The 72,089-nt window shown below is 42.1% G+C and overlaps 1 protein-coding gene across 2 annotated transcripts; it reads right to left on the bottom strand.

Annotated features, from left to right (window-relative positions):
• Window positions 1-1,027: 1,027 nt before the first annotated feature.
• Window positions 1,028-57,886, bottom strand: cemip (cell migration inducing hyaluronidase 1). Of its 2 annotated transcripts, none has more exons than XM_018763913.2 (29): window positions 57,747-57,886; window positions 30,319-30,417; window positions 27,970-28,107; window positions 27,562-27,700; window positions 27,227-27,463; window positions 26,692-26,871; window positions 25,067-25,137; window positions 24,828-24,923; window positions 24,113-24,234; window positions 23,522-23,669; window positions 22,415-22,606; window positions 14,607-14,776; window positions 13,283-13,492; window positions 12,441-12,646; window positions 10,204-10,273; window positions 9,816-9,944; window positions 9,350-9,435; window positions 9,080-9,211; window positions 8,808-8,843; window positions 8,454-8,609; window positions 7,959-8,139; window positions 7,413-7,628; window positions 6,515-6,726; window positions 5,436-5,621; window positions 4,978-5,182; window positions 3,877-3,963; window positions 3,102-3,259; window positions 2,849-2,949; window positions 1,028-2,116 (listed from the first exon to the last, which is right to left on the bottom strand). In XM_018763913.2, the coding sequence occupies exons 2-29, from the start codon at window positions 30,371-30,373 to the stop codon at window positions 1,989-1,991; spliced, it is 4,047 nt and encodes a 1,348-aa protein (XP_018619429.2). In that variant the 5' UTR covers window positions 30,374-30,417; window positions 57,747-57,886; the 3' UTR covers window positions 1,028-1,988. The 2 variants fall into 2 exon arrangements, with proteins under 2 accessions (XP_018619429.2, XP_018619428.2); XM_018763912.2 differs by having other exon boundaries at window positions 3,877-3,966.
• Between the last annotated feature and the right edge of the window lie 14,203 nt (window positions 57,887-72,089).

A 72,089-nucleotide genomic window follows, 5' to 3' on the forward strand; every position in this document is an offset into this window, starting at 1 on the left:
TGTAGAGCATTATTGCGGTGGTCCAAAGTCTACCTCTCAAGCAGAGGGTGTAAGACTGGGTGGAGGCTATCCAGGAAGCTCCATATCTCCGACAGGCTACGCTTTGGATGGACACATGATAATTTGTCTCATGGATGTTTGTATGAAGAAATACCCAGATCTCTGCCCTCATTCCTTTGCAAAGCATGTGGCCATTATGCTGTTAGAGGTGCAATGAAGTACTATTAACAGATGTTTGACACTAGATGATCTTTATTTGCAATGAAGGCTTTATTTATACAATTGTGAGCATGTTCATCTTATTGAAACTGTTTATATAATGTGGTTTGTGCACCCAGCACCACGGAGGGAGAAGGGAAGATGTCCCCATCACCCTTTATTTAAACCTTCCTGGGCAGCAGGAGGGCACACAACCCTGCCAGAGAGGATCCAGCCATTTGCTTATTGTTATCCTACACCAGTCGTTTCTATAAACATGACCAATTACAGTACTGGTATTACTTGTTATGGAAAAGCATACATTTTCACAGTGATTTAAATAACTGAGTTAATTGTTGCATTATATATTTTAATTGTATAAGGTCTCCAAGGACCCAGATTTGTATCTCATCCAACTCGAATACCATTGATCAAGGTACTTACCCTCAGCTGATGAGATAGCGAGTGATGAGAGTTGTGTTGTGGGGAGGCACCTATGAGGGATTTACTGCATACTTGTGTTGTTCACCTCTCTGTTACATGTTCCTCAGGGTCACGATTCCATGATGGATAAAAATGCTGTTGTACTGAATTATAAGCTTTTTGTAAAGAAAAAAGCATGCATTACAATAAGCGACTGTTGTGTGTTTTTGTTGTACGGGACCCTGTTATGGTGGGATGGGCATGTAATTTCTCTTGGTATCTTTTACTCAAATGGAGTTACAAGGTTAGAAAATGATACTTTTTCCTCTTTGCAGAAGCACTTTATTAAAGTCATTAAACTACATAGTATTACCAAAAAGAATGCAATAAGAATAAAAAATGCTGTTCAGTTTTTCTTTTATTTTTTTTACAAAGGTTCGTAATTTTTTCTTTAATCAAAAGTGAATGGAACTGAACATGTTTATGCCAAAGTCATAATTATTTCACATCCATTTCATTTGCTGCTTGAACAACTTTAGATTTTGTACACAGTGAACCATATACAAGTCTGTAGGTATCAATTTTTATATCCTTGTGGAATTTCTTTTTACAGTTAGGACAGAAATACAGTAAATACAACTCAAAAGGTGTCCCTTCTAAATTGTTCATTTGTGCCTGTACAATAAATAATTAGAAAATATATATCTATTATCAATCTGTTGTATTTTAGAAACACATTTAACGTACAAAACCCTAACAGCTACAGTTCCCGAAAAAAGACCAGCTATTTCGGCATAGGGGAACAAGATTTCTGCTTCTTACCAGTCTGAAACAAATTAGCTTATGCATCCTTTAGTTGACCCTCGAAATGAAGATAACTTGAGCGCTGGGTACTGTAAATAACTTTTGAGGGGAATCCATTTGTTTAACGTGACAATTTAGGTTAAAATGCTTTGGTGATTTTACAGCTTAAGTGTTTTGCTGGTACATACACATTTACAACATATACAAATGGTCCACAAATTCTGAAATGAAACGATTATGAAAAACACGTATTAACATCAGAAATCCTGCACAGTATGAGATTAATTTCCCTTGGAATGAGACGTAGGTTAACACCACTAAGGAGGACAAAGGAATGTTTTTTCTTTTTTCCGTTCAAGTACTGTAAATTCAACGAACAATACAATCGAATCACTCACGGCCACATTGTCACATACACCAAGACCAACCGGAAAGGTAGTTAGACAATACTAATGCATGCTGTTAGTTTTCTCAGTAGTCCTTTCTGTGCAGCGTACAAGCTTTCACACTTTGTGATCATCCTTGTCAAATCCCCAGCCCCTGCCTATGCCCCATCCCAGCTCTCATAGCTTCATCTTCTTCGTCATTGGGATGGGCAGCACTTGGTGAATTTTGGCCCCTTCCTCATCTGTCACAAGTTTGATCCAGTCAGGCTGGAAACTTCCTTTGAAGCCCACAAACGCCAGCTTTTCTGAAACACAGAAAAAAAAAAACAGACCTGGGTTCACTGGTCTATGCCAGAAGGAATTATAGTAAAAAAGGTGACAATGCTTTTCTAAAGAACCAACAAGGTACAAATATATCATTAATCACACGGTGATATAGATACAGATAGATAGATAGATAGATAGATAGATAGATAGATAGATAGATGTAAACAAGATGCAAATGTGATACTCCATTATTATTATTATTGGTGGGACACAGTGACAGTGTTTGCTCTGAGCTGGCCCTCTTCCAGCAGTGGGCAGTTTCCATTCCAAATGCCTATATACACAGTTATACTGGGGTATAAAATGCCCCCTTTCTTGGCTATCTTTCCATTTACTGGGCTTTAAAATGTGGATAGCATTAATACAAAAGATGCATTTTGTTGAACATCCTCTATGTAGTGGATTTCCAAAAATCCTGAACAGACAGCTTAGGATGTTGTGAATAATTATTATCCATTACTGTATTTCCTGACACTTTTGTCCTATGCAGTTTAGAATGTAAGGTTTGTACACTAAGCTGCTTACCATGCTTTAAACATTACTACAGCAATTCTGAGAACCAGGCTCGAGGATACTGCAGCAGAAGGAGGGATTCAAACCTAGGTCCTTCAAGTGGAAGGCAGCTCTTTCTACTACGCTACCATGCAAACAGTAACAAATGTTACACCGTATCTGCACCGTGAATTCTCAATATTGCATCCTAGACTCACCCTTTAATCTGATGTTCTTATCTGCTCCAAGTTGTTCTAGTACTTTGGTCCAAGGTCCTTTGGTCACAAGGCGTCCTTTGGAGGTGATCATCACAACAGATCTGCGTATACAAGGAGAGAACGGTCAAACGGGAAAAGACATCAGGCAAAAGTAGTTCGTCAATGTGCATGCCAAGAGAAGGGTACGACAGGCGTACAAAATTCCAGAGTTGGCAACAGTGTAGCCGTTACCAGCGCAGAGCATCAGTCTTACTCGTCTTTGAGGCTAGAGACGTAGCTCTCAATCTGAGCAGGAATGCCCAGCAGGAGAGAGTTCCTGAAGCCCTTGGTGTCCAGCACCTTGCCACTGTGAGCATCGATGACAGTCAGCTGCACCCCATCTTCACGCTGGTACATCTTCCTTCCATTGACCTGTTGATTGAAAATACCATTTCATGTATAAACCGCTATCACCTTTGTGCCAAATCCATAACACTCAACATAACCAAAGACGTGACAATGAGAAGTTCGGCTTAAATGCAAAGCCATGGAGGTGCCATCGGAAAATAAATTTAAAAAAAAATGAGCACAGAAAATATTAGCGCATGTGCACAAGAAAAACTAAAAAGTATGTGCAAGAAAAGAGTTGTGCTCACAAGATCATTAAAAAGTCATGCAGAGAAGCAGTTTCATTTTGAAGGGGTTCAGAGCGTAGAAAGTGCTCTCTTCCACTAACAGCTGTGCAGCAGATCAAGGAGGAAATGAGACATAACTAAGCAACATTATTTTTTCAGTTAAAAAGATTAATGTCACAGGGCAGCTATTTTGAGCTTTCTTGTAAGACTTAGCTTTTTTGTGCACGTTTTACCTTTCTCACATGTGTCATTTACCATGTCGTGACCACAGTACAATGGCATGTATTAGTTTTGCAGAAATAAATTTTTTGATATCTGTAACTGTGAATTCTGCTGTGTAAATTTTATTGACATATATTTGGAATGTCAGCAGAACAGTGTCTCATTGAGCTTAGAGCTTGGTGTGACACACACCTCTGCATAAGCAAAGTCCTTCTTGAAGTTGAAGAGGCGAGTGTTGTACGCCTCCAGCTTGACCTCCAGGAAGTGGTCTTTTGAGTCCTGCTGGAAGAATGGACACTGTCAGAGCTCAGCCATGAACACCATGCTAGTCAGCACCCAGCAACCCACACAGGCATGGGTAGAACATGCACACTCTACACAGGCTGAGCAGACATCAAACCTATGTTCTCTCACATCAGCTAGGATCTGTGAGGTGGCAGCGCTACTCACTGGTCCACCGTGCTGCCCCATCATAAATACCCGTGAGCCAAATCATCACAAGGTCTCTGTCCAGGGTGTATCCTGCTTGACACACTACATTTCCTGGATGGACTCCAGACCAGCGTTCCCTGAGATTTTTAAGAGGATGTGTGTGCAATAAACACTTTTGTGTAAGATAACCATAGGTGAAATATATGCAACATGACAACCATTTGACCAAAAATCATTTGACATAATTAGATTGTAAAAGCAAACATCATCCACGTTAACAGTAAGACAAAGGCAGTAAAGGTCTGCTACATAAGAGCAGGAAGTCAGTTTACACTGTCTGTTGTGTAAAAGTTTGAATGATTGCAGAATGGGTGCTTTATGTGCTTTTGATGTTTTGACATCTGCATGGGGTTAATAATTCAGGGGGGTGCGATGGCACAGTGGGTTAGACTGGGTCCTGCTCTCCGGTAGGTCAGGGGTTTGAGTCCCGCTTGGGGTGCCTTCCGACGGCCTGGCGTCCCATTCTGGGTGTGTCCCCTCCCCTCCAGCCTTGCGCCCTGTGTTGCCAGGTTAGGCTCTGGCTTCCCACAACTCCGTATGGGACAAGCAGTTTCAGCAGATGTGTGATGGTGTGTGTGTGTGTGTGTGTGATGTGGTTAGTACATTTTTCTTTCAGGACCCCAATATTTAAGAAATAACGGTAGTCTGACCCTCCTACGGGGTGAGAAATTTTCCAAAACAGTTCAAACTGCTTAAATATTTGTTTACATAAAATGCTGGAAACACTTTTCATTTACTTAAACTTGGACGATCAACAAGCTCCTTTATAAACCACCACATGCTTGAAAAAGCATTCCTTACCAGCTGGTTGGCTGGTCGCTTCTGGGGCATGGGAACGTCTACAATGGGCATCTGGGCATGTGCAGGGTAGGCCTCAGCCATACAGTCGCTGGGACCGCTGCCCTTGGGAATGAACGCATTGATCTTTATCCTTTCACAGCCCTTCACGGAGCAGAAGGCAAGGTCGGCCTTGTCATTGTGCGCTTTGACTTTCAGGAAGAGGAGACTGGAGGAGGTGGAAGAGCACATGGAACAGTTGGAGACAAGAAGCCCAACAAGCACAGAGGCAGAGTGTCATTCAAGTATTAACAAAAAATTGCACTTTACTGAAGAGTCTCGGCCCTACAATGCCATGCCCAAAGACACTGATGAGGCCAAGTATCAAGTTCCGTGCTGGAAATCTTGTCTCTTCTCTCACCGAGCTACTGTCACACATGCCAAAGAATACAAGTTCACCCACAAGGCCACAGAGTCCCTACCCAGTCTCCTCTTCCCAGTAGTAGTATCCCCAGCCTGGATGGCTGTGCTCCAGTTTTTCCCTCTGCTGCATCTTTTGGAAGACCCCCTGCTTCCTGGTCTGCTTGGTGAGCCGGTTGTGAATGTCTGAGATAATGGTGAAGTTTGTTCCTTTGGGATAGCAGAAGCCCACATTGATCCAATCATCCCTGATTGGAGAGACATACCTGTTACGATGCTTGAAAGGTCAAAAAACAGAGGTCTACTAATGACTTGTGTGGAGAGATGTGTGTGGCGATACCGTGCACACCCTAGATGTCAACATTGAAACTTCTGTTCTCTTATTGTGTTACTATGTTCTTGGCATTTGTGAAAGCTAAAATTCACTGTCTCTTATACTATTCAGAGACTGTGATCACACAGAGGGGGTTTGCTTTGGCTGTTTACTTAACACTATCATATTTAACTGCATGAGACAACTGCTCAACCCTACTGTCCCTAAAGTGGACAGCAGAGGGAGGCAGAGTACATGATGGAGAATGACAGAGGCCTCATGGAGGACTCCAGAAGGAGACGCTTCAGCCCCACTGTCACCCCAACTACATGCTCTGAATGGTTTGGTCCATGTTTATGAATGATCTGGTAAAAATTTTGTAAATAGCACTGCAAACTGTAGTGTGTGTTCTAGACATGGTGTACTCCCGCGTTTGTGCAAGCAGACATGTATGAGCTGTCTGCAGCATTTCCCAGGATCTTAATGGCTCCCGGGCATCTTACACATGTCAGGTCAGATTTGTACACATTGTGTTTTTGTCCTCTAAACACTTACAGGAGGAGACATCCTGAGTCGTCACCAGGACGACTAAACACAGCGACAGAGCCCATGTACCGTGAGGCCGTGTATCACTAGCAACATACACTGCTGCCGTAACATTTTTTCGGAGTGAAACAAGAAACATCCCATGAAAAATTCCTCTAATCCCTAATAGCTTGCACTAGTCTGGATGATGTGTACTGGGTGAACGGAATTTCAGCATAATAAATAAATCATTTAGGAAAGTTAGCATTCCGCCCATGGTTACTGGAGGCACTGCAGGCCGACCTGTTGAAGTTGATGAGCCACACTATGACCTCAGCAGGCGCAGCTCGGTCCCAGTGCACTGTGTAGCCCTTGGCCAGGGTCACTACGGGCTGGAACTGCTGGTAGTGTCTCTTCTTTCCCAAGGCCCCCTCCAGGATCAGGGGCCGATCCGGATACTCGTCCTTCACCATCTTCATGTTCAGGTTAGCTGGGTGCCGTATCTGAACGTAGATCTGTTGGCAACAGCGACAGGGTTAGCTTCACTGGACTTCACTGAAACAATGAGCGTGGAGAGTGAGTCCGACCGCATCGAATTAGGGCAGTGCCTCAGCTGTGTGCAGGAAGGTGCTGGACAGTTCAAGACACTTCTCATGAACTACACACACACACACATTTTCAGAACCGCTTGTCCCTTATGGGGTCACGGGGAACCGGAGCCTACCCGGCAACACAGGGCGCAAGGCCGGAGGGGGAAGGGGACACACCCAGGACGGGACGCCAGTCCGCCACAAGGCACCCCAAGCGGGACTTGAACCCCAGACCCACTGGAGAGCAGGACTGCGGTCCAACCCACTGCGCCACCGCACCCCCCTCTCATGAACTAATTACAACAAAACTACTACACACAACAAGAAATATGTTGACAGGATAGCCAGGCATCACCAAAGGTCCCTCATGCCCTGCCTCTTGACTTTGGTGTTTGGTACTCTGGTTGGTTTCTCTAAGTCCGGGACTAGTCACACACTTCCTATGATGGATTTCCATTCTCCAGGCACTCTACTAGCAATATGGGCTAATAATGGTGAGCCAGACATAACAAAATCCAGGGGCTGAGCACAATGCTGGGAAATAAACAGAGAAAGCCACGGACCTGTGGGATGGGTTCAGTCTGTAGTGAAGCAGTGGAGGCAATGCTAACCTGGGCATAGTGGCCGCTGCAGATGGCTGCCCGCCAGTCAGGCACGTCGATGCAATCTGGGTGGCGCAGTAGCCAGTTGTCCTCCTTAACCAGGAAAGCACCTGGGTATTCACTGACTGAGCCATCCACATCATGGAAGACTGTGGTCTTGTCCCCATCCATCTGCATCTTGTTGAACCAGGGGCCTGGCTCCCCAAAGAACACCCGGGATGTGATCTGATTGGACAGGACAGGGGAGGCAGAGGAGGAGGAGGATGAGGGCTGTAAGGGAACCTAGGCACTATGTGAGCTCCACTTCTTTCTGTCACCTCCTGCCCTGCACGTGGGCTGGTGACACATAGGCACCGTGATCTTTAGTGACAGCTGTGCTCTTGTCATCAGCATTGCATCCCTTTGCATGCTGTGAGTAAGAAGTTGTTGCATTCCAACTAGAAAAATTAAATCCCATTTGTTCTAGATTTAAGAGCATAGGAGAAGTATGAGCATAATTTGGATATTACCACTGAAGCAAAGTTTACTTGAGATCAAGTCCGTAGCTTCACTTACTGGGACGTCATCAAACATGATGTCAGAGACATTGTTGTTGGGGCAGCTTTGCCAGGAGTTGTTGAGCCGGAAGCCAATAGCACTAGTGTGACGGCCGTCGAGTGCCACATATTTGCGGAACGTGCAGTTCTGGACGTTAATGGGTCCGTCGTAGATCTGCATGCCACGGATGGGAAAGTTCCTACAGGAAGAAAATGGTTCAAGATCACTCTTGTGACACAGTTTCATCAGAGTCCCGGGAAGGGTTCTGAATGTGTAGCCCTGAATTAGACCAAAAACCTCAAATATCTAGTTGCAAAAATGTATTAAACTTTACGTTTTAGATAAAGGTATCCGGTTAATCATTTATTTAAACAATGACATATAAGTAAATGTAAATGAGTAATAGTGAGGATCAATGAGTAATAGTGAGAAAAGAACTGGTGTGGATAATATGAAAACTTGTCAGGTGTTTCCAGCAATGCTTAAGTGCACAAGGTGTGTCGGTTCACTCACACTCCTCTGGGAAGACTCCTCCCGTTCAGGTCCTGGCCGCCGGGCCCCCAGTTCTGATTGTCCGGGAAGGGTGTTCCCCGGTTCTCGCTCTCCCCCACAAACAAGGAGTTCTTCACCTCCTGCTTAGAGCCGTCATCGTCCGGGAACGTGCCCCCACTGCGCACACAAACAGTGCCCCCCCAGGGGCAACAGCTCTCACACAGATTTTCAGAGCTTCCATTTGGCACAGCACTTCAAACAGGCTCCGTATGAGGAGTTTTTCAGTTGTGGTCACAACATATGTATTTGATAATGTCTTTCCTAACTCGTGCCCTGTCAGCTTCTAAAAGTGCAAAAAGTGATTAATTCTCTTACCTGGCAAGTGTCAGTCCAATCCCGTTATCAGCAAATCTGGGGATGACAGAGATTGTTAACAGTGTACAGAGTTCAGTTAAAGACACCTCCGACAGAGTGTGCTGTTGGACATTAGGCGACAGTGGAATGTACTGGGACGGTGAGCAATATTGTATTGTGTCATCAACTTCAGCTGAAATTGAGAGTAAGTCTTCGGCAGTGTGGTTAGTGGTGCAAGATGGAGTTCAAGTGACCGCTGTCCCCCTTGACCCCTCCCTCAATGCCTCACTCACTGGCAGTCGTCCAGCCACACGTCTCCTCCCCGCAGCCAGGCACCATGGTCCTGGTTCTTATAAGCCACAAAGTGGTGGATCAACGCTGGCACCCTGGGCTTTAAGGGGTCCGAGTCCTGGTGCGGACCATACCTGACCATATCAGGGGAAAATGCCACATAGGCAGTGAAGATGTGTCCTATCCATACCTATACAGTGGATGACTTTCTCCAAGATGAACAACACAGTGACGCTGAAACAGACACTTTGTGGAAAAACGGGTGTTCTCACCTGGCACCTACTAGGGAGAGGAAAGGCCTCTTGTCCTTTTCATTGGCTTGTGTGGTTTTAACTCCATTGTCCAGAATCATCCCAGCCTGAAATGTCACAGCACGAAGGCTTCATACATTTCCTAATTAGAATTACATTGTTTAGGTAAGATAAGCTTGCCCAAGATGATGACATAATGCCCCATGAATAGACATTATGTATCTTGGGCTCTCAGTCGCCAGTTTCTCTGTCAAGCTTTTCTGCCCTCTTTTACACTATGCCTTGTGACTAATTAGGGAATCACAGGAGCAGTTTGAAATAGCAGTTTGAAATCAATTCAGATATGGTGATAACAGTAATTATTATTGGGGAGTGTGTGAGAGAGCGAGAGGGGGAGGAAGTGAAGTGGAGAGCTAGGACAGTCTTAGTATGTAATGAATTCCAAGCTGGGAAGAGACTGATTCATGGGCTCTTGCCCCACCCTCACCCTGTAATTGGAGTGGGCGCGGTTGTTGCGGAAGACTCCCATGGGGGTGTGCTCTGTGTAGCCGGGGGAGTACATGCCCTCCGAGGGCCCAGTGGGAACATGGTGAAAGATGAACCAGAAGCCCGTCTCCTGCGGACACAACAAGGCACAGTCGGCGGGGAAGAGAGCAGTACGTGTGCAGAAGGAAACCGCAGGAAAAACACTCGCGGTTCCCTGGGCCTAACCACTCATTTCCAGTCCACATTGGTGTACTGGGCCGGGTGTCTCACAGGCAAAGATGGCTCCAAGACTGGGCTGTCTGCCTTATTTATCCCAACAGAACAGAGCTGTAGCATTCTGCTCCCCCCACCTCCCGAGTGCCACGCAGATGGAAGACGGTGCTACTCACTTCGGAGCCCGCAGCTGCACAGTTGATGAGGTTGTTGTTGGGGTTGGCCATCCAGAACGTGGACGTGGCGCTGCAACAAGAAACAAAGTCAATGGGCTCATCCGCAAAAAAAAAAAAAAAAAGATTTTTTTGAGGATGAGCCCATTGACAGCAATGATTTACTTCTGCACCTGAGTGCAACAGCTCCCAGGACACCAGAACAAATGTTGCTTTTATGATTATATGTTTTAATCTCTAGCATATTATTTACCAGATATTTTTGTTCAGCTAATGAGTACAGCAGCATGGACCTGTCTGGTTGCCATTCCAGGGTCTGTACACCATCCTACCCTGCCTGAAGTGAACATCAAGGAGATACAGACGTGATCCCTATGGCAGCCTCTAAATTGACTTATTCGTATGTGTGTGTGTGTGTCAGCTGAGCTCCTCTTTGTATACTGTATTATTCCATCTGTCTTTGAGCCAGGTCACAGAGAAAGTGTGCCATGTCCAGAGTGACACAATGATAACACACCCAAAGTTATACAGTGCCATTCAGTGTTTTATGCACACACATTTTTAGTTTTACCTCCATATATACATCTTTGCTGAATGCACTCCAGACACATGTTGGTGTGTGTGTGTGTGTGTGTGTGTGTGTGTGTGTGAGACAGCTCAGGCCGTGTTTTCTAAAGCCCTACTAGCAGCCTTGGCACTCGGCGGTGAGAAACTCATTGCAGACCTGCCCCTGTGTGTCAGGATAAGCGGCTTTCTGGTAATGAATGAAGACTATCGGAGCACTGCCATAATTATTGGGGCAGGTTTATGACTTTTCAGCACGTTTTCTTCCAAGCCATTCCCGATTCCTTGGACTGTTGGAATGGGAAAGGTGCCGGCTACCGTGCACCTAGATATTACTGAGCTTTAAATCCGATTTTTGCAGAGCACGCTCTAGTCTGCAAAGCCATTTGATGCTCAGAGGGTTTGACTGCGTTGCCGCAAAAGTGTTCTGTGATGTGACCCCCAAATACGATTGCAAACAAATGTAAGCATCTGGCATGCCAAATGATTTCCGTCAGACTGAATGCTGGCTCCTCCTTTCTTCCAGTTGCAGGCTGCATTTCGTGGAGAGCACTATCAGTGAGGGAGGCAATTCCTTAGTTATCTGCTTCTCCTTAAAGAGGAGCCATTTGTCACCCTCCACAGCTGATCATCTGGGTTAAACTGATTTGTTGACAGCAGGGGGGATCCTGCCAAGCCAAAATAGGGTTAAATAGTAATCTGCTAACATTTTCACTGTGCACAGTAATAAAAAAATTAGATACTTTACATTTAAGTACTGCTGACTTTTAATAAATTGTTAAGGCAATTATGGCCATTTTGACAAAATGTCCTTAATAAGACAAAATACTGTGTGATACAAAAGTTGCCTAAACACAACTGCCATCAGATCCCAAGTCAGAGAGATCAATCCAAAAAAAGCAAGGAATTAAATCAGAATCCTCCTAGAACCCAATTGCTGGGGAGCTGTACTGTGACTTTGTGAATATTCCTGATGTCCACAAATGAAAAACAACAGAGTCATTTAGAAGTGTGCTCCAGGGGGATAATAAATGAGCTGAAGAAAGAAATATTCTTGTGGGCAACCTATATTTGTCAGGACAGAGAAATGATTGCTTGCTTTATCCAATAAATGATTTGTTTAGGCATCAACAGCAGAGAAAAATCTTTTACTGTCATTTTTGTAAGACCTTGAACTATCCAATTCACCTGCCATGGATGCTGTGAGAAGAACTTGCACAGACATTTTGAAGAGGCGTTTCACTGTGGAATTACCATGTTATTGTGAAATAACATACACCAATATCGTTATTAAAGATAAGAACACAATCCATAAAAGTATCTTTCTTTTACAGGAAGGCTCATTTAAAGGAATGCTACTTGTGAAAAGCAATTTTCTAGTTTATTACTTTCTCTGAAAGTTCAAAAAGGCTTAATAATTTCAGCAAAGAAATCAAATAGAAATTTGTAATATATACCCAAAACTGATTATATTTATACAAAATGCCTCAAAATGTGACCCAACAGAGGATAACTCGAGAAATTCTCAGTGCTATAATGTAATTGTGTCTTTACGGCATGTCTTTACCAGTTCGGACCAGCTGTGACTGAGCTTCTGTGACTAAATGGGGGTGTTACACACTATTTTTTGAGGTGAAATGAAGGGTCGCAGGTGAGAGCTGGAAAGCGGGTCCCACCTGCAGTCCTGCCGTGGGTTGGCCACATAGCCAGGGAAGGCACCGTCCGTAATGTGGCGACACATGCGGCTGTTCCGGTCGGAGGGAAGCAGGGTGCCTGCCCTCACCAGCAGGCCCAGGCAGTGTTCGAAGGTGTTGCGCTCCTCTGGGCCATCCTCCGTAAAGAAGCAGTGCCCCAGCGCATCGTAGCCCACCACATCCTTCACCTGCCATCACCACAAACACAGGCTAGTCATCAACACAGACCTAGCCACGCAAGCACCTTTGCCTCAATTAGCAGGAAGGGACTGTTTCTTATGAAGAAGTTGCTTTTAGATTCAGTAGGAGGGAAGATCTGTCTTGTAGAGACAAATCCAGAAAAGAGAAGGAGCTCAGTCACAAGCTGCTCCCTGCATCCCTGCATAGCCCAGGTCAGATAGCCAAGACGTTGTCCCTCATCAAGGAACTGTTGTCTATGTCCTCAGAGTTCCTTGCAGAGGTTACCTTCAGAGGTGTTTATACTAAACTAAACTCAGCTCTAACCAAAATGGAACGAGTGAATGTTCTGCACTGCTTACAGAGTTGTCCGTCTCGGAACTGCGCTCACGCAAAAGCTAATTACTGCAAGCTTCCTGCAACTCTGACTGTAGGTGGATGGTGTCAATAATGCCCTGGCCTTTGTCACACTGAGGTTGACAAGAGGGTGCCTCGAAGACTTTAACTGTCTGATGGAAGTTGGCGATAAAAGGTGCTTATTGATTATGGTGAAGAAAAAGGCCTTGTGCAACATGCTCTACTTGTCTTATGATGACCATAAAAATGAAAGACACACATCGACGATTCAAGCCCATTGGCCCACTCACCAGGAGACCGTTGGAGCCGTGCACTGTAACACAGCGGGAGAAGCTGTGGTGAATGGACAATCCCTGCACATAAGTGGGTGGGTTGTAGCCTCCTTGCTCATCTACATCACCGTTCATGTGGAAGTGCACGGGATAGTGGCCCATGGACTGCTGGCCCATGTGCATCAGCTCCACACCCTGGATGTGCACAGCCTTGAACCCATGCTCCACCTGCAGGGGGATGTCACAGTACACACTACAGTCTCTGAAGGTGTACGTAAGATACATGTGAGCATGCACGTGCATCCGTGTGTGAAGGCTGCATGCAGAAAAGCAAGGGACCACAAATAACACACAGAGCGCAATTAGCATCTAAATGTGTCTCTGTATCTGTTGCATCATGGCTAAAGTCAGGAATTCATAACTCACAGAGTTCACTGAAACACATAATTTGGTGTGACACGCCCAAGAAGAAACTAAAGACTGCTCTGTTATATGAACTTAGCTTCTGATGGATGTTGTTTTCTGCTTTGCCTGTCGGGTCTGCACAGCGATCCACATCTGATAAATCAGAAATTTATTTAACCCTGCTGATTGACTGAAGTTGACTGAATGTGATCATAAGAATCACGTTGTATTATCAGCATAGCTGCAACACCATTAAGTCTGTTCTGGAGGGCTTGTTTGTCATTCATTATCCATTAGGCTGGAAGCAGCCAGAAAATGCGAGTAGTTTTTTTTGTCTAGCTTTTTGCTGTGACATTTAGTTTCCTCTGAATTTAACAATAAGGCTTTGCAAAGTGATTTAATTTGTATATGATACAAAGTGCAATGTTATTTACAGTTCAGTTTTGCTTTGTATTAATGTTGTGTTTCTGCATATGGCATTCATTAAGTCACTGAATGAATATCAATAAAAATAAAGCTCATCCAAAAAAAAGATAAATTTGAAGGGAACTGCCAAAATATAACTGCTGAGTGATTTTTATGAGCTGAAGAAACTTACAAGTGAACATAGAAGCATGACACCCCCCACTACAAATCAACAGTGGTTTTCTGGCTCTTGCATTAACATTTCTTCATAAACTGTCATTACTGGAGTTATTCTTCATTGTCTGTGTGACACATTTTTACTGCTGAATGGCCTGCTGAACAGTTCAGCATAAGAGCTATTATCCATGACCTGTGACAAAACCCAGGCAAAGTTAAGATGCAGGCTTTTTCTGAGCTGGTTAACTGCTCCAGCAGGACCAATTTACACCAATAGGCCTGGTGAAGGCACAGGATGATGAATCATCCAAACTGCCTGCCCGCCCCACACCTCACCACTGTATGGCTACAGTACCTTCAAATGCCCGCCAAAGGTATCAAAGTTGAAGAACTTGCAGGCCTCGGTCCCATAGCACCTGGGCTCCATCTCTCCCCTGATGAGGATGTTCTGAGTGAGAAGGCCCACTTCCGCCCTCATGTCCACCCCGTCCACCTCTTCTCCCATGTGAAGGTAGGATGGCTTACCTGAAAGACAACACCAACATGCTCTTTGCATGTGCAACTGCAGCACTGGACTGGGATCAGCTCTGGTCTACAGCAGTAAGGAAAATGACGTTAATAAAGGCACATCCTTCTACCTTTTATTGTGTTCGAAGATTTGCCTGTCTGGGAATGAGGATGAGCATGAGCATGTGCAGGAGTTCTGTTGTGTCATGCTGGGTACTGGTGGACAAGGCCAGGGCTGTACATGTTTCTCACTGCATGCCATGTGAGTGCTCCTGGACAACTACCATGAAGTAAGTAAGTAAGTGTCCATCAGGCACTCCTTAATGGATGAGAAGTGTTCCTTTTAATCCCTCATTTCTTATTTATTTCAGCTTTCCGTCAAAGGACCTGAGCTTTCGCGGAGAAGGGGACTCTCGCCAGGAGACACAGCATGGCTCTGACAAGGGAAAGGCAGCGCAGAGCAGAGCAGGTCAGCAGTCCCAGCTTGATTCATATGCATTAATGCACATATGTGTTCAAAAGATGCTGTTTTTGGACTTTATGCGGAGCTACAGCATTAGAGCAAATGTGTCTCTCAGATATATACAGGATAGTTATGGTCTGTTGCGGGATATGGACAGTAAAAATGCAAGGTAAAATAGGACAGGATTACTGATGCTTACGGTCACAAAGTGAGCTCAAATATTAATAACTCTGTCTGTGCTAATCATGCTAAATATTACTCTCTTACTTCAGAAAGTAGAGAAGTAGCAATTGGAGGCCTAAGGCAGCGACTACTGCCAACGAGGACAGAGCTGCTGTCGAATGTGTGTGTGTCGCCTGCACTGAGCACCTGGCAGAAGGAACCTTTTGTGTTCCAGTAAGTGCGTTGATTGTGCTGCCAGGACTGAAGCAACCCACTGTTTCAAAGTGCCTGTGCTTTCAAGACCGCTGATTCAAGAATAATCCCACTCATTCCCATTTTGAGGGTATTTGTCACCAAGGGTCACCCTTTAGCCGCAATGGCAGCACATATGAATAACAGCAGAACAGAGTGCGTTCATGAATGTCTCAGATCTAATTAGTCTAACTTTCAGACACGGTGCCTTCAAGTAATTTCAGCACAAGATCCTACATGCAAATTCATTTCACATTAATTACAGAGAATTCAAGCACACCCAGACCAGGGATTATGATTAATCTACATAATTTCAATTATTCAGAGGTGGCAACATCCTTTGACTAATACATGGATCATTACATACAATAAAGACAAAAAGTGACGGGTGATTACCCTCAGTACCTGCTGCTTCGTAAGACATAAAAAAGCAGTCAGTGTGATTGGGAAACAAGGGCTTTAGCACTGCGTCTCCATGCTGACAGGAAGCCTGCCTTCAGAAAAATGCTATATTTAGAGGCTTCTCAGCGGAGACAACTGAAGGAGTATGAGGCAGAGGGTAGAAAAGTTTCTGTACACTGGCACAGGAGTTATCTCCGAGTGTAGCGGAAGTCCTAGTTGTGCTTCTGCAGTAAGAAAAGTCTCTATAGGTCCCACATGTTACCATACGTGTTACAGTAAGTACAACATTACCGTCATTTTGAGATGATCATGTATAAAAGAGGGGGAAAAGGGAGCTTTCAAGCCCATGAGAATTCATGAGAATTATTTGCTACACAGTACAAAATACTTGAGTAGGGGGCTTGGTTTCTCAGATCGGTTTTTGGAGGTCAGACGTGTCGACCAGCGTGTCTGCACATTCCTCAGAAGGTTAATTGCCACAGCAACACAGCACGATTATGTTTGATAAAGCTTCTTTAGGGTACGTTGGCAGATAATCCCTTATTTAAAGAGGAAAAAGGCTCCTGAAGGTAAAATTTTTTGAAGCCTATACACATTTCCATCCATCCATCCATCCACCCACCCATCCATTTTCAGTAACTACTTGTTCTGATCAGGGTTGTGGGATCAGGGTCTGAATCACTGGACACAAGGCTGAGCGGGGGTACACCCTGGATGGGAAACCAGTCCATTACAGCATACTTAAATGTCATCAAATAAAATCAATTTTGCAAAACTTCTTCTCACAAACATCTGTGAACTGAAGCCACCCCCAAGTCGAGGCACAGTGAACTTTGAGCATGTTTGTTCCTTCAGCACTAGAACTGAGCATAGCAAATGCCTCTCATTGCGAAACATAGATTTTGACTGGAAGCACCACATGATTCAGATCAAGAGAGTATTGAATTATCGATGGTTTAATCACATTAAACCAAATTACTGTCTGTTGAGGATAAATGTATCCAAACAGCAAAAATAAGAGTAAAGATGTATCTAAATGTTATTTTCAGCTCTAAAAATGAATATTGATGGCAATTTAAATTAACTATTACTTTAATAGACCAAAAAACAATATATGTTAAATGATTCATAATCCGTAGGGGTGCAGTGGCGCAGTGGGTTGGACCAGGTCCTGCTCTCTGGTGGGTTTGGGGTTCAAGTCCCGCTTGGGGTGCCTTGCGATGGACTGGCATCCCGTCCTGGGTGTGTCCCCTCCCCTTCCGGCCCTATGCCCTGTGTTGCCGGGTAGGCTCCGCGACCCCAAATGGGTCAAGTGGTTCAGAAAGTGTGTGTGATTCATAATCCTGAACTATATAAAATACAATTTTTTTCCTACCATTTAATATGATCATATAGAGGGATCATAGGTTATTTTGTTAACGCGAGTGCACATTTGTGTTTTCATTTATTCGTTTAGCTGGCGTTTTTCTGCAAAGCAATATACAACGTTAAACAAAAGTGCATTTCACTAACAGATGGAGAGATGGCGATGCAGAAACACAACTGTCAAAGTACAGGCAATTAGTCTCATACCATTGTTCTTGCAGGCACACATTACACGAGTAGTTGCATGTAGAACTGTTAGGGAGTGAAATTTTTCTGTTTTGTATTTAATTTTCTGTTTTTCATATTTTCCCTAAGATTTGTTTAACAAGACTAAAGAATGATAGCAAGTTCTCAACTTTGCATATTCAGTAGACATGATTTGAATTTTGCAATGCGATGAATTAAAGATCCCAGTCAAGGCTGACAGCCAGAATACACTATGGATTATGACGACCAGGACTCCTCATCCCTCAACGGAGACTGTCGCACTCATTAAGTAAAAATTTCGAGCCCAGGATACAACAATTTATTACTACCAATAAGAACACAGTGATGCGATGATATCGATTTGGAACAGGTAAATGATTATAAAATATAACTGGTTGTAAGGTATGAATATTTACATATTTATGTACGCATTTCTGTCAATCATTTGTACATTCAATCTGAATTTGCATACATGGGATATAAAATGATGCAGCACTTGGTTTGACAATTAAACTTCAAAATAAATCTTTGGTTGTGCCATGTACCTGCAGGTAAGGAATGAATGGCACACACACACTGTCTGAAACCGCTTGTCCTGTACGGGGTCGCGGGGAGCCGGATCCTAACCCGGCAATACAGGGCGTAAGGCTAGAGGGGGAGGGGACACACCCAGGACGGAACGCCAGGCCATTGCAAGACACCCCAAGCGGGACTAAAACCCCAGACTGGGGGGAGCAGGACCTGGTCAAACCCGCTGTGCCACCGCGCCCCCTGGAATGAACGGCAGCATGTGTCAATATCATATGACTTTTCAGTATGAACACTGCACTCATTTATACTGTGATACTGAGAGTTTTTCAATAGATAGTTCAGCTCTAATGTGAAGCAAACCAATTACAGTCTGCACAGGCAAGAGACCCCTAATGACACCCAGCATGCTACATTCGTTAAGAGAAAGACTTCCCAAGGGATAGGGGGCAACTCATATGAAAAGAAGAAAATTCTTTTCAAGGGTTGGAGGCATCTATTTCACAACCTCATAACACCCCACCCCACCTCCCCGTAAGACTCTTTTCAGCATCACCCTCTGGGTTTTTCCTCTTTAAGGTTCGTGTGGCAAAACTGAGCACGGAAATATGAGCTAGCACTGAGAGAGTGTTTGAGCTCACTTACGGCGTGCTGAGAAATGGAGAAACACTCCTGCTGATTCCCCTCAAAGTCAATTACTTGGCTGGTTTGAAGTGTGGCCTTGCCTCTAACACAAAGCCACCCTGAGAGAAAGACCTCACACCACACCTGTCATACCATGCCAATGGGCTTTCTCTTCATAGCACATTTATAAAACACAGTTTAGGTACAACCAGAATAAACATGAAACAAACACAAATAACCACTGGCAATGCCCGACTCCCACTGACTCACTCCCTGTAGTCAAGGCCAAGAGCTCTTAACTGTATCACTGCAAGCTTCCAAAAGACAGACATTGCTGCTACTTAGTGAATATGAGCCAAGGCAGGAGGCAGGGATTAATGTGATAAAATATGGTTTGGACAAATTAAAAGATGACAAAGCTGTCACCACCAAAACTAGAATAAGCCTGAAGTGGAGTGGAAAAATGTCGGACACATTTGACACACGTGACGTTGTCTTTATCACATATTATTGGCATCTTTATCAAACAAATGGCAATACACAGAAAAGGAAAGAACAGATTTTGAAGAAATGCAGACAAATAGCAACAAAAAGGTGTTTCAAACAAGGTCACAAGGCTTGGATTTAATACTTTTGAAAATGTTCTGAGCATGCTACTCGCCTCCAAAACGGGTAACCATAGCAATTCAAAGGCCTCATCTCTTTGCAAAAATCCTGGAAAAGGGCTTAATGGAGACTGAGCAGAGACCGAGGGATGAAGTGAGTTTCATTCTTCTTTTTTCACTGTAAACTGCCAGTCCCATTTCCTGTCCCTTGGGCTCCAATCTCTCACAGGCTCAGGAGGAGATTTTTTCATCCCCTCAAGCACTGACACACAGGTTTAAATTTCCTGTATTTCTGCCATTGTTCAATTATATTACTGAATTACAGACTCCCCTTGTTCGAGTATCTTAGAAGTAAAATGAACCCTTTCCATGCTATTGTCCAGCAGATCATTTTTTGCAGTTGTTTTCATGTTTTTTAAGCATTGAGAAATCTAACTTTTTAAATTAATATATATGGAAAACAACTTGATTTTTTATTTGCACTTGTTGATTAAAAACTTCAGAAATATTGGAGTTAGTGTGCAGGTGCTGGAAGGAACACGTCAGAACAATGTTGATTTATGTTCAAAACAAGAGGTAATTTCATTGTCTGTCAGTGAATAAAAAAATATGTAAAACATGTATTTCATAAAGAACCGTCAAGATGACTTGGCTACCAGCCATTATGATAAATTCTTCTTCTTATCCAGCCTCATTCCCTGAGTCCTCCAATTACTGCTCCCCCTCAGCAGGAAATGATTATATTGAATACCCCCTACCTGTAGCTGCCACTGGGAAGGTATGGAAGCAGCTGAGAACCTCTTTTCAACTGGAGCCCCTCAGTGGATCAAAGCTATGGAGTCTCACTCAACAAGAAGACAAAGACCTGGTCTAATTTAATTTAGGCTAATGCAACTGTGATGGCTTCATAATTAATTTGTTTTTTAGCTGACACTTCTATCCAAAGTGGCTTTTAGTGAATTTTATGCATTTATCCGAAATGTCTATTTAGCTCTCTTCAAGGGACTGCAGCTGAGCCTGTGCTACTAGTATGGGCAACTTTGGAGTTTCAGGTCTGTATCCTTGCCCACTGTAATACTGGCTGCTGTTGGATATTTAAACATACACGTTAGGGAGAAACAGAATTTCCTAGGCACAAAGCTACAGTAATAGCTGCATCCATAAAGGGTTTAAAAATGTTAGAGCCTGTGGCTGAATGGTGTGAATGGACAGGTGTGAACTAAATTCATTAAGTTGTATATTGAGAAGCATGAATAGGATCGTGTCCTCAGCTTTTGATCAGTGCCATTTTATTTTACAGGAAATTGGAAACTTTCACAAATATAAAAGTGCTGGCAAAATCAGAAGCACAGACTCTTGGAAAATAAGCAAAAAAAAAAAGATATTTAATACAAAGCAACCCTGTCAGACCCCATGCACTGATCCAGTAAAACATAGCATTCAGGAAGCTGGCAGTACTGAGCAAAAGGTTGTCTCTTATTGCCCCACTGAAATAAAACACAAGCCACAGCTGGTGAAAAGGACTGAAGTGTGGAATTTGGCAAATGTGTTAGTTCAATACAAAAATAATGGGCTTTGTCATCACGTTTTGGTGATGCATGGAAAAGGTGACAGAAAGAGTGACAGAAAAACAGCGCCCTGAGTCAGGCTTGGTTGGATTTGAAGAACGAGTGAGAAAGACACGCCCACAATCATCTACAGGTAAAATATGACCTATATCTACTGTCCAAATGCCTGTGGGAAGAGCAATTAGGTATCCTATTCAAGGTAGTACTGTCATAATGAAAAATGCTTTTTCAATGACAGCAGACACGTGCTTGCCTTTCAGGATTTCTCCACTTGTGTAAATCTGTGGAATTCTAATCCACTTTAATACCATTCTAGGAACTGCCCTGCTTTCCATGAAGCAGAGGCTTCAGTGGCAATATGGTTTATATGCAGACTAGGGGATTTTAAATGTTTTCAATTATTTAACAGCTAGTCAAAGAAATGAATTAATACTTTTCTTGTGTACATGCTCAGGGAGAATATATTACAAAAATCCAGGCCTCCGATGTTTGCAATGTGCCGTGTCTCAAAATTACAGTTACTGTCGTTTCTTCAGAAGTGCTCCATTCACTAAAACCAAAAATCAAACAAGATCCCGCAGAACTGCTGTGTTGGAATAACATTTGCAGAGTCTGAAGTACACGCTCAGCTCTGGATACAAACAGAAGTTCATTCGCATGCCTTGTGAAGGCTCTGGAGACGCAGCCCACCACAAGGTTGCTGTTTTCCAAAATCCCTTCCAAATGGGAGGAGTAAGTGTCAGTAAGACACATGTGACATGCTTGCAAAACGCAAAGACTCCTAACATAAAAGTAACAAAAAATACCCAGTTTATATAAGATACTCACGAAAAATCACCTCTTAGAGCACTGGCCAGACACATCAGCTTTGGCTCCATTCATAAAACAGATCACAGGCCCACTTGGAACGCTCTCTACCCATTAGCCCGACTATTCTGGGAGGGAGATGCAACACGAGGCCAAATGGAAACACAGGGTAACGGCCTTACAAAGTGTTTCAGTGCTTTCCCCTAAGTATTCAGAAACCTTCCTTCCCAGGTCAAGGCAGTTTTCTCAAATCATCAAATAAACAACCATTTTATTTATGCCACAAAACACTCTGAAGAGGAAGCTCCGTAAAAAACAAACACTGAGACACACTGACTGAAGCTGAGTGTGAGTGCCCCAGATTTCTGAGAGGAATGTAATTTTGTTCAGTCTCAAACAAAATGCTCATAAAGGTATAATGGCATGCACGCAACACGTCATTGACAGAATTTTAAAAAAGAAATCACCTGGTAAGTACTGAAAATCGAACAACTAAAAGATGAGGAACTATTTCCAATGAACATTCTCAGATCACAATGATCTGCCAAGATCACAGTCTTCTCTGCTAATCAGACCACGCCTCTTATACCATGGTTTGTCAAAAGAATCAGATGGTGTTTTCTGAGATCTTGCTGACACATGTGATTATTGCCCATTCGAAAGTGTCACTCACCTTGCACCTTCACCTGGAAGGGGGTGCAGGCTGGACAGGGGAGAATCTGGAACTCCTCGGCCTGGTGCATCGAGTAGTCAGTGCTGGCCACCACTAGTGTGTCCCCAGGCTTCCAGCTGCTGGTGTCATCAGCCAGCTCCAGAATGCTGGTGTTGGAATGTGTGTCAATGGTGATGGATGCATGGGGGCGAACTGTGGACAGACACTCCATGTCAAGGAGCCATAATTTATATAAACTACTGCCAGAAAAAAATCACATCAAAGCATGTTTGACTGAGAAAAGCAGGATAAAGTATAACACTGATAACTAAGAATAAAAATTATGCTTTAAGGGCTAATGCCCTAAAATACTCATGTTGATGAAAGAGCACACTGTTTCAGGTACAATGAACTATCCAATCTATCAAAGCAACCACAGGCCAAGTAGAGCACACTTCCTACATTGCAGCTATAATAAATGACCTATTTAAACAAGATTTGTAATGAGCAAGAACATTTTGTTCATGCATTCCCTTCCAGCCTTGGTTTGAAGGTTACAGAGAACACTACCATGAGTTCCTCCTGACACAAACAACAAAAACCTACACTTAAAAGATCTTATCATATGAAATAGTTCCAATGCATGTGCAGACTATCTAAACCTTTGTAAGGTTTGATTAATGGTAGCACCTAAATGTATGCAATCACTTTGTGCTGGAGAAAACAATCCTAGCTTGTCACTGAATTCCACAAAACTGTTGTACTTGATCTTATCACATCCCAAAAACCAAATAAAAGATATGTGGGGGGGGGGAACTACATTATATACCACATTATATATAAAACTTACAATGCATCCCAGATACAACTGTACAAATGTATAATTTCACCCAGATACACTCTATACATACATGCATGTGCATTTTTGTTAAGGGTGCATGACACCATAACACTGTTCCATCTCACATGCAAAGTGACAAGCACAGGCAGAGAAGTCTCCAGCCCTTATCCCATCCATCAGTGTGGACATACTGTTCCTCTGACTGCAGCTGAATGCATAAAATTACAATATTTTCCCTGCTCAGAGAAAAGAACTTACAGGTTTTAGGACTAACATCCCATACATACCAAGTTTTCCACAGAGAAAGCGCACTTTATAGTTGTGACAGATCCCATTGGGCTGGTCTTTATTAAGGCACACGAATCCATAATCCTTGTCATTCTTGTAGAAAACCTGCCCCGTCAGATTGGACGGGACTCCGTCATGCGTCTCTGCCTTAAGTGGAGAAAATGAAAGACTTACGTCAGCAACGTGAGTCAAGGTACCAGAAGCTGCAGTCCCTCCCACCCTACCTGCCACAGCCAATGGGCAGCGTTTGATCATCACAGTGGACACATGACATTTCCTGTATGTTTAATGAAGCGGGACAACAGAGCAATTGTACCTGTACAAGAATCATACAACCATTCAGACAAGCATTCATTTTTTTTTTTTTTTTTGTATTACTGCAGGCTGCTGTTTGTGGTAATAGTAACACTAAGAGAAGTGAAAAACAACTATAAACAAATAAAACTCAGACAACTCAATGGGCTTACAATGTTTTTTGAAGAGGTATCCATTATGGGCCTGCTTTTAACCTCCAGGAAATCACTTTTATTGTTAATGCAGAGTGAAACCTTATAATATATGGTGGCTTGTTCAAAACATTCAAAACATACTTGAATGTCCAGTGGGCTACTGCAGAGGCGCTCTGGAAAAGCACTGCGGATGTCAGCCAGTTTCTCCCAGTCTCCAGAACCCCTCTCATCATCACGGTCAAACCACTCAGTCCACTCAGCCTCTGGGATGCATAAAGAGTGGCAACATTAAGCATCATCAGCTACTCAGTCTGCTGACAAACACAGCCTGAGCAAACATTACTCTGATCTACACTCAAAGTGTTACTTCTTCTCTATTTGACCCCCTCTTATTGTAATTGCAAGTTATGATTGCAGGGCTTTTTCTTTGTATTACACTGGACATAGCAATCACAGAAAAAAAATGAATGAACAGCAGGCCCATCCAGCAGGAACATAACTGAACAGCACTTAAATAAGAGAGCACTGTCCCATTAAACATGCCCCCTAACATTGTGAATGACTCAAATAACCTTCAAAAAGGAAGTCAACACAAAATTTAGGATTATGCTTCAAAGTGAAAATGAAAGCACAAATGCGCCAGGAAAAACCTGATAATTCAGTGGAACACTATGCTTCTGGGTATCACTATATTACTTTTATGCCTACTGTCACCAGTAAATTATTTCCAAAGTTCTTCCATTAGTATTAAGAGAGACACATTTTCCCCAGGACTTTCACTGTAGGAATTTGTGATGTCACTGGTAGTCTGAGACCTTCAAACTGTGATGTTGCAGGTAAATGAGGTGAGCATTACCTTGCACCCACTGGCTGGTGGTGGTGATGGTGAAGTGATCGCCATAACCAGACTGAAAGACACGTGAACTCTGAGCCTGGGATGAAGCCTTGGTCCCTACGGGCGATGAAACATTGAACACTCAGGCTGAGAGGTAGACTGTGCAGACAGGTAGACCATTATAGGAGCCAGTTGGCAAGGAGAAAGACAAGTGTGCACAATACGAAATCACAGCTCACAAACTGTGTTTGGGTATTTACCTTGATAAACTGCATGATCTTCCACAGAGGAGGATGAATCCCCTTTAATAGTGATAAAGGTCCAGGGGTGGCTGTGGAAAAGAGGAGGGGTGCAGTGAGGGACAGGGGGAATATCTCCATTAGTCAAATAGCCTGACACCTAGCTGGCACAGTAATCAATGTTGACACAGTGAGTGATTGGCAGGAGGAATCTGAAGTATCCAATGAAGCTGGGCTATTACAGCTTAGCTTAACATCAACACCCTGTCTAGCAGGGGCCTCCTGTGAGGGCAAGCCTGACACCGACAACAGGGAGCCAACCTCCAGTTTTCACTCCTTTCTTGAAAAAGGGAATTCATGTCCAAGATCACTCTAGATAAAGATCTGGATGTAATGGAGGTTTTTTCAAATATTAAAACAACAGCATTTTTCCAAACATTAAAAAAACCCTGAAATCACACCTTTGTATCAGTATGTGAAACTTGGCTGAATTGAAGAAGCATGCAATTACGTTACACACTGGACCCACCTAGAGCTTGTGTGCTGTCTAGTTACACAAACAAATTATGTACACTGCTATGTGGATTTACAGTTAGAAATGCTGTCAAATGCAGCCAAGTTCTGTTATTACCACACATAAATTGGAATTCCGAACATGACTGCTGACTTTTGTGATTTCAGTATTCTTCCAAATTAAATAGTTTATGGTAGACCACAGATGAACCTCATCAACCTACGCCCCTACTCATTTGGTCATCTGTCTGAATTATACAGGCACATCAGGCGACATGGAGCATGAGGATCTCTTCCCCTTCCTTTTCAAGTGTACAGCACACATGTGGAAGTGTTTAAACGGGGATGTTTTAAACTCTTGCTCCAAGGAAGACACTGCTGTCTACCTCCTGCTCCAGTGTTGTGTTGAATGACTTGGGTTTCATTTAATAAGCGAACCGCGCTAGTAGTGTTGCCAAGCACCCCATGTTCAGAGCTCTCTTATTCATTTTCTACCACACTCGGGATTACGCTACACAAACAGCCTTGGCCGGTGGGTTCATTTAAAATTCTGGCAGCGCCTAAATTCTAAAGGTAATTACAGTGCATTCTGTTCCTCAAGCATAGCTAGCTGCACTCTGTTCAGAGACTACAATATATGTGAATATGTGTTAATGTACCCAAAATGCCTTTGAGAAATTTGCCTCCTTGAAGTACAAAAGGACTACAAACTATTCCATTTGTAGTTGTTGTTTTATTCTTCATTAGTATTTTCCACATCATTCCAGTGAAAATCGATGTGGAACTTTTCCACGCCTCTTATAATAGCTAGTCATTTTTGACTGAAGTAACAAATCCCGGCACTTCAGTAAACAGATATGTAAGAAATGAACCTGATACAGTGGTGCCTCACATAAATCAGTATACTGTGACTCTGGCACAAAAGCATGGAGCCACTCCTTCGGTGCAGAATAAATCATGCCTGAGGGCAATTCTACATCCAGCTCGAGCCAACTGTGGTGCTCAGGAGCAATCATCTGTCGCCCATGTGTAATTTCTGCTCTTGGCAGATCCCAAGACTCTGGGGGGAAAATGCACACACACACACACACACACACACACACACACACACAAAACACAGAGAGGTACCACACCGAAAGCCCAGCTGGTGGAACTGCTGGCTGCCCAATTTCATCAGGGCCTTCCTTGCCAAGTCCTCCAGATTATTGGAGCCCTCATCATTTACCACCATTGCCAGTATCATGCCATCCTCCACTGCCTCCACATACTGGGCCAGACGCCGACTCTCATCCTTGCTCCTGTATGTATCAAACCTGATTTTTCCAGAAGATAAACAGAGAGAACTTCACTCACAAAGCCTTGATACATTGGCAATATTTTCTGTTTCTAGCAACTCTCAAGCATCTTAAATTCAAACTTTTCAACCTGGACCCATTTATTATCATCCCAATTTTCGTATACAGTGCTATGCTCTGAATAATGATTGAATTTCTCTCATTAACTCAGGGAAGTTGTGCTGGTCTACTGGAATGAAAGAGTTTGGAGCACATGGACCCAGCTTCCCTTCTGTGAACATTGACAGATCAAACCACCATCAATCACCTGTGAAACTTGGGGAATGGCAAACAATAAGAGGAATTCATCCTCTCTCCTGCAGGAATCACTAACCTGTCAGAGTGCAGCACCTCACTAGTCTTGGGATCAACAACGTGGACGATGATACCACGGTTACCCCATCCTCTCTCAAAATGATAATTATTGTCATTATTCTCTCCTGGATGGAGGGTTCTGTTCAGAAAGGTCCATGCCAGCTTCTTCTCTCCATGGATTTCAAGTGTGCCCCCAGTTCCAACACCAATGTACTTTCTCCCAAAGTAGCTGTGGGGCACATCGCTGTCATCAGACCTGTCAAACCCAAAACAAAAAAGCGAATCATATAACATTAAGTAATGCAATTAAGCACAACTAAGGCATTCTTCCTTTATCCTTTGACCCCTACATACCTTCCATACAGGGAAATAGTTAGGTTGCCTTTATAGGGACAGTCAGGGCTTCCAATAAGGAGTGCCCCGTTGTTTCCGATAAGAATGTGCTTTGTTCGCAGAACTATCGGTCGACTGGTGTCAGCAATCACAAGCTTCCCTATAAAAAACCACATACATACAAAATAGTTTGGCAGTGGGGTACAAGAATCAGATCTTTACAGTATGTGGAAAGAAGTAATAAGAGAGCAGAATAAAACAAACATAATGGAGCTTATTTCTGTATGATCCAGTTCACCTGGACCTCAACTGAAAATAGGTACATCTAAAGTAAAACAGATGGCTATGCACAAAAACTGAAAATGTGAAATGCATGCCTCCAGTAAAGCAAAGGTTTAAATGAACTCAGCATTCTGCGGTGAATCATACCCCCATCAACAATCTCAATGGAGTGAACAGTGGCTGAGGAGGTGAGGACCACTTTTCTGCCATGACCAATGGTGACCCGATGGGTTTCCCTGTGACCGGGGTTCCATGGCTGCAGACCTGCTTCTTTATCTGGACAAGCTTCAATAACACACAAACAACAAGTTAATTTCATTAATTCTCCTACACCACACCGATACCTACAATTAAATTAGATCAAAACTGAGAATTTATGCAGGATGAGGAATAACAACTAAGTGTATGGGTTCATCTTCAGAAACGATGAGGTTAACAATTCAAAGCAAAGTTATTTCTGTGATCACGCACAGAACGTGCATGCACAAAATGAACAGTACATGCACACCCACACGCTCAGCACTCACACAGTCTGGTGAATTTAGAATTAGCTGTCAATACGCCCACAGCAACTAAGCCTAAACGTTGAACCGTTTGGCAGCTGAGGCATGGAGAAAGTTTAACTTGTTTCTTCACCTCTTAACAGACTGCAAAATCCTCCATAAACTATATGATAGGTAAGCCAAACGATGACAGATTTTATTAAATAATAAATAAATTATTAAATGATAACTTTCAGAGGAACCAGCCCAGTGTTACTTATTTAAAAAGAATATTCTTTTACTACAAATGGTACAGTGCCATATAGGGTAAACCTTACATGTTTTTATTAAATAATGTCTTGATACAGCTAATGTTTGCTATAGATGTTGGAAGTTTGATTTAAAACATAAACACAATACATTTAATAAAATAAAATGAGTGAAGGAAGCTGTCATATAATGGGTATTATACGGAAACTCTGTGGAGCTTCAAAAGAGACGTGTTATGACAATAATTGCTGCATCCTGTGAAAAGAATGAAATGCTTTACAACAGGCAGGCAAAACACTGTCTTAAGAGGAGGTGTTTTCTGCAATAAACTTTTGTTTATTATAAACGTTTTGATTATTATGAACATTTATCCCTTCTCCGTGACCTTCTAAAATGCACATTTATGAAATTTCTGCCTGGTGTTTTTCAGCAATTCCTTCTGAACCACAGGAGTCAAGCAAAATCCATGGAAAAACTTTGTACCATTTATATTACAGGTCCAGAGTTTGCAAATCCAGAGCCATGAATGAATGTAAGATATGTAATCCCATTAAATCACAGCTTTGACAGAAGACTACTAAACATTAATAAAAACAAAACTAGCACACTGTTTTTTTAGACTGTTACTTTTTCTTTGAATCATATCGTGTAACTCATCTTCAGCTGAAATTTTCATAGTCGCTGTGCTGCTCCCTAATGGCTTTGGAAGCAATTGTGTTCTTAATTATAAAGCCCAACTAAATGCTCCACCCAACCTCTGTTGATAGATGCTATAAAATGAAAATGAAACAATTTCTGGAATGAGTCTAGAATGATGCCAAAGAGAATATGAAATACTACAGATTATCACAAGTGTCTATAAATCATGGATAACACACTGAGCTCTGGTCTGGCTGGCCCATTCAAGTAAAATAGAGAAGGGCTGGCTTTCTATGAGAGTACAAGCCCAAGGCTCGAATTAATCCAAAACCCAGTGAACAGTCTCGTGTTTCTCTCCGTGTCAGTCCTGCCACTCCAGTGCTCTGGGGACTCAAGACTCTTCTCCTCTTAAGGGATTAATACTCTTTGAAGGGAGTAACGGAAACTCCGTTAATAAAGTGTAGATCAACACCGGCCCCTTTTTTGCCTCTTGCAATTGAGTTTTCTCTAAATAGCCTGATCCCTAGAAGGCCAGCTGTGGCTCTCCGAAATAAATCTGTATTTTATCCTCCTTATACAGATCTAGGCAAGCTTAATACTCTGCTGTCCTGGGTGCCACCTCAGCTTCAGTCAAAGACAGGTTCAGTAAACATCTGGCATGAACCCGTGTATTTTACTAATCTCTGCTTTAGCCCAAGACTTCCAGCCAGCATGCGTAAGCATTCTTTTGCCTTTTGGAAAGATTACTCAATGCCTTCATAACATTGCACTCAAAATATTACAGCAAAGGTAAAATACAGGAATTAATGAATCAAAAGCACAATCACAACATAACCAAACACATTCTACATGCATTTCTATACTGGAGCATCAGTGCCACTACGCCAACATAAAACCTCATATTTCAAACTAAGTCATGTGCAAGCTGAAAAGGACAACGATGACAAAGTGTGTACAGATGTTAAGGTTACCAGAAGCATGTACTCACAACTAAAACCTCACAGTATTTTATACATGTAGCTTAGCTGAGGCTGAATTGCAAACATTGAAAGGCTGAATGGCACCAGCTTCTGCTGGAGAGAACAAAGCTCTTCCAGGCACTCACCTGCCTGAATCATCGGAAGTAGAAAAAGCAGAGATGCTGCAAAAGCAAACCCCATTTTTCAGCACTGGCTCCGGGGTTGTGCTGGGAGTTGCAAGGCACCTGGAAAGAAATTATCTGCAATCACATAAGGCTGAAAGCTCTGTGTACAAACTAAATCATAAAAATCGAGTATATTAAAAGTACACATCCAAATGACTTCGAGATCCATTTCTCTCTCAGTAGCTGTATACAAATCCCAATATGACATATTCTCAGTCTACAGCACCTCAAGAAGCTAAGATCTTTCAAAGTATTATAGTTAGTTTCATCTTCAAAGAGGCTGTATGAGCATTTCCAGTGTTATCCAAGGATCAAAGACCTCCGGAAAGAGAGAAAATCAGCTCACGCTAACAGTGGTGCACTTCTTCCACCGTGGTAATAGAAATATTATGTAACTTCCATACAGACCTTTTTTGTTCAGTAAGTATGTCAGAGACTTGTGTTATGTGTGTGCTACCATTTGCTTTACTCAAAGCACCTGCAACCATGATAGTTGAGTGTTGTCACACTTCCAGTCTTGTTCCTGGCCCTTCAACACACATCATAACACAGCATGGGTCAGCTGTCAGCCCAGTGTGTTGCAATGACGGTTACCTGTTCCCTGCCAGCCAGACATGCTGCTGAGGGACCCTGGTGTCTTGTTAGTGGTCACTACATGTGCTGGCATGCTAGAGTGCAGCTCCCAACAGACAGTGAGGCTGACTCCAAGCCCATTTTACCTGGAACTTCAGCAGGTACCAGCATTATGCTGTGCAACACTGATCAACACCACAAGCAGTGTGGCTCCACCCAGACACCTGTCAATACATCAGAAACCCCAGAGATAATCCTTTCCCAGCCTTTCACATTTCATCTTGTGACTTTAATTTTTATTTTGACAATTCCTGTAGACCAAACCCAGTGATTATTGCACATTAAAACAACGCCCCAAAACACGGGTAAAGGACGACATACTGTAAAAAATGGAAACATTTATTTCAAGCCAGTTATCACTTGTGTGGTGTTGACAATGTAAATGACTCATGAGCCATAACAGGGTCACATTTGGGAGTACGCATGCCCGAGCGCTTCGGCCCATCAGCCACAGAAGGGCCTAGGGGCTACCCCTCTTTTGGGACACAGGTGTTTTCTCCAGTCCAAAGCAGTGCGGTGCTGTTGGGAAGCCAGTGCCCTTCTAGAGAACAGCTTTAGCATTTTAGCCCAGTATAACTGTTAGCCCATCTGATAACCCAGATGAGCAGGTGCCTCCTGGAATGAAAGAAGAGATTACATTCACATGGCCAAGCACACAGCTGTGTACCAGACCACAAAAAAATACTTTAGTACATCAGATGCCCTAGACACAAATCTGCACAGTTGCAATTTGAAAATCTGATCTGTGTTTCAAAGTATCTGCACCAAAGTTCATCAGTTACTTATAATAATTCTAAGTATAATTGGAGCACTGTTCATAACACCTTCTCACTACTCATCTTTGTCGGGGTTGCGGCAGTCTGGAGCCTATGACAAAATCCTTGAGCACCTGGCTAGGAGGGTTATACCCTGTTCAGGATGCCACTTCATCACAGGGCAGCCACACATGCACAATCCATAACAGTTAATAACTTCATCATAAAACAGCAATATTGCATAATTTCCCTAAACCTGCAAAAGGCCACTGGCGGCACTGCTTAGATGTTCCATTTTAACTAAATTACATGTATATTTATTCATTTAGCGGTTGCTTTTCTCCAAAGAAACTTATAATGCTATTTGTAACATTAAGTTAATTCCATTATTTCAAGACAAATAGCAATGAGCCTTTCAAACTCATAATTCTCCTATAGTCAAATGCATAGACTCTATCGCTGAGACCAAAAAGCTGCCCTCCAACATGGGACTATGTATAATGTAACAAAAAGAATAAATGACTGTCTCAAATGTGCTGTTCAAAGGCAGTACCCAGTCACATTTTGCTTACAGATCAAAAGGCAGCTGAAAGAACAGCCATCGAAGTCGAGCGACGGATCATTAACAAAAACCATTTCTAATAGTGCTTGTTTCCTGTTTGAGTTGCGTTATGCCAACTCATCCTGATCCAGAAAGGGTCACAGTAAGGATGGCGCCCTGCTCGTCTCAACAAGATGGCCAGTCGTTGGGAGCAGACAGTTGGCCAGCACATTGCAGGGAGCAGACAGTTGACTCAGTTCAGCTGCTCTACTCCCATTAGGTGTACAGTGAGATGTAGCTGTGCAGATGCAGCGCAAATGCTGTTGCCTGATTAGGCACTTTCAGAAAGCATTACATCACCTTTTCCGGAGGAGGCAAGCAGGCTTTGAAGAATACGCTTTGATAACAAGTACAAATCCCAGTCTCCGGGCAGGACTCTGGTATCTTCTCAGAATACCAGAGACACCAAGCTCAAGATGTGCAGGAACACACGAAATTAGAGAAGATAAGCCTCATGGTTTTTCGCTGATAACCCACTGATTGTCACCTCGTACTATCTGTGCAAAAGACACCACGTCAAGCAGAAACAAAAACCAGAAATCTGCAACAATGTTTACAATATTTTGTCAGGCCCGACATTACTGACAAGATATGGAAGATATTGGACTTGATCCAAATTCCTGAAGACTTTTCCGTTACCAGCTGAAAAGCACATTTCTCACCAAGCTTGCAACACACGAGTTTCCGCAGGAGCTCATTGCCACACACTCACTTACAAATTACAGGGGCCTTCAATGCCTCTCTGGGACAGTGAAAGTTGAAATATTGCTACTGCTTCTTAAATGTCTTATAAAAGCAGGCATCTCAGGAAGAGTTGTTAAATAAATGTCATCTGACCTCTTGGACACGACACAAGAGGTAATAGCTGGAGGAAGGTGTACTTTGCTGAATTATGAAAAGATGTCTAATAAAAATATTTCTGACCCAATAAATGATAAAATTCCTAATTTCACACATCTACATACACACACACTAAAATTAAGAACACCACATCATCTAGTTTTCATTGCATGTATGTAGCATATGAAGCTGTAGAATACATAGTTCTTAGGACTGTAAATACACTCAGCCCCCATTATTTGGTTTCCTAGTATCTGATTTTGCATGTATCTGGTCTGTGTGATGATTATACCTCTCATCATTAATCAGTCTGGATTTTCATCTGTCAAATCTATGACATCTGGCACAGGCTCTCATCATTTGCTCTGGTGTGAGGAACTGAGACTTTACTTGAAAAATGTGCCAAGCAGCTATGAGAGACAGTGAAACAGTGTATTGTGGGAATTGCATACCTGTGCTCTTGGTTATGTTCTGGCATTCTGAGGTCTCACATGCAGGCTCACATGTTTGCATCTTCCGTTTTGCACTACTGGGCTTTCATTTTCAATTTTTTTTTATTTATTTCAATGTTACATATAGCATTCAATTCCTCATGTCAGTCTATCCACACTATCAAGGTAAGTTTACTTTATGAGACCATTATTTTCTGCCTTTGGACTTAAAGATCGCAGGTTCTAATGCCACCTCAGCTGTCGTACCCTTGAGCAAGGTACTTGCCCTAAATTGCTCCAGTAAAAATTACCCAGCTGTATAAATAGGCAAATAATTGTAGGCAGCTTTATTTTGTAGGTTGCTCTGGAAAAAAGCACCAGGTAAATTAATAAATATAAATTTGCTTTATATACACTATACATACACTTTCATACATACACCCTTTACATGCACTGCACATACACGTACAACACATACATACATACACATTCAACAATGAAATTGCCAGGAATAACTCGCCGTTACTCTATAGGCCCAGTAAACCTTAAAAGATAGCAACTACAAAATAACAAATCTTTAATTTCTGCATTTATTCATAATTTAGAGTAGAAGAAAAAAGAAGACAAAAATAAAATATAATGAAATAAAAAGTAAAATCCATTGTTCCTATTTCTGTTCCAAATTAAGACTTTCTTGCATGTAGAATGGTGAGGAAGCTTTTCATATACAGTATGTTATATATTTGCTACTACATCCACATGTGAGTTTAAAAAAAGCTTAGCAGACACACAGGTGATTCAGAAAGGCTTTGTGGTTACTTGCATGATTCAAAACAGCTTTGGGATGATTTTTAATTATTATTTTCTGGGAAAAAAAAACGTGAAAAAGTAAAACTCCATAAAAATATTCCAACATGAAGAGCTGGGTGTATAAGACATTAAACATAATTTAGGATGATTTTGGTGAGAACTTGGCTTGGAACGAATTGGAATTTTTTGTAAAGTAATAGAATAAATAATTTCATGATCTCATGTTTTGATGTGGTCCGTTGGGACTGATTAACGGGAGATAAGTGTATACACTAAACCAACAGTGATATAAAGACATTGGAGCAGTTCAAAGAGATAGCATTACTATAAGTCAAGTACACCGAGAAGACTTCTTCAGTTACCAAACATTATTAATTTAGTTTTGTAGGAAGATTACACCTTGAAACTTAAGAAGACCCAATGAACAACTTAATGTGGGGACTTCATTTTCACCCTCAACCAACAGTCAAACTCAACCCAAATTCTGTATATAGTATACATCTTACGCATCACTATAGTTACAAATTGTAACTACTGGCCTGAGAGCTGACAAGAAGTAGGTAGATGCAATTTTAAATCATATCATAAGGTGTCACAGGGTTCAATGCAAATTTTTACATTTCACAGCTATAAGGAGCAGTGCTAAACCAAGACATGTTATATATCTGTCTTATCAACAAGATCCAGCTATCCAAATAACTGACACAGACAATGGATGAAGAAGGCATTGGGGACAGGTGATTGTGCAACAGCTGAAAAACTGAAACTTAACCTGATGGTTGCTAGTTCATGTTGTTGTACTACTAGTTAAGGTATGTACCCTAAATTGCTTTAGCGTGAATGCTGTGTTAAATAAATTATTTAAATAATCTAAATTGCTTTAGAAAAAAATGTTAGCAAACAAACTATTAATAGCAATAATAATACAAACATGTCAGAAATCTATAACTGCTAAACAGCTTAAGACTTCCATGCAGGTTATTCAGCTGATAGATTAGAATATAGTATATTTGCTGTTTTTCTCACCATAACACAAAAGACAAACAGCTTCTCACATACAATGTTAAATGCATTTTTAATATTCCTTTCCAAAGCTGTGTGAGCAACCATTTTCTCATTTTAAAGTTATACCAAGTTATGATTGAATGTGCAGCCCGTTTTAAATTCCATCAAATTTGAAATTCCATCCAACAGCAACCACACTACATTAGCAAAGCTCCAGTGAGTCTGTGCCAGCTTACAACTTGAAGGCAATCAGAGGCCTCAACCTATATTTGAAACAGAGCCCAGAACTGGGTTCCACACCATGAAAAACACGCTGCTTCCCATATACTGTACACGGCATAGTTATTTTCTAGCATCAACCTGAAGCAGGTAGATTAGACCAAGTCAGTCTCAGCACATCCTTGGCCCATGTAAACAGGCTGAGATGACAGCTCACGGTCTTCTCACGTGGGCAGGCAGCATGACCCCCATCATTTCCTCCACAAGGCTGCTCAGCTGACTTGGTGCACAACAGAACTTGATGCACCTAGGGGTTTCCATGTAAGCACATAGGAACAACCAGAAGGCAGCAGGAGGGACCTCCTGGGCTTTTCAGTGGGAAGGATTCTTGACTTGGAAATGACTGTGTGAAAGATGGTGGCCTAGAGTCGAGGCAGAAGGTAGCATGCTGGATACAGTCACACTCTTGTAACTAGAAGGTCCTCAGTACAAATATCAGAATCAAAATGTATTAATCCAAATATGGGTTTTGTATGAGTTGTGGAGGCCCAGAAAATATTAGCACAACTTATGGGAAAAACAAGAGACCTGGTCTTCTATGGCAGAATAAACAAGTTAAGGAAGTTAAATCTGTTAACGTCCAGACTCCTGCCTTTTATTGTCTGAGAAATATGGTATGTTGTGAACTGTAATTTTGCACAGATACACACGTTAACAGAGTTCTCACATTTTACCTCGATTGTGAATGGATTTTAACACCATACAATATTTCAACAATTCTCATTACAGCTTTTATGCAATTCTTTTTTGAAAAAATCAGAAAGAATGCAAGGTATTCATTTAATCTTTTCTGGCAACAAAATGCAACAAAATACTTGTGTCTGTAACTAACCAACAAATATTTTGATTGCTTTATTATGCAAGAGCCCAAGCAAAAATGTCAAGCTCTGAACTGTGAACGCAGTATCTGACCTTGGCCAGAGTAAGCATGATGAAACAGAAATCCAAGATGATGAAGAAACCTACTGGCTCAAAGCATGAGAATTTTTGCCTTGGCAAACCATTCAGGTGCAAATTATTGCATGGCCTATTTGAGTAACACACACATCTGTAGACAGAAATCAGAAGCAAAGGACAATATGGAATAAGGAAAAAAGAAACTATTTACTACAAATAAGGAATTTCAAAGTCAACTGGGTCTCCTCAGCATGGCAGCAAATGTGGTCGACTGGAGGACACAGTAATTGTTAATTTGGTATGTTTCCCTCAATTGCTACCTACCACGATCATATCTGGTTCAGCCACTTTGTTTCAGGCATGTAAAAGTAGCAGCAACAATAATTGCTGGATCAGTTAAACAGTTAAGTAATCTGGAAAAAGAACTTCAATAAGGAAAAAAGAAATCAGAGACCCCCTTTTGGAAAAGTGAAGAAAGGTCTACCTTGGCAGAAGGAGCTAACACACCACACACATGTAAACACTCTACAAGTGCAGAAATAAAATTAGCCTTACAAGAGGGCTCCGACAAACTGCAGCACATACTTGTGCTTAAAAAGTGAATGTGCTGTAGGGACAAACTGACAAGCTGCCTAGAGATCCTTTCAAGGAAATTAGAGGCCTCTCAATTCCAGTTATAATTCTGTCTGCAGCTTCAAATACATAACACCTTCCAAACCTCAGTACTACACAACTAATCTAGCACTGGCCTCTGCTACTTTCTTATGTCGAGTTTGTTAACAGGGGTTGACTGGTGCATCTTTTGAGCACCGAAAGGAATGTTCAGACTAAAGGTTCTAAACTTCCTGCCCAAATATTCAAAATCTGTTTCATAGTCCCACATTTTCACAAACTGCACAAATATTTTGCTCTTGTGTTACCAGGGTCACCCTGAGTGGAAACAGAGTGACTACACAGATGTCAGTCTCCCTGTGGGTGTGTTTTTCTTTTTTTCACCTGTTTACAACATTGCCAACATGCCCAAGAGGAGACAGATAACATGAAAATAACTGTTCAATTATAGCTGACATTCAGACAAGCACAAACGAAGCTGAGTTAAAAGAACTACTTCCACACTGTACCCGTTTTTCTTTTGCTTCATCTAATTCCCAGCCTTTCCAAACTGACTTACATTTGCAAGTCTAATGTGTATTATTAAACGGTTGGTTAGTTTTCAGTCTTGTCATCTGTTCAAGACTGAAATGCTAAGAACTCCCATTAACACCGTTCCAAATTTGCAGCCTGAAGGAAAAAAAAAAACCTTTAATGTGCCTGTTCAGAAATATTTGACATTTAAAATAAAAAATAGAACATCTCTGAAATGTTAATGCTGTAGATAAATAGTAGGGACAAGAACACAAGTCACTATTTTTTGAACTGTCAAGCTATTCACTTAATACTGAGGTTTTTTAAGTCAGGAGGAAAACATCCAGTAATGCACAAATTTATACTTATCTGTTTAGCTTTTGTAAAAATCAGGACTTAATAAAAACAATCATGACAATGCCAAGGAATTGAAACATAAGTAAGTTTTTCTATGGTAGTACAGCTCAGGAAAGCAGGGAAACCACCAAGCTTTAATGCATGTATACAGCTGTAGAGGCTCTATGGTAGCAGGAAGTATAGGGGTTTGAGCTGCTCTCTTGCACTCAAAGGACTCCTGGAATCCCATCTCCTGCTGTAGTACCCGTTGAGAAAGGCAATTACCCTGAAATGTTCCAGTAAAAACAACCAGGCTTATAAATGAGTAAATCACTAAAAGTAGCTAAACATTGTGAGTTGCTTCAGAGAAAAGCACTGGCTAAATAAATTTAAAAAATGTAATGTAGAGGACTTCAAAAAGTTGCAAAATACTAGTGCTAAGATTATATGTTTCAAAGTTTAACTTCAAGGAGTATTGTTGATACTGTATACACAATATATATTTCTGACAAACAGCTATGGGGGGTTATTTTAGGAGGTGAGACAGAAATTAATGTGGTCTGTCCACTGAAACTCTGTGTCTTGCATAAGAAGTCCACCTCTTGCTCCACTCTCCACACTACTAGACCCACTTGTCTCCCTAAAGCTATAACAGTCCCATCCAGCCTTTGGTGTTTGTCACGCAAAACTCTACCTCAACAAAGCCTGGAACAGGCAAAGAGCCCCTGCTGTCAGACATAAATCAACTGAATCATAAATGAAAGCTTATAGTGGAAAAACTTGTGCACATATTTCAAAAAATCCAGACACACTCTCTGTGGTGTACAAAAAATATATGGCTGGATTTGTCATTCTTCTGAATGTTCTGACTTGTAGATTGCATTGCGTTTTCACAGATATGGGTGGGAAGGTCAATGACTTAGCAGATGGATTATTGGAAGACATGAGAGCAGCCTTATCATTTATTTTTAAGCACTGGCTTTCAACACAGGAGACATATGTACAAAGTATGCACTTTTAAGGGAACTAAAAAGTAAAATGTAGGGCAACTGAGAGCAAAGAAGCAGAAGGATGAAAATTATACAGTAAAGTAAAAACTGATCCTGTGCTTTTCCAAGTCTCACAGACAAAAAATTCAATGGAAAAGCTCAGCAATACTGCAACCAGTAGGAGCCCATCTAAATAGAAGCCTAGCAAAGTACCACACCTCTTTCAATCAGTAAAGGTCTGCATCATTCACATGGGCAACCTTGTCCTTGTTTTGCAGTTGACTGACATCACAGATTTGTGCCACATGCTGTTGATTCATCCATCCATCTATTGTGAGTAACTGCTCATCCTATGCGGGGTCGCAGTGAGCCGAGCCTTAACTAGCAACACAATGTGCAAGGACGAGGGGACACACCCAGGACAGGACACCAGTCCACAGCAAGGCACCCCAAGGAGGGCTCGACCCTAGACCCACCACACAGCAGGCATTCTTTGAAATTTTTTTGTAAAAAACATTTCATTCAATTTAATTAGAGAGTGATATTTGATATATTAAGGGGGAATAGTTGCCACAAGTGTGTGAAGCAAAGGAAATGTATTCTGAAGAGGGAACTTACTTCTTAGTGAAAAACCTTCAGTCTCCCCAGTCCCCCCAACTTCCCCTTAATGTTCCAACAGATCATTTCCTTCACCATTGTGCCTCCTGTAGTGATTTAGAGTCCAGTAATGAAGGCTCTGGTAAAAGTGCTGCAAGAGTGAAACATCAGTAAAAATATAAGGATTATCTGGATTTTCAAGGTTAATCCCTTAAAAGAAAGGTTTTCCCTCAAACCTTACAGGTCTTAAAGAAAAGCTTTTCTTATGGGCCTACATCATACTTGGACTTAGATTAGAAACTCTGTGCCTTGCATAACTCAAGTAAGAATCAGGCCATTCCTTCCTTTCTGAAAAGACTTTAATAATTCTACAAAGCACACTCACTTTCTTTATATGGACACTAAAGGATGAGAAATTGCACATGAAGTTCATGCCCTCTGTGTATAATATGCAGCTGTCCAACATTGTCATCATATTTTGTTGTCCCAGGTGACAATGATGCTCTGGATAGCAACACGGACTCTGCATAGTAGTGCAGCAGATAGCACTGGTGTCTCACAGTACTTGGATAATGTTACCGGACAGTTAATAATTTGAAAATTCAAAACCAGTTCAAACCTTCAACTCAGTTGCATTCTCCAAAAACTAAGAGATAGTCAATAGAATGCAATCAACTGGTTTCAATAAGAAAACATGTTTTATAACCACGGGCACTGGTCAGTCAGTCATTTGTACAAGAGCAAGAGCTTGACTGAACACTCACCTGTGATGGTTTTGTCTACACACTTTAGCAGAGATGAATTTGAATGTCAAAAAGGAATTATTCCCTCACCTGTTTTCAAATTTAATGTACTTCAGGACAAAAAGGTAGAAAGAAAATCTTTGCGGTTTATAGTTAGCTTTCAAACCAATGAGCTTTTTGCTGAAACTTTGTTCCGTGTGGCAGAGGTGGCAGAAACCATGACATCTTCACACACTGGATCATTTCAGTGTCATGCAGTGAATTCATACACACATCATCTGAAACCGCTTGTCCCATGCGGTGCAGGGTCGCGGGGAGCCGGAGCCCAACCCGGCAACAAAGCGCGCAAGGCCGGAGGGGGAGGGGACACACCCAGGACGGGACGCCAATCCGTCGCAAGGCACCCCAAGCGGGACTTGAACCCCAGACCCACCGGAGAGCAAGACGAGATCCAACCCACTGGGAGTGGACGCAGTGGATTCTGATTTATACACACACACACACACATTTTCAGAACCGCTTGTCCCATACGGGGTCACGGGGGAACCGGAGCCTACCCGGTAACACAGGGCGTAAGGCCGGAGGGGGAGGGGACACACCCAGGATGGGACGCCAATCCGTCGCAAGGCACCCCAAGCGGGACTTGAACCCCAGACCCACCGGAGAGCAAGACGAGATCCAACCCACTGGGAGTGGACGCAGTGGATTCTGATTTATATTTTATTTTAATTTGAAAATCTTATATTAAAGGAAATAGTAAGGAAGAATTTTTAGCCATAAAAGAAAGTGCTCCATTTGCCTAGAAAACAAACAATGCAATTCATCGCTCTTCTCGTGTCATCCAGAAATATTCCTGGGCAATTAAGTCAGTTTTTGTGGCCAACAAAAGGGTGGCATTTCATGGTCATACTGTGCACTGCAGGTTTCATTAGGAATCCAGGGTATTTTTTCCAGTGTCATCTGGGAATTAGAGGTGTTCCTTGTGAATCTAGAACTGGCTGTGAGGAGATGCACATACCGCTACAGGGTACCTACCAGTAACATGTACTGAGAGCCACTTGGCTTATATCCAAGCATCCTTGTCACAGCATTCTGTTCAATGAAAAATTACATTGCAAGCCATGCAAACAAAGATCTCAAGAGACAAAACAGTAAGGACAAAAGGAGACTTTGAAGTTACATGAAGTTGTTCAACTGCAGAACAGAGAATTTATAGTACCATCAGCCTGACTTCAATAAAAAGCCCAAATTTGCAATTTCCTTTTATAGCCAGAACAAAAAATAAGTAAGGGAAAAATACTAAAAGTCACACTGACTGAGAAATATTGGTTTGCTGCCATTTCGCAGGCCACATTACATGCAGGCCTCGGGGCCTTCCCTTGCAATTAATTCCACTTAAGAGCTTCATCATTCAAGTGTACAATTACAAAAATACAAGTAAATTGTGCTCTATGCAGAGTCCTTTGCAGAGCAGCAGAAAAGTACGGAAGTGTGGAAAGAGTCACATATACCACACACACACACACAGACTGTGCACTGCAACTTTTTCCTAAGCAGCAGAGGATGCCTGAGGTGCCATCTCAGCAGTCATGAGCAGGGCAAGGTCTCAGCCAGTGGGTGCAGAAGATGCAGCTGAGAATGGAGGAGAAGAATGAAAAATAAAAAAAAAAACAGGCTGCATTCCAGCCTGCCTGGACACATACAAATACCTGCACTGTTTCCTTCCCACTGGGGTTAAACACTTGCATGCAGCTGAACTGATCTTCCTGATTTGACTATAAATTAGGAGCCTAGGTCTGTGAAGTAAACATACTTAAGAAAAGACATATACTTTCATTTTTAACATCTGTATAACATCACTGCTGTATTCATATGTAGAACATCAAATATTCAATTTATTTTTATAGAGCGCTCTTCTCACGCAGTGACAACGAGTGCTTTAACACAGGCATGAGGCAAGAAAAACAAATGCATCAGAACAAAGATATAATACTTTTGGACAAAACACACACACACACACACACACACACACACACACACACACACACACACACACACACACACACACACAGTCTGAAACCGCTTGTCCTGAGCGGGGTCGTGGCGAACCGGAGACTAACCCGGCAACACAGGACACAAGGCCAGAGGGGGAGGGGACACACCCAGGATGGGATGCCAGTCCATCGCAAGGCACCTCAAGCAGGGCTTGAACCCCAGACCCACCAGAGAGCGGGACTTGACCAAAATACTTATCCAGATCTGTAGAAGACATACATAACATGTCACTGACCCACAAACTTGGGTCATGGTGGTGTCATGTTCCACACGTAAGCGATCCATGCAGAGACTTACACAGTCTGAGGAACATGGCAGGGGAATGCTCAAGTTAATGCAAAGCTCAGGAAAGCTATGCTATCAGCCTTTAACAACTCATTATATTTTATTCGGGACAGCTCTCCCCCTTAGTTCATCACCTCAAATCTTTGCAGTTCAGCTTAGCTTCTGCTGATTCTCAGTGTCTATCAGTGAAGAGAATTTAAAATAAAAGAGGTACACAGAGATAGGCTTTTCCACACTGGAGGTAAAGTAGTGATTAAGGAAACAGATTTCTGACCTAAAGTTGGTCAGTTCTAGGAATTCCCTACTGTTGTCCCCTATAGAAAGGAACAACTGGAAGTAGAATTTAAATAAAATACTGAGTTGGGTAATCTGGAAAAGTTGCTTCTTGATAGCAATGGCTAATAATATTTTCATTCATTTAGCTGATGCTTTTTTATATTTAAGCCAATCACAAATATCCATCCATCCATTTTCATTAACAAATTGTCCAGATCAGGGTCACAGAGGTCAAGAGCGTATCAAATCACTTGGTGTAAGGCTGAGGGGGGTACACCCTGGATGGAATTCCAGTCCATCACAGGGTAGCCTCACACACACTGCAGGCAATTTTAGAGTCACCAATTCACCTGAACTGCATGTCTTTGGACTGTGGAAAGAAACTGGAGCACCCAGAGGAAACCGACACAGACATGAGGAGAACATGCAAGCTCCACACAGGCTGAGCTGGATTAAAACCTACACATAAACAGCTTGGGCACTGTGAACTGGCAGCGCTACTCACTGCACCACTGTGCCACCCTTACTTACAACTATTTGCAATTAATTATACAGCCAGTTAATTTTTTACTAGAGTAATTCAGAGTAAACATATTCATTAAGAGTACTACAGAAAGAGTGGGATTCAAAAGCAGATCCTTAACTACTACACTGGTTGGCTGCTGCTAGCAAGAAAAACAACAATGATTCAAAGCAGTCAGTGTGCTTTTTTTCTGTACACCTCAAAGTATAACTCCAACCAGTCCATATTGTCCATATTTCATCTGACAATAAGTTTAAGAAATAAACTAGCGGGTGAGAGTCAAGCACTTGAAAACAAAAGCAGCGACCAGTTCTCCAGGTGCACAGTGCTCTCCAGCTGTATCCGTATCTGTTCAAGATACTTGCACACAACCCACTTTTGAGGGAAATGGGACATGACATTGGTGGCATCTTTGCCTTCTGCTCAGAATGAACTGAATCAACTGATTCCCCACCCCCAACTCCACAACCCCCACCCCAAGTAGACTGCAAGTTGGAACAAGAGTGAGTCAGCTGCCTCACTGTATACAGCCGAAGTGTACAGCTCTCATGCTAGCTCCTTTGCACCAAACATGCTGCAGTCCTCATGCTTGATCAGATCTGAACAAGTTATCATTCTTAAAATGCTTGGCTTATATCTAGTCTTGGAGGCCCTGAGCTTTATGTACTCACTAGTAATCTTACCACAGCATCTTAATTTTTTGACAGTTTGACAGAGTGAAGGTAAAACAGGATCTTGCAATAAAAATTGAACTGGATTGGTCCAGCAGTTTCCAGCCACAACCACTCCAGTTTCACAGTTTCCCTCTCCTTTTCATGACCTGTTGCTGCTTGCAATAAATTCTCGTAGTTTGGGGTCAACCAGGTCTGAACACGTAAAGCATGTTACGTAGCTGTTTGCTAGAAAACAAGATATGTGCAGTCCTGAATTCTTGGCTGTGACAGGCATGTGAAAATCTGTTACTAAAATAATCCAGGGCAGTAAATCGATAAGACAGTAAATGTCACCATGTTAACATAAAAATGGGCAGGCCAAAAAACAGGGTTACCTAAAAACGGTTTCTGAGATTAAGAAACTATATAACAGGTGAGTGAAAAACAGCTTCAGCATAAGGCTTTAAAATCAAAACACTGAAAGAAAATGGACAATACACAGAAAATGTTTCTCTGTGTTGTCATGCACTAGATATTTCTCAGGACAAATCACAGCCTGACAAACTCCTGTTAGAAGAAGAAACTAACATACCATGAAGAGGTGGCTTACTTTTAGTTATAGCAGTCAACCAAAGTTCTTCAATATAATATTGTCAAATATTCAAAGGAAGAAATGGGGGAGGTCAGAAGAAAACAGTCTGTACTATAGTTTAACAAACCTCCAAAATATTAGGGCTGAGGCTTTCGACATACATAGAGTCTGTATGGTTATTGTGAGTCAATTTAAAATGAACATCTTAAAAAGGATGCCTCAGATGAATGTAACTGGAATACTCAGGACACATCATTCTGGATCATTTCCTACAATTACACAACTGTGGAAAATCTGTCACAAAACATCCATCGAAACTGAACAACTGTATAATAATAAATGATGACGATTCAGTTGTGGCTCCATTCCAGAGTGAGTGGGGATGGCACAGCCACCTTCTGATGCTCCTGTGGCTTATTAGAATTATGTAATCCTACAGGCCACACCCCCCTTCAAAGCCCAGCAGGCAGGTGATATGACAATGCCATCTCCTTCCATGACACCTCGTTTCAGCTGTAATTAGCAGAGGCGTTCCAAAACGTCAAGGAAATGCTTGCCCGTTGAAGAAACTTTGAGAAAGCAGGAAGTACAGTAACTGAGAACAAGGGCTTCCAACTTTAAAGCTGGCAGGTGAAGGGAGGGCTTAGGGGCTGCTGCTTTTTGTACCCTTCAGCAAAGTATGTCACCTGAAATGTGTCAGTAAAAGTACAATACTGTATAAATGGATAAAACTGTAAGTCGTTACAAAGTATAATCTCAGCAAAATAATAATTTATATCTTACTAATGCGTTTACTCGGAATGACATAGATGGCTGCTGCTACAAAAATGGCCTTTGAAAACAAGAGCCTTCTGTTAAGAGTTTATTTTGCCTTTCTTGTTAGTCCATTAAAACAATTACCCACCCTACCCTTTGGTCCTTCCTACGAACTTTATTTTCACTGCTTCAGATTATGTTTTATCCTCTTGTCATCTCACTGTACACCTCCAACAGAGTGGTGGTGTGGTTCAGTAGGGCAGTTGGCAAACAAAAGCCTGAAAAGTAAATTGAATGAAGTGCATCTACCAGCATCCACATGACAGGGAAAACAGGGAAAATTCCTACAGGATGTGCTTATTAAAGAGTTGGATGTCATGGGCATAGAGCTACCCAACGACATATCCACCTGAAAAACAAGCCTCCCCACCTGAATCCCAGCCACACTGGTGAATACTGTCCAGCACCTGGAGAAAGAGAGACAACCAGTATGATGGATGGAAGCACCAAGGAGTCTGGGCAACCCGCCAACAGAATGTTCAGGTCGCAGAAGGTGGATGTTTTGTCTGCATTCATATCATTAGCCTCAAACCACCAGCTTGGTTGGTTGCAGAAAACATTCAGTCCATAAGAGACATCAGGAAAAGGTTGAAGTCGTTAGAAAGCTGTTGGGGTCAGTATGTTTGCTGGACATAAATAGCCTGAGAAGTAGCTAGACATGATCCAGACATTCTTTGGCAATTTCTGTGCAACAAACAGCAGACCCGAAAGTCTGATACCAATTTGACTGAAGTCAGAACTGAGTTTCCGTAACTGCTCTACATGAGATTAAACATGCTCAGACTGAAAAACAAGGATGTTCAATAATGCTCTAAGGAACATCTAATAAGGAAGTCCAACCTGCCACCACCTTTTATCCTCTGTTCCCAAATGTAGTCAATACTCTATGACCCTTCCAGTGAATATACAGCTCTCTTTCAGCTACTATTCCCCTGTTGTGTAGTCATATTCAGACAATATCTGAACCTTGGCAGGCAGCACAGAGAGAGGAAATCTATTTGTCTCAAAGAAAATGAGAAGCAGATCCAAAACTCTGAAGTTGCCAGAATAACACTCCTGTTCCAAGAATTCACACTGGTCAAGGGAATTCATACAGAAAATAGCTGGTGAAGACTCATAGCTTTGGCGACCTCGGCTCAAGGTAGACCATATTTCTCTGCCAAATGATTGTCAGTGCTGCAGTGAGGAAACTGCACGGTTGCACCTGTAAAATCCTAATTAAGAATTTAACAATTGCTAAGTTCTCCACTGACAGAAGAGAAAGCAGAGGTGTAGAAAAAGTCATGAAATGTGTTTCAGCTGATGAAGCCATGATTAATGTAATTAATTTGAACAATCTGCAGAGTAGCTGCAGCAAGAATAAATAAATAAGTTGTTACAGATGATAAAAAGATTACAGATGATAGAACGTCATATAAACAACTAATGATCAGTTTGTCAAACTTACATGGGTATAAAAATGTGTTTGAATTGCTGAAAAATCAGATTACTACACTTTAAAGTAGAAATACGGTTTAACAGAACTTCATCTGAGACAGAGGTCTGTGCTATGGTTGGAATTTGACACTAAAGATAGAAAATTTGAAATTTGTATATCTGTTATTGGATATAGCTTTCTTTAACAATACACATCTGCTCTGAAAGTTCTTGCTTTTGACTGGTGTGTCAGCAGTTTTAGGATTCAAATCAACCGTAATAATTTACAACTTGAAACGTGTGATAAATATGTAGGACTTGGTCTCTAGGCTGCAGACATTGACCTTAAATTGGCTTCAGTAAAAGTAAAAAGTCACTCAGTTCAACCCCACATTCCCCATGCTGTTTCTAAAGCATTCCATGGTCTACAGAGAATCTTTTTGGCTCAGCAGAGGGAAAACTGTTATGAGGTCACATTCTACAAAAAAACTGAGTGACTGTTGCAGAATATCTGCAAGATTTCTAAAAGAGGGTTGGAAAGAAAATCCAAATCCATGTTTTTTAACAAACCTTTTCAATACCCTTGTGATGAAAGTACATGGCTCTTGACAAGAGTCCAGGAGAGTCTCACCCAGCAGCCCCTCTCCATTATGCCCCCTGAAATGAACCTAAATGAAGAGGGCAGTCTATCGCCAGTCTGCCTGCTTCCCCAGGTGTTTCTCCTGGAGCAGCCATGGCCCTGCTCTGCATCAGGACATAGCTCATCACTTATTAAAGTTGCCCTGCGGTAGCCACATCCATCACACACCTCAAGAAATTCTGCCAGAGGACTCTGCCAAACGTAGTGCACCAGACAATGTAAAGGTCTTCTAAGTTTGGGTGGCACAGTGGCACAGCAAGTAATGCTGCTGTCTCACAGTGCCTGGGTGGTGCGAGAAGAAATGGGTTTGACCCCTGCTCAGTTTGTGTGGAGTTTGCATGTTCTCTGGGTGAGTTTCCTCCAATTTCCTCCCACAGCCCAAAGACATGCTGTTCAGGTTCACCCACAGTGTATGAGTAACAGATAGAGTGTGTTTCACTGATGTATGAATGAGTCATCCATTGTAAGTAGTGTATCTGGCATAGTAAGTCACCTTGGTGAATAAGGCATGTGGGCTGATAACACTACATAGAGTTCACTGGAAGTCGCTTTGGAAAAAAGCGGCTGCTAAATGTATGTAAATTGACAATGTAATTGTATGTAAATCTCTTTATCGTAAAGATATGTAGAAGCATCACTAAAGTTTGTCTTCAGGCTAACCCGACTCATTAATTGGTTGGGCTTGAGTCTTACACTTTGTCTCATACACGCGTACACCATAGATGTAAAAGCAAATGACACAGTATTGATTTAGAACACAGCTAAACACAACTACTAGACACACATCATGTTGGGAAAACAAGTGGTTTTGCAAAAAAGTGGATTTATCTGGCCTATTCAGAATAGCAAACCCACCTGTAGAGAAATAGTAAACTCTTACTAATTGTCACCCAAAGGCCATCATCTGACTCACCATTGGGATGACTCACCCCTCACACAACGACATGTGCTATATTTACAGCCTAATTTGAGTCTGCATGAAAATCTGAAGTAATTATCACAGACTTACTCTGAGAAAATTGCTTAAATGAAGATTTTCATGGGACCATGTAGGAGTTAATATGTCCTATCTTGAATATAAAAAGTTGCTAATTTCTCATAAGGTTCCACTCTTTGACACTATGATCTCCCCTGACTCCAATGGCAGCCCATAGAGCTATTTCTGCTAGCAGCCTGACACCTACACCTACAGCCAAGAAAGTTCATTTCATTATATTGGACAAATTCACAATACTGCCCACATTAATCATGACTGACATAAGATATTATGAAAGGAGGGCAAAACAAAGATTTTAACTGAGACATTGTAACATGTTTAGCAATTGAAGAAAAGAATGCATTTCATTAATTGAACTGAATCTTTCATGATTAAGGGCAAAAGACAATATCCAATTAATCGGGCATACGTCAGAAGTTACTTCCGAGGGAGTTTACAGCTGCTCCAACCTGCCATTTTTAATATATTTATGTGCTAACAAATGCAGTCAACAAAGAAGCCTGCCATTCTTAATCTTTTGCCTCAGGATGCAAGAATATGACAGGCCACAATAGCTCCCACTTCCATGACCTGTTCAGAGCAGGCAGACGGTGCCGCATGCCGAAAAAAGAGAATGCCATGCATTATCTTGCTGACGCACAAGAATTGCTTGTCAAGGTTAATGTGAAAAGAAATGCTAATAAATAGACTTGGGTCAAAGTTTATTTGTTGAAAGGTTTATATTAAGTGACTATTTACGAATTAGTCAATTCTGTGTGCGAGATGCTATATATGTAGGGAGGGCACGGAAGCTTCATAGTCAGGTGCTGCTTCAAGGACATTCTGGCTTCACGGCCCCTGCTAGGGATACTTGTTTTAACAGGATGCTTCTACCCACCCAAATGATCGTTCCCATTAGTGTAATGGCCATTGTAGGTGGTAAAAAAAAAAAAAACAAACAGATTTAAGGCCAGTCCCCCCACTTTAATTTAAAGAACAAACAAGTTGAAAATGTTCACCCGGCCCATTTGCATGGACCCAAAAAAGTGGTCAAACTTTTTTTTGAGAATGACTAACACCCCATGAAACAGCAAAATTGAGCAGCCCTTCATCTGAAGATCTGAAGCATTTCTTATTGTGCACTGTGTTTTGCATGGAGGAGAAAACAGTATCTGAATATTAATAGCAAAATAAGGAATGCGAACAATGTGTTATGCAACAACATAAACCTGCTTTTCTCTATGCACTCCATTTGGAAGCACACACACACAGTCTGAAGCCACTTGTCTGAAGCGGGGGTCGCGGTGAGCCAGGGCCTAACCCAGCACCACAGGGCATAAGGCCGGAGGGGGAGGGGATACAGCCAGGACAGGACGCCGGTCCGTCACAAGGCACCCCAGGCGGGACTCGAACCCCAGACCCAGTGGAGAACAGGCCCCCGCACCCCCCCCACTATTCGGAAGCATTTAATTTAAATAAAAACAATAAGCTTTGTGCTAAAAATTACTACAATGACTAGTTTTCCTTGAGGTGAGTTAGAAGAAAACAGTTTGCTCTTCTACACATTTAAGCCTTTTTGTCATTTTCAATAAACACATTCAAAATATCTCCAAAGAATTCAAACATTCCCTAATCTTTAAACTGTATCCAGAACAAGTTTATTTTTAATTATATAAAAACAACTTTTACACTGGCAATGTTCATGAATGTATGTTGAAGAAATCCACTAGGATTTTCAGGCAACAGATGGAAATTTAAACTCAGTTGTTGAGATAAGGTCACCCTGTCCTGCTCTGTGTTTTGCAGTCATTCAGGGTGGTGCATACTAGTCTATATCATTTGGGCTCAACACTCAAGGCTCAGAGAGGTCAGCAGAATAAGCAAAAGTCATAGTTTTACCATGAGAAAAGAACTACTGGCCCAAGAAAGGTTTAAATTTAAAAACCTCCAAGGACAAACATTATCAGAGTCCTTAACTGAAAGACATTAACCAAAGTATATCTGTTTTAATGGCACCACTTTCCATGCCTCATACCTGTACTGCAAATTAATATTATGCAATGTTGCACCTAAGTTGAAAACCAAATTATTCAAGAACACTGGAGCTCAGTCTAGAGTGATTTTTTTTATATCTTCGTATGACAGACATTCATTGGCCATCACAGGGGATGTAAGTATCCGGAAGAATGTGACAGGAAATAAAAATACGCTGTTGCGCTTTAAAACTCTGGCTTCCAGCCGATTTTATTTCACTGTAATGTATGGGGGGAAACGGAACAATTATCTTCCTGAACAGCATGTGTCCTTTAAGTAATTTTCTGTAAACACAAAGAGGCAGATTTTATAACTGGTAAATGAAAGATTATTGCTATCAGAATACGATTAAAACACTCACACGGGCTGTTATATTTGCATAATGCATTTCTGTGGGGGGGGTTTAAACACTGATTACTGGCTCTCCAGACAGACTGATATGGAACCCCATCATAAAATACAGCAAACTCATCTGTTAAACTTGTAAATTACACAGATATTGTCTCAAAAGAGACAGTCTTAACAGTGGCACAAAAACCATTTAATAGAATGAGCAATAATGTTTTAATGGGGACAAGCGGAATGTCACATTTTTTTAAAAAATGGTTTGAAAATGGAGAGAAAACGCTTTCACAGTGTTTTCAAATTATTAGATTGTGGATTTGGTTGGATGATTAGCAAAAACTGACCAAATTTAATTCTAAGCCACAATAAACATCTACTTGTCAGAATTACCCATCACCCATTTCAGAGGTATTCAAACACGTCTTTTCAACAACCACACGCATCAATTAAATTAAAACGCACACAGGATGGTGTGATAAGTACAGCCATCTCTGTAGACCATTGTATTAGAGAGAACTTCCATTTTCTCTAACAAAGAGAAAATGGCTGCAGTTTTGAGATCGAGAACCTGTGAGATTTTTGTATTACGACACTGCTTTTAAAGATTTATGAAAGCAGCAGACAAAGAAAAGGTCAAGGCACAAGATGACCCACTACATTCGGTTATTTGTTTTTTTCCACTAAGAATAAAAAAGCTAAAGGAAAAAGTCAAACTAAAACAACCAATACACAAGAAGAAACTACAATCCAATATAGATGTGAAAACACCACAATATTAGTTCAGCTTTTGGGTAACAGTTCATTTTATATATCATAACAGTTCATTAACAACTAATTTTTAACAGGAAGAATGGGTAGCTTGGTGGTCAGAAACTTGTTACCTGAATTAATCAGACTATGGGTTTATCGATATGCGATAGGATTGGAAGACTCGAATGACTGACACAAAAACTGATTATAAAGGCATTAAGCCAATATAAATATATTATATAAGAAATATTTTACCACTGAGAGAAAAGGGGAGGACCTAGAGACCGGAATAATCCTCTAATGTGTATAAATTATCTACCAGTTGCCATGAGTCTTGAGGACATGCAATTTTGAGTCGGGTCACTCTCAACATAGTACATGTGAACTCATCAATATACAAAGTTGGCTAGTTCTTTCTTAAGATTTTAACAAAATATAATGTATGCATTGAGAATTTCATTCTGGAATATGTATGAAGAAAGGGGCAGCAAGAAGTGCAGCAGCTAAGGATGTGGGTTTGTCATTCGATGATTGCCACATCAAGTCCCACTCCAGTTATAGTACCCTTGGAATTGTGGGCCACCTGACTAAAAATTGCTCTGACACCTCTTCAGATAAAACACATTTGTGTAGACTTTTACCCATCAATTCTGAAAAACTGATTTCAGGATAGGGCATCCTTCTTGTGTAAAATGTGGGGATTTCTTACCCACTTGAAACAAATCATTCCTGTTCAATTCAATAAATCGCTGATTTTTGCATAATTCATTTAATGGGGGTTCCTCTCTCCCAGAAAATTTATCAGAGGGGGTTCCCCATGAAAGAAATCAGTCGTAAATAATTAACTTCATACTCATTTTACATATAAAACCATTAAAAAAGATATTGTATCACACATTTTCAGAAAATACTTTAGAAGTGAATTTTATTTCCAATACCACTGTTGATTATACATTCATATACTGAAATAAATGTAGAGAACCTAAAATCAACTAGATGTTCAATGCAGAGTAGTGTTTGCAAAGGGGAGGAATGTCAGCCTGCTGGCCTCATTCTGCACAATATTTCAGTGAAATTAAACAATCCTGCACCCTTCCATCTTCCATGCACTGAAAAAGGAAGAAATACATTCATTTAGCAGACCCTTTTCTCCAAAGCAACTTCCAATGAATTCTATGCAGTGTTACCAGCCCACACACCTTATTCACTGCACTGACTTACACTGCTAGACACACTACTTACAATGACTCACTCATCCATACATCAGTTAAACACCCTCTCTGTTACTCACACACTCACATGGGTGAACCTGAACAGTATGTCTTTGGACAGAAACCAGAAACCCACACAGACATGGAGAGAACATACAAACTCCACACAGACTGAGCAGGGATCAAACCCAAATCTTCTCACACCACCCCGGCGGCACGAGACAGTAGCACTACTGGCTATGCCACAGTGCCCCTGAAATACTATGTGTCTTGCTCTTCCAAGGTAGTGGAAGAAAGTGGGCTTTGAATTGATCATACATATTATACACAATACACACGTGGATGCCATTTTTCTGTGAACTAGCAAGGTCGATACTGTCAATGCCATTTTCACTCCACTTGTCATAGGACTCATTCAATTTACACAATGTACAGTGCTTAAGTCAGCTTAACTGAAGCTTAAGCATGACATTGATACAAATAAACATTTATTAATGTTTACCCCTCAGCTCCATGTCACCTGTTAAACACATTTGTGTTTTCTACACCACAGTCTTTCTTCAGTGGATCAGACAATGTTTTGTCTCCCAGAAACAGCATAAGAAAACACACGGAGCACTGGCTTGGCTCTCAGCAAGAAAGACTTTACCAAACAAAATCAGGTCTAAATCCTCTATTGCAGTTTTCAACATTCATGCTTTTTTGCACTTTCCTGAGCAACCTCCTACTGTGACATCTCAAAATGAGCCATGGGATGTCATAAAATAGGCTTGCAAGTTCATACTCCACACAGCCTGTACACACTGCATTTAGCACTCTTTCTGTAACCCTAACAGTGTCACCTTTTAGCCTCAGAAGAAGCTTCCAGATATCCCCCAGTGAACCCTTAGAGGCATTCTGCACAGTACACATTTCAGAAATGTGTCTACCCAAATAAAGTCTCAGTATGCTTCCATCTGCAGCTGCCTAATCATGCAAATTTATGTTGCTAAATATTTACAAGTGCATCAGGTAATTAGTGTCTACTTCATTCACATTTTCATTAAATCACCTCAAAGGGAATGTTTTAAATGTGCTAAAAATCTGTGCCTTTGAGCGTCGGCTGTTGCTCCCGTTCAAACACCTCTGTTCCCTCCCCTGGCATTTGGTAATGAAAGCTACACACAGGTCATTTCTTGCACATGAAGCTGACTGAGTGCATACTTTGCAACTGCTAACATCCTGCATGGGGACACATATCCTCAAAAACTATGAAGCAGCTGGTGATAAAGTTAGAAGATCTGATGGTGAGATGCAGGAGGCTGTGGCAGTAGCAGTTACAAGAGAGGCCTGCCAAGGAAAGAAGAAGCATGGGGCAACAGGGGGCAAGCACCATAGGGTAATGGAGGGCAATTGCCTAGTAGGAGGGCACCTAGCACAATCCCCCTTTCCAGGTATTGTGGAAAATGAGGGCCACGTCCCCAGCCCACCCTGAGGTCCTGTTGAAGAGCTAAATCAGAAAGAGGGCTTCAGTGCATCCAGTCTGACCTTGATACTTCTGCACAGGATAAAGGTTCTCCTCTCAGCACAGAAAGTAATCAGAGCCAGCTGGAAACCTGCTTCTCTGCTTTCATTTTAAATTTTATATTAGAAAGGCTATTCTCTGTACTTTTCTGATGTTTAACTGCTACTCTATTTTTGTAACATTCAATGGAAAGAATGAGAAAAATTTAAATTATTGCAAGCACAGCTGTTTTGACAAGTGCTTTATTTCTTTTAACGTGTGACAACTTGTCAAATATACTTCTCAGAAATACCTTATATCAGTACTAATATATATCTGGCACAAAAAGAACTGAGTTCAGTAGATACCGGAGGGAACTCTCTAGCTTTGTTTAAGCACTTTTTCCTAAACAGTTGTGGACAAAGGTCAAGCAGGTCAGCGTCCATGCTTTAGCATCATGTTTAATACACTTGTAGCAGACAAACCACAAACATGTTATTTATACTTCAGTAGCTGAGCTGTATTTATTACATCATTTAAAATTTGATGGAAACTGAAACTAGTGCACAGAAAATATCAGTTGGTTTTTGTCAGGTTTTAATCAACATTAAAAACAGAGGGAAGCACTTATATCTTCCATTCCCAAAATGAATAAGAACATGAAGATATTGTATCACACATTTTCAGAAAACACTTCAGAAGTGAATTTTATTTCCAGTGCCACTGTTGATTATACATTCATATTCAACCACAAAGCAGCACAGAGGATGGAGATGATAACCCGTCATGAGCAGCTCAGTGCTCTAAAAGGAAATGCCCTAGCTGGAGTATACAGGTGGTCCCTGACTTAAGTTCCACGAAACCCATTGTAAGTCGAAAATATCGTAAGTCTAAAATGCATTTAATACACACCTTTTGTCATTGCAAATGAGGCGAAGGTGAGGGGTTGTTGAACCCAAATGCGGGTGCGTTTTATTAAAGACACAACAAAAGGGGCAGGCAAACACCGTTGTCGGGGACAGGAATAGGTCACACAATTCGCAGACGGGATTCAATAGGATGAGACACGTGCTCAAGAAGCAAGCAAAGGTCCATAGTGAGAAGGTAGGAAGAGGGACAAAGGTAAACACTGGGCATGGAAACGTGCTGGAGATGCGGTTGCTCAAGACCAGGTTCCACAAGCAGGTGTGCTGGCACGGTTCCTTTATACCTGTCCTCTCTGATCGGGGGCAGGTGCAAGCGTCATGGGCGTGGCCGTTGGCATGACACCTCTGTGTGACAGACTGGGAGATGCAGATCGCTGTCACTGCCCAGCATTGTGAAAGTAGTATGGCTCTGCGTATCGCTTGCCCCGGAAAAAAAATCAAAATTCGAAGTATGGTTTGTACTAAATGTCTATCACCAGCTCACCACTGTAAAGTCGGAAAAATCATAAGTCGAACCATCATAAGTCCCGGACCACCTGTACATACATTAAGCAACAGGCCCCTTCAGGAGGTACAGATGAACTGACTGATTCAGTACGAAACTCTATTATACTCACAACAATCACTGGCTGAAAGGGTTGGTAAAAACATAACAATAAATCACAAAGTCAACAGACAAATACCATACTTTTTACAAAACAAAGAATATAGCCTGATCTCAATTTCTTGAACATGAAGCATTTATACTTAAAGACCATTTTAGAATCTTTAAATAAGTAAGATTGCATTTGATGAATGATAGATGATGATCTGAACGGAGAACGTTCAGAATAGTTTAAGAATAAAAGTCATGATTATTTGGAGCTGTCCATGGTAAATCTAAGCATGAAATAGAATTCTGACTGGATAGTAAGGCTTGCATTTAATTTTTATGCTCTGGCAAAAAAACAAAGACAAAAAATATTTAATTTCAACTGGTATTCACCAGCTCTATCTATAGATTTCAGGTAGCAGTGTCCATGAAATTGGTTTCTTTCTAAGCATGCTGAACACTTCATCTTGATGAGCTCCAAAAAACACTCTTTAGAATTCCGAAGCCAGTGTATTTTTATCTGAGAGTCACAGCTTGGAGAAAAGCTGATGCTGTGCTCTAACAAACATACGTTCATCTCCGGAATCCACTCTCCCCTTACCCACAAATGTGCTTGTTTTAACTGTTTTGAACTACCTGATCTTCATGATTACCACTAAAGAGTGTCATCTTTCCTTCAGTCATTCCAAAATATAATCACAAGCCTCATAAGTACATTTAACATTCACAATTTAAAGCTAATCAGAATGTACCTATCAATAAAAATTGTGAAAGCTGAACAATATTTTAATGTTTTTTTTTGTATTTCAAGAAATAATTTAAAAGTCCTCCATTGTCACAGTCAGTGTCAGGAATGCATCCAATCACTAGGACATCAGAGGTGAAGATTACCAAATCCACATCAAACCATCTTCAGATCGCCACCAAGTCCTTATCAGTCTCATCATGTCCTCGGTCTATAATAAAACTACTGTTTAGAAGCATGCTCCATTTTCAATTCCCCATTAATAAAAAATTGTGTCCAGTGAAACACACCAACCTGTTCATGGCCAGATGGATGTGGATATGCGCTGTGTCAGCTCCGCGCTTCGTAGTGGCCTTTTCTTCCTGACTCGAGCCTTTGCCCGCGCTCCTGATGCCCCCTGCGGACTGTACTCTGCTGCGCGCGCCGCCGCGTCGGCATCGGCGACGCAGCGCGCGGACTCGCTCGACACTGGAGAGCGCGGCGCCACTCGCGAGCGCAGGAAACGCAGCGCGTGGATGAAGACTGACGTGAATCTGACCATTTGTTTTGACCATAGCTAAGACACCCTATTCGGACCCACGGGCCCAGTGTTTGTACAGTTTTACAAAACAAACAACCCCTTCATGGATATATTTAATTGGGTGAAATTCGGTTATGTGGAATTTGCGAACTTTAACCTTAGAAGTGCAGCGCTAGACACACACTGGCAACGGCCCTTTGTGTCACCTGTTGTACAGCAGCTGTCGCCTCCGAGCAGGAACGAACGGAGAATTACATCCCTACATCAGACATTCGCACTAAAAATGTAACGCAAAATATACCATCTCTGAGATGTGTTCTGGAAGATTTGTTTTATTCCCACCATGGACTTTCCAAGTGAGCAAGTAAGGACGTACACCGCACTTTCTTTCACACACCTGTGGCGACCGACACCTCTCCGCCTCATGTCATGATGATGAAGACAACACTCAGCTTCGAGTTCCCTAAGAAAAATATCCAAGGCGGGCAATAAATCCGGAGTGGCACCAACCTGTGATGTTACCAGCCCGCCGTCGCCTTGTGACAGACGTAAAGTGTCCCGCAGTCAGCGTCCGGCTCGCGTGACAGCAGCTCCGGTGTGGAGGAACGTGGACGCGCGCTTATTTATACACACCGCGCTCCCGGCTCTGAGCGGCGCGAGCCGCCCGCTCTGTTTACAACAGCTGTGCGATGCCACGCCCACTGACACCGGATTGGTCAGGACACATCTCACCGTATCGCAACAACATCCACGGGTATGACAGCCCGACACTCGCAGTCCAACTTCTCTGCTTAAAAAGTAATTTTAATATAATGGAACAATTTGTCTTTTCAAAAGCATAGTAAGTATACATTTTCACAGATGTCTGGATCACTACCTGCTGCTATCATTTTTAAAATGACCATTGGCAGACATTTAATCGAAAAATATTTGTTAAATGTCTTAGTAAAATAATTTTATTCGCTGTTTACTTGGAAAAGTTTTCATGGTCTTAATTTGTGAAAAAAAAAATAGCTGATTGTAATAACTGGTATTGACTCACAGATGGCTTACAGACTTTCTTAATGACATATAATATTGAACTATTGATTTACGGATGTGTTACTGAACTGCTACTGACACGCACATATGGCACAGAGCTGCTGTAAACTCAGAAGCCAAAATATTAAACTCAGCACAAAAAATACAAAACTACATTCAATCAGTTTCCATGTTATTCTCCCAGATTACATTAAAAACATATAGTCTTAATTTATCCATGACTTTATAACAAAAACTAAGTCTCGAATTAATTGAAGTTATACTGAACTGATATCTGCTGAAAAGCATCTATCTCATCATTGGCTCGTTCCCTCTATGGATGTTCCCAAACTGTCACATAGAGGTCGCTGTTAACACAGAATGAAACCAACCAACATCAACAACAACTTGTCCCGACTAGGCAAACCAGAGCCTCACCCAGCAACACAGGGCACAAGGCTGGAGGGGGGGGGGGACACACCCAGGACGTGATACTAGTCCATCACAAGGCACCCCAAGCGGGACTCGAACCCCAGACCCACCAGAGAGCAGGCACAGGCCAAACTTGCCACACCCCCAAAATGAAGCCTCTCCCCAGTGTTTGCTCGCTATGCGGTAGGGTTGTAACAATCAGCAATGCGGCAGGTTATGCGACTCAGTTGGCGGCAAAAAGAAGTGAAGAAACACAGATTAACAATTCACTTCAAAAAACCTGCCAAGTACACTATTTATTCGTGAACAATCAAATGACATCCACGAAAAAGAGTTTATTTGCCTTCCACCACCCACTCACTTGCCAAATGGATTCTTCTTGGTGGTATTTATAGAACTTGGGTTCCCCTCATTCTCTCTCTGCCACATCAAGTCAAGTATGCTGCCATTTCACCTGAAGGTAAGGCGTGTTTTTCATGTGGAGCAACCACAAACACATTTTGTATCAACAACGTATTCACTCTGAGTACATTATCCTATTGCCAAATGCTCCATCACAAGGAGCAGCAGCCACTTGAAGCTTTTCATTGACCTTGAATCAATTTCAACATACTAGGGAGCTATAATTTAGGAGGGGGCGCGGTGGTGCAGTGGGTTGGACCACAGTCCATGCTCTCCGGTGGGTCTGGGGTTCGAGTCCCGCTTGGGGTGCCTTGCGACGGACTGGCGTCCTGTCCTGGGTGTGTCCCTTCCCCCTCCGGCCTTACGCCCTGTGTTGCCGGGTAGGCTCCGGTTCCCCCGTGTCCCTGTATGGGACAAGCGGTTCTGAAGGTGTGTGTATAATTTAGGACTCATGTCAATGTGTGAATTCTGTTCTCCATTATTATTTAAAATTCAAAGGGCAAAACTTAGAACCTTTGCGTACGGATAACAAGATCCGGGAATATTTTATACCTCTTCACAAATTAGGGTAAAAACAGCGTACTGCTGTAATTAATGAATGCTGCTGATTTCAATGTAGAATTTACACTGAAATACAGATGCTGGGGTACTACAGAGGGTAAAATAGTTGTATGTTTGCAAAATATGAAGAAGAACTTGTAAGGTTACAGAGTCTCGATTCATCACATATAATAGAAACTTGGAATTCATTACTTATTGTGTAGTCCGATCACATACATATACCCACTAAATGTATGAGGCAATTCATTTTGGTAGTTATCACTCTATTACACAACTGACCTTGTGTTTACTTGCCAAACAAGTAAGAGGAGAGAATACATTCTATAATTCTAATGGAGAGGAATGAAGGAAAATAGAGAGAAATGTTTTGTATGTCCTGGTAAAGTGTGTTTTTAGTTGCAGTCTACAATTTAGAAGGAATCATGCTGCATTTGAGGTTTCAGATCATTTTCCTACAAACTTAATATACATAAAGGTTGTGAAATGGTGCAGTAATCTAACTATAGGTCAAAGAGTCACAGGGGTTATTTTGAAATGAGTATTTACCTGTTTGCACCAATATCTAGCCCTTTTTGCTACGAAAGAGTAAAATTTAATTCAGTTTTTTCCTGGAATGAAGTTATCCCTACAAAAATGTTGGCATTTGTTTTCATTTGCTAAGTAAACATGTTTTTTCCGTACTGCAGCTCAGAGAAAGAACTTTGAAGATCATATTCCAAATTGTACTTGTTGTTCCAAAAGAGGTCTTTTCACGTTTTTTCACACCTGTTTATTTATTCTTTATATTGGTTCCAAAGATCTTTGCGGTGAAATACATAAGTACATACAACATCCTAATGCATAGGGAAGGACAGAAAGCATCCAATTGCAGGGCAGTGCCTGAGGTCATTTTCCCTCCTGTCACTAACAATGTTCCCATGTCCTGGTATGTGTTATAAAAAGCTGTTGCTCACTGAGCATCTTGAACCTAATCCCTGGGATCACTGGGCCAGCATGATTGTTCACAATAAACATGAATACTTCATTGGTTTTAATGTGCGTATTATGATTCTAATGAGGTGGTCATGTTCTTATGTTAAGAATTAACACATTTCAGTCTCATTTCATTGATATTTATCGTAACATGTTTCAAAGAAAAAGACAAAGAGAAGGAACCTTTTGACTTTAACTCATAAACATGGGCACGGCGGGGGGGGGTTTATGACCAGCATAATTTGTCTTTTTATGAGCTACATTATAGCCAAAAATCCAGAATAAGGATTATTTCTGAAATGATGCTTAACTAACTCTGAGAAAATTATCTTTGGATCCCAGCCAATGGTCAAGGAAAGAATGAGGAGTGTACTGCTGGGAACACTGCTTTAGATTTTCCCCTCAGGTCCTGTTCTTTGAGTTCCTGATCACCACATAACACTTATCCCCAGACTTCAGATGGGATCCAAGGTCCTTAGGTGAAATAGTTTTGCTTCATAGTACCTGAGCTGACTGTGTGTAGGTTCAAACCCAGCTCAGTCTGTGTGGAGTTTGTATGTTCTTCTTGTGTCTTTGTGAGAATCCTCTGTATGCCCTGGTTTCCTCCTAAAGTCCAAAGGCATAAATTTCAGGTGAAGTGGACACTTTCAATTGCCAGTAATGTGTCTGTGTGTGGGGCTGTGCTGAGATGGGCTGGTAGCCTGTCTAGGGTGTGCTGTCCCCCTCAAGTTATTCTGGGATAGTCTCCAGACTAGTGCGACCCTGACAGGACAAGCGGCTATTGAGTGAACTAATGATCTCTAGAATATGTCACTGTTTTACCACTTGTGGGCTTAATTGGATTCATGATTTTACCTTGGCATTTGTCTACTAGTTAATCATAAAAATGATGTGTCAGAAAAAAACAAAGTAGAATGTTTTGATTTTACTGCAGAGTGCTGCATAATATTTAGGAGCAGTCTGACTCTGTTCCATGCTGAAATAAAAATTACCAAGAAGATATACACACTGTAATGAAATATAAAATAAGTAGTTTGTGAAGAGTAGTGATGGAGGAAAAAGGAACAGAGTTGAGTGTGGTAATGGTACCTCTTTCATGCCACAAAATGAAACTCAACAGCATCTATGTTTGAAACTTTCCCATCCCCTGGCAAAATTACAGGGCTTTTTCATTTCTTATACCGCCTTACTCTTCACTTGTAAGTATACAACATGATCACTGGCAAATCACACCAGACACAGCTGAAGACACCCACTGATCCTCCTGTTATCAGACAACTCATGAGTAAAATGCTATCTTGCCTCGTGCCTGGGTAGTGAGGGTAAAGTAGATTTTCCTGATTGGACTGTTGCACATACAGAGCAAATGGAAAAGCTAACACACCCACCCCCCATATCCTAACTAAAGTCAGTCTTCAGTAGAGAAGCAAACTTTTGTAATATGCCATTGCTGTCTTGGATCAGTAATGTTTAGCAATCCATGTGGAAAGTACATTAATGAGATGGTGGAGTTTTTTTTCTTTATTGGAAGAATTACCCTATCTCCCTCAAAGAGGCCACTAGTCCTTGCCAGCAGGGTGTCGGAAGATCCTTCCGCTGTGCTTAAGTCTTCAGTACCCGGAGAATTCTTGAACCCACCCCTACAAACTGAGAGCAGAAAACTACTGTATGTACACAAGACACTGGTCTGTGCATGGTGAATCTTTCTTATCCCCCAAAACCAGCCTGAATTCAGCATCTTAATGTTCTGTCAGGGAAGAAAAATCTTCAGAGCTTCTATTTATAAAGTTATCTTTGGCAGTCGTGCTTCTCCGCTTGGGAAAAATAGTAATATAGGCTGAGTGAACCAGTTGCCCTTAATTACGAGGACACCAAACTACATTTGCATTTATGGAAGATGTGCTAAGAGGGGGGGGGGGGGGGGGGGGGATGCTGTGGCGCAGTGGCGCAGTGGGTTGGACCACAGTCCTGCTTTCTGGTGGGTCTGCAGTTTGAGTCCTGCTTGGGGTGCCTTGCGATGGACTGGCATCCCGTCCTGGGTGTGTCCCCTCCCCCTCCGGCCCTACGCCCTGCGTTGCCGGGTAGGCTCCGGTTCCCCGCGACCCTGTATGGGACAAGCGGTTCTGAAAATGTGTGTGTGTGTGCGTGTGCTAAGAGAGAGACATAGCACTGAATTATGCAGTTTTCCATGTCATCAGTAACAGAGGATCTTTTACATACAGTGTAAGATAATGAAACATTTACCATGAGTAATGAAGACTATCAGTTAAAAAAATGCGGTATGATCTCAGCTCTGGTTTTCTTTGGAACCATAGTTCAACATACTGTTTATTGCAGCATTATAATTTGTTGAGTCAAAATCTGCACTGATGTTAGTCTGTTTTTCATCGTGTGCAAACTACATTTCATAGCCTCCGACCAAAGGAACTCAACATTCAACCAAGCAGTGTAGTTTTGATAATATTAAGGAAAGAACCAAAGAGAATCCATCCACACTTGTCATTATTTCCAGATGATGGACATAAAGCAATATTATCCCTTTTTAGATGATCAGGTAGTTACTGGCTACAATTAGGTCATTCATGTTCCAGAATGTTCTAATTAAGTCCACTTTGTGTTTAAGGGAGGTTTTGTAGCTCCAATCACTTCAACGTTTACTTTCCTAGGCGCAAATATTTGGATGTATTTAAAATTCTGAAAACGTCCACCTCCGGAGGTAGACTGATTCTGATTTTGTTGGCATGCAGTCTGGAGGCTTTAATCACACAAAACTGATTTTGAACTGTCACAAATGTCACTTTCTGATGTCTTCGTTCTGCTGCTGTTATCCTGAAATTCTCTGAAAAAACGTCAGGATTACTACCTGTCTCTTCAGTGACAAGTTAAGTGTTCTAAATAACCACAGGAACCAATCGTGAATTTTTTTTCTTGGAAAGTCTAACAGAGCTTTCAAACAATTAAAGAATAAGCTTGACATGAAAACCAACGCTTCTAAGGTAGACTTAAGAAATGCTTGTTATGTTGAATTACTAATTTATCAGTGCTGTTTATTGCGCCTGAAAAAGATGCTGCTCAGCTGATATCCCACGTTGCTGATATTGTTCGCTACCTCTGTATGAATGCTCCAGCCTGGATTTCTATTGCATGATGAGGTGGTTCCAACTTGGCAAAGCACTGCATGATGAAATGTGATTCCAGCTCGAATATGTGGTGCATCACTAAACATGGCTCCTACCCAGATATGCAGCTCATCATAAAATGTGGCCAGTACATTGTAGTCTTCAGTCTGCTATGCTTCGGGGTGGCAGACAATGTCTCTGACAAAGGCACAGCATGCTGGAACATTCCAGAGTTCCGCTCAGCACGCTGAGGATGAAATGTAATTATTCAAATGCTTTCTTATCGACATTAACTCTGGGTCCCCCACTATTAATGCTTCTGAATTGTTTTTCACACATAGAGATTAGGAGTTGATAATCTTGCCATTAAAGCAAACTAACAAAAGCAGGCTGGTACTGCTCCGCTTAATTCATTTCAGTTAAGGCTGAAAATGGCGCACAGATTGCAAAATGAGACACTTCCCTGAACCTGTTAATTTGTAGAAGCACAGACTGCATGATGTGTGGACAGGATCAGATCTTTGGAAATAGTGAAGGGACAAATAAGAGCATTTAAAAATAGATGACGTACAAGTGACTGATATGAGCTCACGCATTTCTCGTTGTTCTCATTGTGCCAACCTGTGAACTATCCTTATCAATCTTTTCTTGGAATAAAAATATTTTTTTCTTTTAATAACAATTACAACTGGCCAATTCTAAAGGAGACATACAAAGCTTCTGTCTGAAGTCAACATTAGCCTATTATTTCTTTGCGCAGTATGATTAGAACATTTTGCCCCTTATTTGTAGAGATGAATAAATTTGCTTTCTGTTATGAACACTGGTTCCAAGTCACATGTATACAGTGATTGAAGGGTAATTAAAGCTCATTTTTATATTCAAATTCAGTGTTATGAGTAAGTACGCCAATTATGCCTTGTTTTCAAGTTTCCACAAATAACATTCAGAATTAAATTATAGCTCTGTTACAGAACAAGAGACAAAGTTCCACTGAGGAGAGAGAAAACTGTGACGCTGTAAAGGCTTTCAAACAGGAGTGCTTATTTATCAGTTAATTTCACAGTGGTTTCTAAAACCAGGGAATGGGAAACTCCTAAATCAAGATAAACCCGTCCCATTCCGCCAGCTGTACTAATGGAAGGCAATGCTTCATTGTGCACATTCACACAACCTAGTTTTCTTCCAGTTACTGTAAATGACACCACCTGAGCAGATTGCTATAAATACACACGGATATATTACTGTAATAGTTTCACCAGCATCAAGCCTCAGTGTTAGGGGGAAAATCGTTATTTGACATTCCTTTCACTGCTCCTGTTCCTGAAAGTGCGATATATTGTACTGTGAAGCGAACCATTAGGTGAAGCTGTATTATATTTGTGAGGACCCTGTGTCGGCTGTGGTGCGTTCGCTGGACCTTGTGTCTGGGTCACAGAAGACATTCACCACACAAACAATACCGCTTTCTGGCAGGTCTCCATTAAGTCTGGATTTTCCTTCCGTTCGGAAAGCTGAGATGTTTTCGGTGTTTAGAAAATTAAAATAAAGTGAATATGAACGTACTTGAGTTGTGTTCCGAGCAAAACATCATCATTTCCACACACACACACACACACACACATCATCTGAAACCGCTTCTCCCATATGGGGTCTTGGGGAGTCGGAGCCCAACCCGGCAGCACAGGGCAAAGGGCTAGAGGGGGGAGGGTACGTACCCAGGACAGGACGCCAGTCCGTCGCAAGGCATCCCAAGCGGGACGTGAACCCCGGGCCCCCTGGAGAGCAGGACCTGGTCCAACCCACAGCACCACCGCACCCCCCTCATCATTTCCAAAATGAACAAATTGTCGTTTGGCATAAAAGAGTTCAAAGTTTGATTTCTATCATAAAATGCTCCCCCGCTGACATGGACATGGTATGTAGTCCACTGTGAGCCTGGCTGCAAAGAATCTGCGAAAGCACAGGAGGCAAATCAAATCCTGACTGCCTGTCACAGAAGCCCAGTGGAAGCGACGACTCCCCGGGGTTGACTTTCCTTTCCTCCTTGCAGCTCATCCCCCATATGGGCAGCTCCAGGGAGAACAATTGCTTGAGCTGCTCCGTGTACTGTGTGTTCAACCCAGTGCTGACTTGGTCCACCCCCTCCACCCACTTTTAGGGGCGCAGGCCATGGGAGAAGTTTATGACTCTGTCCTTTGTGCCACAGATCATGAGTGCTGGAGACGCCTCTTGGACACCTTGCAAGAGCTGTAACACAGGAAGGGTTTGGCCTAGCGTAGCACTGGATCGATGCCATAGTAACTGCAGCAGCAGGACCCTTTCCGTCACACGAGCCTGCAGGCTACGGTGCAGGTCCCCCGTTTTCAGTTTCTGGCGTTACTCGTCATGTTCCGAAGCCGCCTGCGGGGAATTCTTAATGTTTCATTTCAATTTTGCATACTAATGAATTATAGTTAATGCCTGACAAATGGCTGCTTATCTCCCACTTTAGCGCAAAGTTATTTGCATTAGCCTTAGCTCGGAGATTAATGCATGTAAAACATGATGGAGTAATTGAATTTTAAACCGGAGATGTTCAGCACAAGTGTTATCTTGCGCCGAAACCGGCAGAGAGCACTGAACTCATTTCTCCCATGCGGACGCAGACGACGCCTCAAGATGGGATGGGAGGCATTGGATTACAGAAAGGTTACAGACCGACACATGGTGCTGAATAAAATTTTTGGGGGTGATATTTCCAGAAATATTTTTAAAAAGTGACTGTTAAAATGCACCGTCTTCAACGTAACCTGTGCGCGACACTGCAGGTGGCCTGCCGGTTCATGTCAGCGCAAGAGGAACGTGGAAGGTTTTTGCAGGCCAGTAAGTGTGTGTGGGACAAATTCCTTAAAATATAGCAGGCCCAGATTGAACTGTCATATATTTTTTTCACACGCTTACATAATCTCAGGTCATGAGTATTGCCGGAATCCGGGAAGCAGACAAACAAAGCCTTCAGCTACAAACGAAGGTGTCCGGGCCTATCCCAGATTCATCGGACAGAGGCAGGACACGTTCCGGATGGAATGCCTGTCCGTCGCACATCAATCACGCACCCAGTCCTTGGACTGTGGGAAAAAACTCGAACACGCACAACAACATGCACACGCCATATGGAGCCAGATTAAAACTGACATCCAAATGCCCAACACAGGACCTGTGAGGCTCCACTGCTACCCTCTGCACCACTGTGCCACCATGTTAACACAGTTTTAAAAGAAACTGAAAGGCTAATAGATATGTAGCGTGGTGAACAGGGGATGGCCATAGATAAAGTTTCCAGTCGTCTGAATGCAGTGTTCCTCGGTGATCTGAATGCAACTCGTCACCATTTTCCTTTCCCCTGTCACCAGGATTCGGACAGGAAGTGTTCCGTTGATACCGCTGTCGTCTGGGAGACACTTTCTCAACTGCACGGTTAATATTCCAGGCCACGCCACTCTGCAGCCTGATGATCCACTGAGGCAGCGGCGACATCATTAAATTTTCATGCAGTCTGACGACTGCTATCTGAATTTCCCATAAGCGCCAGCCTGGGATCTTTGATTCTATGACTATGTGACCGTTGCAGGCCGGCCACATAACGGACGGGGGCCGGCCTGTCGAGAAGGCCTCCGTGTGACAGTCCTGGGGCCACAGATGCCTCAGAATTTATTTTCGAGGCTACTCTTCCAAGCCACCAGCGCAGAAAGGTGGGTGGCGCACAGGGTGGGGGGATTTAAGTCGCCATGATCAATTCAGCTCACAAAATACTACACTGAGGGTTTCCACAGCCAAGGAGCTTCTCGGCTAAACTGCGGGACATGAACCAGTCAGTAGCTCTCCTACATCATCCGCTGTCATAGATTTTCTTCCACTTGACAGCTGCTCCCACTGTCTTACATTGTTCTTTAAGTGCTAAACAGAGCTGGAACAAAACAAAAATCCATCCAGATTGTTCACCAACAGACAATGGGCTGGCAAAGAAGAATCAGAACCTGATTACAGCCATAATTAATTTAACTGTTAACAGTTACCCCATTACAACAGAACAATAGAAAGCTGTACAAGACCAAACATCTTTGGCCAGATGTCTTCCCATTACAGATTTCTCTGCTCTACGGAGAACAATACAACCATAACATAATTTCACCATCATGGGAAGAAAATTTACATTTCATATTTTAATTTCTCCCTAAAGTGAAAAACACTTCAGAAGTGCAAACAGCATGAGTCATGCTTCCCTCATCCAACCAGATCCTCTCAATGTTATATTAAGACACACACACATTTTCTGAACCGCTTGCCCTATACGGGGTCACGGGGAACCGGAGCCTACCCGGTAACACAGGGCATAAGGCCGGAGGGGGAGGGGACACACCCAGGACAGGACGCCAGTCCATCGCAAGGCACCCCAAGCAGGACTCGAACCCCAGACCCACTGGAGAGCAGGACTGTGGTCCAACCCACTGCACCACTGCACCCCCAGGTATATTAAGACAGTAAAACCAAAAAACAAAGAGTGTGCCCAGAAATGTACGGTGTCATAGAGCAGAGCTGCGTCCCCAGAATCCATGGAAATGTACCAAAAGCAACTCACTCACACACACACACACACACACACACACACACACACACACACACACACACACACGTCGTGGACCAGAGCGCTGCCAGACGGCATTAAAGCAGAGCAGAGGCGTGCAAAGAGTGTGGCTGAAAAGACTACAGTACGCTTCGGCGCCTCTGGGATGCCGAACGCAGTGAGTTCTCAGCCAGCTGTGCGCTGGACGACCTGCGGTGGCTAACGGACTGTGTTCGGGGCACCGGCTCAGCTTCTGCCTCAGCCAGCTGCAGACAGACAACATACCATATTAAAGTGCTCAAAAAACAGCTAATATATACATGGCTGCTGATTGTGGATTAGCAAGTGAGTTGAATTCTCAACCTATTTCCACATTCTCCTGGCAAGAATAAGAAATCTGAGGGTGTGGATAGAGGGTATTCCTACACTAAATGGAATAATCAGTCCGTCCAAAGCTGCATTGAAAACTTACAAGGTTCTGTATTAGTTTGACTTCTTGCACACCCTTAATACATCATTGGGCTGTTCTGCTGTTGTGATTTATAGCTGAAGTTTCCTTTGTAAAAACAGTATATGGGTGGTTGAAGTGATGATTTTTGTTTTTTTCCCACTTGAGAAGAATTAACACACTGTTTGACAACTCATATGAGCTGTGGACATCTTTTCTGGATAGTGGACTCAGGGGCAGTACTTGATCACACTTTAAAAATATCACGATTTTTGGTGCTTGCTGCATATCTGTGAATATCTTGATCATCACCTTATATTGTTGTTTCTCTTCTATGCTGCTGTGACCTACAGCTGCTGCTGTTTTTAATGAAAAAGAAAGCTGAAGGAAGAGACTTAAGCGGATATTGATGACACACATCATGTGAAACCAGTTGTTCTATACGGGGTCACGGGAAGCCAGAGCCTAACCCAGCAACACAGGACGAAAGGCTGGAGGGAGGGGACACACCCAGGAAGGGATGTCAGTCCGCCACAAGGCAGCCCAAGTGGGACTCGAACCTCAGACCCACTAGAGAGCAGGACTCAGTCCAACCCACTGCACCACCACACCCCCTGCTGAGATTGATAACCAAGAATGCAATTATAATTGTAGTGTTGCACCAAGAACTTCATGAATTTGTTTAAAATCCGTTAAATCTTTTAAATCTGTTTACAGTTTTATTTATCGAACCGACCCCACCACTGCACATTATTCCAATGTTTTTAGTTTAGTAGTTATTGTGAACTGTACTGTAGTAGTAATAGTACACGTCTCATATGTTGTCCTCTGTGTCACACTGTGGTCCAGGAGAAACGTTATTTTGTGCCGATGTATGTTCTAAACATATTGTGGAAGTTACAATAAAGTTGACTTTGATTTTGATAAATGATTCTATTGTTGAGAAATTCTTTCAATAATAAAAAAAGGGAAATTATTATTATATTGAATGGCTGTGATAACTTTCAACATTTTATGACAATGTGCTTGTTCTTAACAGAGTTTATTTTATATTATACTATATTATATTCAGTCGTATCATTTGAAAATAACAATAAAGTTTTAGAGTTAAAGATTTTCCCCGAGTCAAACATGTAACAAAGTGCGTGTTATCAAGAAAGCTGGACAAAAAATGTGTGAAATTCCTTTCTAGCGGAGCACAGAAACTCAATCATCAAGAGCTCTCGGAGCTGACAGCATTAAGGAAGACAGCCGAACATTTTGCAAATGCTGTAGCTCAAAACATCGAAAGAAATATAGCCACAATCATTAAACACACATGTTCTGCAACAGACAGAATGTCAATGGCATAATGCAGGAGGGTTATGGGGAGAGGTGGTGCTAGAGGCAATGGGGGGGCACTGCTAGGATTTGCAAATCGAGTATTTCGCCAAGATCGAAGTCAAGGCGCTCCATGTGAATTAATGCTGCGTTCCTGTGAAAAATAAACAAGAGAGAAAGTCTACCCAATAAGAATGGATCTCACCAGAGAACCGCTGTTCCCCATCCCCTTTAGCGAAAGGCAAACATGGTGATGGCTGACGTGTCCCAAAGATGATACGCAGGCCTTAGCAGTTGGCCTTTCCGGCATGAAGGAAGTCATGAAGACCCCCAGTGTGAGCAGCGAGTGTAGAAGAATGATGGTGGGATACCTGTGGGGAGCCACCCGGTCCCCTGTGGGCGCTGGGCCGATGCTCTGTCCATGGAGGACTGTGTTCTCCAGTGTCACTGCACGCTTGAGCACAGGTGAGGGGACACAACCAGACTCACAGGCATGCAGCTGAATTTAGCAATCGTAAGCAAACCTATGTCCCTGATGTCCTTCAACCCTATCATCACACTTGGGATGAGAACAAGAAAAAGAAGCACCATCACTCGAATGAGAAATATTACGGCTGTAATACACTTTTCTCCTACTATTCCCTTGTTATTCATGAGAATAATGAGAATTTTCCAGTATTCTTCAGATATGAATAATACATTAAATTAGTTTTTAATGAATTAAATAAAGTTTTCTCTCGTGTGATTCTGCCTGCGTAAAGAAAGTACTGGGCGCGATATGAACAACCTGAACTGAGGTTATCTGAATCTCTGACCCGTAGCATGTGGTAATGTTGGAAACAGACTTACATAACACTTGAAAACACTCAGAGAAGTACAGTTCTGTCTTTCTGACTTTCCCAGTTTGTGCCAGTGACTATAGGACAGATCTGAGGCTGGCAGATAGAGGGAGCTGATGGAGTGGTGGGAGGTGGTCCTGCAACACAATCGATCCAAAATGCCAGCGGGTCACACAGCAAGGGAGACGTGTGATACCCGACCTTTGTGTTTACACACTTTGGGCGAGGTGAATCCCACTGAGGTGAAACCAGCTGTGAAACTCCTCAGCTGGAGGAGGGGGAGACAGGGAAAGGTTCAAAGAAACCACGGTACAGCAGGTCCGAACACACGTCCCTCCTCCTGCTCAGCGCGTATTCTGGTAAGCAGTTGCTGTCTAAGGGGATCATCTGGGGAACAGAAACCAGCGCACTCTGCGAAAGCATCAACCATCCTGATCAGACATGTGAGTGCCGGGAAAAGGCAGAAGCGCCGTAGGTTCCACGTCGCAATGCAGGAAAGCGGTTCGTTGAAATGCATTTGGCACGTACGGCGCGTCAAGTTCAGAAGGTTGCCAAAGGTGGAAGGTGCAGAATTGCGCATTCTGTTTAAAACTGGGTGAAGGAAGTGAAAATCCGAAGAATTAAAGTGCTTTGCCCGGAACTTTGTGCGTGTAAGCGTAATTAGAGCAATACTATTTCTGTGGTTGCAAAACAATGGAAAGCAGGAGTTCAGCACGCAACCCGATTTTTCATATCAAACCATGAACCAAGCCACATGTTTCCAGCCCTAAAGACTCCAGTTGTATCCAATAATGGTGCAAGAAGAGGTGCATTAGCCTGGTTTCCTATAAAAAGATCTAGGCTGTTCTCCAGAGTAAACGTGGCCCTTCCTTTGAAAGCCTAGCCCTGACACTGGAAAATATTACCGCACAAAATAATTAGGTACAAATAAGTTTACAGAAATCGAGTAAAGAGCACAACAATTTGATGTCTACAGATAGAAATGACCGTACTACTGAGCAAACTACGGCAAAAGCTGATATTTTTGGAATGCTGATATTATTTGTGCATGTGAGGGGAGGGGAGGGGGTCCGGAAAATACATGCTTTTAAACAAAATGTGCTGTAAACACAAGAGGACAGAGTGGAAAGGTTC

Source organism: Scleropages formosus, chromosome 11, assembly GCF_900964775.1.
Source record: "Scleropages formosus chromosome 11, fSclFor1.1, whole genome shotgun sequence".
NCBI lineage: Eukaryota > Metazoa > Chordata > Actinopteri > Osteoglossiformes > Osteoglossidae > Scleropages > Scleropages formosus.

Coding starts and splice junctions, on each gene's coding strand:
- cemip (XM_018763912.2), bottom strand. CDS start 30,373: ATGGGGTTTGCTTTTGCAGCATCTCTGCTTTTTCTACTTCCGATGATT. Junction 27,701..27,969: donor CATTGAGATTGTTGATGGGG/GTATGATTCACC, acceptor GGTTTTTTATAG/GGAAGCTTGTGATTGCTGAC. Junction 9,436..9,815: donor GCGCCCACTCCAATTACAGG/GTGAGGGTGGGG, acceptor GTGACATTTCAG/GCTGGGATGATTCTGGACAA.